Below are 56,029 nucleotides of genomic sequence, written 5' to 3' on the forward strand. Positions count from 1 at the left end.
ATGATTCACTGTGTATCCTTTTTCTTTTTAAATTAAGCTGTGACCTAGAAATTCTCTCAAATCACTAAAAGAAGGAAAATGGTTCAGAAAATCACCACACCACACACTCACACACCCGCCCACCCAAAGATTAGGACTGCGGTGATTTGAAGGGTGGGTGGGCGAGTGAAGGGCATTATCCTTGGTGCAGAGTGTTGCCGTGGACATTCGCTGCACATGTGCCGTGTTACTGTGTTTGTTCCTGTCATGCTACGACTGTCGCCCTTCCTGTGGTGCACAGCCAGTCTGCTGTTTCCGCTCGCCTGGCCTCTCTGTGTCAGGCAGCCCAAATTTTGGCTGGGACTCTTCAGCAGCTCCTCCAGAACTGCAGGGCTCTGGGACATCTGCAATGCAGAAGTCTATATATAGCAATGGTGTGAGAGAGAGAGAAAGAGAGAGGGGGGGGGCAAGACATGGTGGTGGTGGTGTGGGGGGGGGGGGGGGATAGGAGAGAGGGAAACAAGGAATAAAAAGTGTCCATCTTGAGCTTGCAGAAAGCAGTTTCATGTTTTACCTCCATATCTTGTGAAATTGAAAACTGGGATGCACATTTAAAAAAACTTGTGTGTCTGTGAAACCCACGCACCAACTGAGTGTCCACTCAGGATGTCAGCACACACGGTGACAAGGACACTGAGGAGTGTGGTATCTCACTATTTAACTCACTTAAAAGAGGAAATGTAATCACGTTCTTGCCGAGTCCCAGCAAACAGAGCAGGGAAGGTGGGCTGTATACTGCTGAGCATTTACAGCTTTATCTCAGAGGATGGGGGCTCGGGAGGGCAGCGGAGGAGGAGCAGGCGAGCGGGTCAATTATGTATGCACCTCCACAAACAACAGAATCTGCTGACAACAGAGCTCAGCACGCACAGAGCAGCATCGCAGCCAAATAAAGGACGGCTGGACAGGCGGACCCGTGGACCACAGGCCTGCAGAGCTGCCGGGGACATTGATCAAAAACTCTTGAATTTTCAATAAGTCAGCCCTCTGACACGCTCTCTGCATTACTCCTCACCACAGAGGTCTGTGCTGAGTCACGATGCTCCTCTTGTCACTGCTGAGATGAGTTCAGAATGCAGAGAGGAAAGCTTGAGCTGCAGCATGGGCTTTGCACAATAGCTTTTTAAAGGCCATTCCTCACCTGATGCAGATGTGCACCTCTGCCTACACTCAAAAAAGCAATTTTTCACCCTAATTAAATGTGAAGCGATAATTTTGAGTAAAATCCAATTGAAATATATCAAATCAAAGACTTATTCATTTAAATAATTAGTCATTAAGGAAAATGTGCTTGGTTTAATCTGAAAGTATACAAATCAGGTCAATTTTATTTGACCAGATTCCATTAAATTGAAATTTTTGCATTGTATTTATATAGCAAGATTACAAGAACTTCTATTTATATGAGCTAAAATCTGCATTTTGCCCATGTGCCCCTGTACATCACGTTATTTATTCATTTGAATGATGTATCTGTTAAAGACAAAGTTCTCCAGTTTGGGAAACATGTAATCTGCATGTTTGCTATCTGAATATTCTTATTCACTTTACGAGCTTTATGCTAACAGTTCCTATTTAACCAGGCAGCTGCGAGTACATGTAAAAAAGTAACTAATCATATTTTTCTAAAATCTCAAGTGTCAAATGTTATATACTGATAATAAAGCACCATAGATCGAGTCACATGTAATCTTGTTGGGTCATTCAATAATAAAATGTTCTTTTTCTTTTTACTTTTTTATGTGAGCATCCGTATTATGGGATGTGTCATAGTTTCCATGGCAAAACTGCACCAGTGTGATGTCTGTGATGCAGTATAACAGGAAAACAAAAATTGAAAGGTCTTTTTACCTGCAGAAGAACCTTGAGAACAGGCTTTCCTGTGTCATAATACTTTTCTAATATAGTCCATTTTTAACACCTGGACATGAAACCTTTTACAGTATGAAGGTACAAATATTTGAATATGTCATGAAAATATGCTGAAGTTGTTGTAGTAAATATGATCGGCTGAGGAGGTCAACTCTTTCTGCAGATCCAGATGCACTTGCGGGTAGATGTGTGATAAGAAATCCTCCAGCAGAGGCTAAGTTAACCTCAGCGCACTGACTGTATTGATGCAGTAAGATGGTGATGTAAAACTATTGATTGCCCCATACAAGATGTATCACATTGCTTTCCTGAAACTAATACATGCTCCTTTTTCATCTAATCCTCAACTTGGGAGAAAAATCATTCGTCTTTGCTCTTTCCCCTGCTTTCTGACACTTTTATTGATTGTCTCTTTTTTTCTCAGACACACTCGTACTCACACAGAAGACTACAGCCCAGGAGCTGGGGGGAAAACAGTCCTGGGCTGTGATGAAGTTCTTGCTGTTGACAGCTGTGCCGGTGGGCCGGTGTTAGCAGGTGCCATCCATCTTTTACCTCTGGGGCAGGCAGAAATTGAGATGAGCCAAGAGATAAATATCAGGGTAATCAGGAGCCAGGCAGTCGTATCATTGGATGTAGACAGTAAACTGAAGAAAAGTAAATTCAACAACAAGTGTTTTTCCTTCTAACAGCTGATCCTCTTTTAACTAGATCCTCTCTGATGGGTCTCTTATTTGAGGATGACGGACTGAAACCACAAAAAAAAATGTATTTAATGTGGCAGTTCAGGTGTTACCTTACAATAATTCAATTCGATTTTATTTTATTTATACAGCGCCAAATCACAACAGTCGCCTCAAGGTGCTTTATATTGTAAGGTAGACCCCACAATAATACATACAGAGAAAAACCCAACAATCATATGACCCCCTATGAGCAAGCACTTTGGCGACAGTGGGAAGGAAAAACTCCCTTTGAACAGGAAGAAACCTCCGGCAGAACCAGGCTCAGGGAGGGGCGGGGCCATCTGCTGCAACCGGTTGGGGTGAGAGAAGGAAGACAGGATAAAAGACATGCTGTGGAAGAGAGACAGAGGTTAATAACAGATATGATTCAATGCAGAGAGGTCTGTTAATACATAGTGAGTGAGAAAGGTGACTGAAGAACAAACACTCAATGCATCATGGGAATCCCCCAGCAGCCTACACCTATTGAAGCATAACTAAGGGAGGATTCAGGGTCACCTGGTCCAGCTCTAACTATATGCTTTAGCAAAAAGGAAATTTTAAGCCTTATCTGAAAGTAGAGATAGTGTCTGTCTCCTTTATCCAAACTGGAAGCTGGTTCCACAGAAGAGGGGCCTGAAAACTGAAGGCTCTGCCTCCCATTCTACTTTTAAATACTCTGGGAACAAGAAGTAGGCCTGCAGTGCGAGAGCGAAGTGCTCTAATAGAGTGATATGGTACTACAAGGTCATTAAGATAAGATTATTTAAGATCTTGTAAGTGGAAGCCAGATTCTGAATTCAATTTTGTATTTAACAGGGAGCCAATGAAGGGAAGCCAGTATGGGAGAAATATGCTCTCTCTTTCTAGTCCCTGTTGGTACTCTTGCTGCAGCATTTTGGTTTAATGGAAGGCTTTTCATGGAGTTACAGAAATAATGTGTACATACGTGTCAGCTAATGTGTAAACAATAAAAGCATCACCTTGTCAGCTGGGATGTGTCGATGACGTGTCAGCTTCAGTGTCAGGCATAGAAGGAGCAAATGTCAGTCGCGGAGGGGTGGGGGGCATTAAGCACATCGTTTTAGCATCCATCATATACACTATTTTTATACATTTGCACATATTTGTGATGGAAATGTAGCTGATGTGACTGTTCAGCATAAAGTGGAATAGGAATATACTCCAGTGGGACTCTGTGGCTTTCTGCATTGCTTTTGAGGTTGTTGCAGAAATTAATTTGCTTTCATTTTATGTGCCACCTGTTTCCATGAGTGATACTTTAATTTATAAACCTTGGGACATTAATAGCTCACATCTCTTTCAGCACGGCTTCAAACCTTTCTGCAAAGTTAAAACATGCCACATAATGTTTGGGGCATAGGTGAGTTCAGACCCTTTTTGTGGTTGCTTGATCCCCAGATTTCACCAGAACACTCCTAAAAATTACTATAGTAATAGTATTAATAATATTGTATTTTAGTATTATTTTCTGACACTAGCTGGCAGAAAGACACATTTTAACTGAAATATAGGAAAACTAACATTGTAATAGACAAGTAGTTTTTCCTGAATTTCATGGATGCTTTGCGTGCTTTTCAGTAGTACACTTACTTAAAAATACCAGTGGACATTCTCCACACAGCATATTGATATGAATGGCAGCATTTTACAGGATTCATATCACTCTAAATGTGGCTGAACAGGATGGATGCCACTACACTGATGTGACGGACTACAAATTTATTCTCGTGATGCTCCATGCTGAGTCTGCATAATAAAGGCCGGGTTTGTATGATTCCAGAAACTTTAATATAAAAAACACTCTGCTAGTTTCCTCCATGTACAGGTCTGTGGAGTGGCAGCATGATTTTTTAGTTTCTGCACTGAACAATACCACTTGATTATTTGGTGGACTGCCTCTTTGTGATTAAGAGACTGAAATAATGCTGTGCATGTTTCTCATTTTATCTGCTTTACCATAAATTTTTCTTTAACCTCTTCAATAACAGAGCCTTTGCCTTGGGTTTGATAACTAAAGGCTCCACCTTACAACGGGTGGATTAGATTGAAATCTCTGAAATTATTCACCCATGACAACAGGTCATCTAACTAATTAGGTTGCTTTTGAAGGCAATATTGAAATGTTCATCTAATCAAATTGAGATTTGAAAATGTAAAAAGGGTTGATTACATTTGCAAACAGCATATTCCATTGATATTAATTGATAGACACTGCATGTATGATATTATGATTGGGAGCTGAGTCCACCTACATTTTAAGCCTAGAATCACCCCTGGTTTGGGGCTAAATTTTAAGGCTCATTTCCATAAACAAGATCTTTGTTAGCAAACAAGCAACAATACTTGGCTCCTCTGTTGTCACAAGAGGAAAGGAAGCAAGTAACTTTAATCCTAAAACTGATCTCTGTTGCTTGTGATTCTGATAGGGAGACTAACAGTAATTCAATACAATTCAGTTCAATTCAATTTTATTTATATAGCGCCAAATCACAACATTTTTTTCCCCCTAATAGGCTGTTTTAGGTATGAGCAAGTTCGTTTAAAGGAGACTCTTACCCAGTGGCAGGGGGGTCGTTGATCATCATATCGGTAGCATCTTTTCCAGTGAGTGGAATTATCATATTTCATTACTTCAAATAACCTTTTCAGCAGCATAATTTGTCACTGTCAGCTTTAGCAGTAAGCACTGTACATATATATAGACTCCAGACATTAATTTTACTCCTTATATACATTTTAAATACAAACTTCTTCAAATAAGTTTGAACCCATGGTTGCCACTGAATGAATAAGATTTAAGTAGTTTAATTAATTTGCTTTTGTTTAACTATTTTAACAAGAGCTATTTTGTTTATTTAGTTTTTCCTTTTTGAGTTAAAGAAACCATTTTTAAAAGAAATTCTGATTAATGTTGATTAACTGTTTCGTTGATTAAGTTATCTGCACCTATAAGTATGTCTTATGTGTATCTAGCACTTGTCCAATAATATTTTGGTACATGTGGATGTGTTGGAAAAAGTTTTGATGCTAAAACACTTTGGAGCTCTTAATTGCTTTATTTTTGTTCCATTTATCAGTATATTACTCAAGTTGTCTTTATCCTTTAAGGAGCAACAGAGCAAAGCTGTGACACCAAGAGTGCAGTGAGTACCTGATTTGTTAACTGTCACCATAGTAGTTTAGCTAGTATGCAGCAAGAAAACCTTTGAGGTGGCTATCAAGTTATCTTGCTGATTTTTTCTTCAATTTGATTCAGGTGAATTTTTATATAATCAAATTACAACAGTTGTCTTAATGCACTTTATTTATGAAGACCATCCAGTATTCTGGAAAACCCCAACAATCAAACAGTCCCTCATGAGCAAACACTTTGCAACAGCAGGAAGGGAAAGCTCCCTTTAAACAGGAAGAAACCTCGGTCAGAACCAGACTTAGGAAGGGAGAGAGAAATGAACCCACCCACCTGAAATTTCATGGCTTTAAAGGGTTAAACTCATATGTTGCTTTTATGTAATTTTTAAAACGTAAACAAGACTGTAACAAATTTTCTGTAATATGTATAACATGTTATAACTTCCTTATCTTCAACAGAAAAATGTTAGCAAGTTACCCAAATTAAATAAAACAAAATGTTAACTTCAGAACTACAGGCATGAATGTTTGTGTGCTTAGCTTTTAGTGAATAAAGAAGACACAGACGTGGTTAAATGCTTTTTGGTTAATAAATGTCTTTATTTGGCTTTGAGAGGAACATCACTGCATGAGAGAGCAGCACGTACAGTCACAGTTGTAAAGCAGAACGGTTTGGAAAGTGTCAGCACTCCTCTACTTCCCCAGAAACAAGTGAGCTGCAGGTGAAAACATGTTTCTTTTAACTTTCATTTATGATTAAGGCAATTCTTTTTTAATTGAACACACAACAAGCAAAAATCTACTCATCCAGCAGATACTCAAGCTCCGAGAATCAGGCCATGCATTCATATCCGTTGGTTGATTCATTTGTCAATAAAGAAATAATAAAAGCAAGGGAGAGAAATGATGAAGGACAGTGACAGAAGGTGATAGAAGAAGTTATGGGGAAAATAGCCCTTTTATGTGACTCTGTATACATAAACCATAAACCCAGGAGAATCTACTCTAACAGACACTTGCAGTCTTGGCTGAGGACTGTCAGCGTCAGCACCACCTGCCTGCTCCTAACACCTACACTCACCTTCACCTTGTTTCCTGTTTCAGCTACATGAAACCAAAGCACCACCATGTTTATGTGAGGGGAAAGAAAACAAGCTGGTGTGTGAGATGATCAGATAAAGTGTATGACAAATGATTCAATCAAGGGAGGACTTATATTCCCAAAATATATACAGCAGCAATTGAAACTCTACATTTTCACACCCAGCGACTCTGAAGCAATCTACCTTTCCACCCATGTACATTTATGTTTTTCCAGGTTCCAGGTTTGCCAGTATTACTGTGCTATGCTGCAGTTAAGAAGGAGGGAGAAAATTAAAGGGGGTGAAATGAAGAACTAAGCAGCGGCTAATGGAAAGGAGAGGAAGCATTCACCTGCCGTGTGAAATGAGGAGTTGGGACTTCCAGTCAGGACAGAAAATTTCCTGCCTAACAGGGCGACATTCAGGAATGAGCTGGTGACGCTTCATTCAATGACAAAATCTTTAACTTACAGGAATCGCCAACTTTTAAATGTAAAAATCAAATAGCACCGTAAAGTTGGACTGGCTGTTTCACATGCTCCAGGATCTGTGCGTTTCTCTTTAAAAGTCTGTGTGCTGACAGGTTTTGATTGCTCTTACTGTGAATATTAATTACCAATGGCACGTTTGCTGTTGCTTGGTCAAAAGACGGATCATTCCCCTTTTCAGACTTGTGAAACTCGGTGGCATCGTGCTAGCTTCCTGCGCTTTTCTCTGTACTCCTGTGACGTAGAGTAGTGACAGCTACAGCAGATTTATGGAAGTGATTTGAACTCTTTTGCTACTGTAGTACTAGCTAGTCTAAATCTCCTTTTCCATCTAATAAAGACTGAACTAATCACTTACAGAGCAAACAGAGACTGAAAAACACAGGTGTGAGGCATCTGGATTGTGCAGATGTGTGTGTGTCTGTGTGTGTGTCTGTGTGAGATGATGTGAACATGAACAGATCCATAGGTGACTGATCGTGGAACGTGGAATGCGTTATTGATGACAGTGATGACAAAAGCAGTTTAGCTCTTGCTGTTCTTCCCGGTGGGGCTCTCCTTCTTCTTCTCCTCTTTCTCTTTTGGCTTCTCCTCCTCCTCTTCCTCCTCCTCCTCACCCTCTTCGCCCTCTTCTCCCTCCTCACCGTCCTCCTCTCCCTCCTCACCATCTTCTCCCTCCTCACCCTCCTCTTCTCCCTCCTCGTCCTCTTCCTTCTCCTCTTCTTCCGCTTCCTCTTGCTCCTCCTCTTCAGGCTTAGCTCCGGGCTTCCTGTAAGCGCCGAGAGTGTAGGTGCGGGCGGACATGTAGGAAAAGCCGGGATAGCCAGACTGGACCATTGCGCCGCCGACAGAGCTGAGGCGACACTCCTCGCCTTCCAGCAGCTTCCTGTGCAGATGGAGAAACAGAGGACAAAAGGTGACGTCACCGCCTACACTGGACGTGCTACTTTTAGATGCTCAGTGCAGTGATAGACACTCTGAAGGGATCTAATGTCACCGTGATATCAGATGAAGCACCTCTGCTGTCTGTTTTGGTGCTTTTGCAGTTTTACATCATCTTATTTCAGTTGGAAGTGTCTGACTTCTCTTAGTGAAAGCATTAAAATCACATTTTAGGAAAGTAGGTGAGGGAGCACTCCTCTCGTGTGACATGAAGCAAATGTCCCAGGATCATGTTGGGATGTGTTTAAGCTACAATTTCAATTCAACTATTTATATAGCTCCAAATCACAACAGTAGCTTGTATATTTTAAGGTAAAGACCCTATAATAATACAGAAGAAAAACCCAACCACCTCTATGGAGATAGTGGGAAGGAAAACGTCCCTTTTTACAAGAAGAAACCTTCAGTAGAACCAGACTCAGGGGGGCAGCAATTTGCCACCACCAACTGGGGGTGAGGGGACAAAAGACACACTGTGTAAGAGAGCTAGGGTTAATAATAACTAATGAGTAAATACAAAGTGGTGTATAAACACATAGTTAGTGAAAAGTCAGTGAAGGGGAAACACTCAGTGCACCATCGGAAGACCTCAGCATCACAAGTAACAGAAGATTCAGGGTCACCTGATCCAGCCTTAATTATATGCTTTATCAAAAAGGAAAGTGTGTCTCTGTGTGGTCTGTGGCTCTGCTGAGGAGGAGGGGTGGTTCAGCGGGCAGTGCCAGAGAGGCTGTCAGGGCAGCTAGGGCTGTTCAAGTAATCAGACTCTCCCTAACGAGGCCGCAGGAAACAGAGGGGAGAGCTGTGAGGGGAACAAGACCGCTGCAAAGCTGCACAAAGCAGTCTGAAAAGATAAAGCACTGTAATAAAACATCGCCAACTCTGCAACAGCGTATACGTGTCGGGTCCTTTGTGTCACACAAAGTCTTGTGTCTGATCTTAAAAGTAGACGAGGCATCTGTCTCCTGACTCCAAACTGGGAACTTGTTCCACAGAAGAGGGACCTACACCTACTCATTTTTAAAAGGTTTATATAAATAAAGTGGAATTTTGCACGCAGTGTGTCCTTAAGAGCAAAATCTAAATGTCAATAATAAACACTTGTCATTATATTAATCACTTCAATAAACAAGATACAGTGTGGTTTCACTCCAAAACTCTTATAATAAAGGAGTAATAAGCACACAAATGGCGAACAATTAACATCTATGATATGATTTCAAACAGATTTATGTATTGTGTTGCAGAGATATTTGCTGAAGTTTGTTTGCGAACCAGCTGCCTTATGCAATACCTTTGTACTTCGAGATGGTGCAATCAATCCAACAGGAGGGGAGAAAGACAAAGCACCACACTGAGATCATGCTTAGATTTTTCTTTTAAACAGACTATGATGCTGACCTCTTATCAGTCACTTTGAGAACCGGTCAATGAACGAAAGAGTAAATATATTGTTGAATGAAGCTCTTGATAAGTGACCACCAGCTAGCTGCATTGAAGCTTTTTTTGCCGTTAAGTATTGTATAACTTTTTTATGATTTCCATCCTATAGGTATCTGGAAATGGTGGAAAATAACACCAGTTGCTACAATGGTCATGTGCTGTAAAACTGAAAGAAAAATCAGCTAAGAGAGACACGTAGCTAAAGCTCCAGAGTGGCTGCTGTGTCCCATTTTGAAACTGCCACATCCAATCCTACAATAATTGCCTTTCATGCCAGAGTAAAAGTAGGATGACAACCTCTTTGTGACTAGGAAACATCACTTATTGCCTTGTACATTTTTCTACATTTCGTGACTGATTGGAAGTAGTTGTGTTTGCTCCTCAGAGGTTGCGTGTAGAACAAACTCATCCAATCAGTCTCTGGGTGTCCACCTACGACCGTGAAGTGATTGTACAGGTCACTTGGTGGTAGGTGACTTGTCTGCAAACAATTACAGTCTGAGGCCTTGAGGCGACTTTTGTTGTGATTTGGCGCTATATAAATAAAATTGAATTGAATTGAATTGAATTGATACAGCCTAAGTGCAATCACCCTCAGACAGATTGGCAAAGGTTTGCAAATAAGTGTTGTCTAATTTATAAACCCAGACAGATTGAGTGCAACTGGTTAGCAATGACTAAGATACAGATGCAAACTCATAGCAGACTTTATCTTGACACACCAAAGTCACTTGAAGACAGCAACTGAGTGCGAGTGGTTGCAGACCGGGTCTCAGCCTTTGAAGCAATGGTTTCATAGGCGAAGATCACAAGTTCACTTGGAACAGTAATTTTGTTTCTGCTGTGATCTGCAAACACTGTTTTTCCTAGTGTGGCAGGGTGTGGTTTGTCACTCAGCTGCAGGGGATGGGTGGAGCAGCAGGTTCAGGGTCTGGTGTCAGGGAAGGCTACTGGCAGATTCCTTTGTCTGCAGAGTCAAAGGAGAAAAAAACTCCCCTTCCCCTTCCGTATGCTTTGTACCAATTTGCCCTTCAGCGTGTTCGGACGCCCCGCCACCTTCCAGTGCCTCGGTGTACTGCGTCTGCACGCTGCATATCCTGCCACCTATTTGGATGACATCATCATCCACAGTGACACCTGGGCAGAGCATGTGCAGCAGGTGGCTGCAGTCTTGGAGTCCCTGAGCCCCTGCTCTACACGTCTAACTTTTCCCTCCCTTTTATTCTACACACTGATGCTTCAAACAGAGGGCTGGGTGCCATGTTATCCCAGCAGGTAAGGGTGGGGGAGGTTGATCACCCCGTCGTGTACATCAGCAGGAAACTGTCAGAACGGGAGGCCAGCACAGTGGGCAGTGGTACATGGAGAAGGAGTTCCTGGCCATCCGGTGGGCGGTCGATTCTCTTCCTTATTACTTCTAGGGCCATCCATTCACCTTCTCTCCAGATCACACCCTGCTGCTGTGGCTCCATCGCATGAAGGATGCCAATGTCCAGATCACCCCCCACGGTTGTAACTGGCTCTCCAGCCTTATAAGTTCAAGGTAGTCCAAAGGCCAGGGGCACAGATGGTTGGAGGGATGGAGCAGCGAGTTTGTGGTGTGGTGTCAGGGGAGCCTGACCCACACGGCTGACCCCCATCATATAATCATGCCCTCTCTTTTGAGTAGGACACCGGGACCTACTGGTGTGCTGTGTGTGCTATCTATGCTGTGCTTGAGACATCAGCTGAAAAGCTGCACAACCAAAGGTGTGGCGATATGAAAACCCCCCACTGTAAATAAACATTGAACCTTCGGCAACGTTGTGTGCATCGGGTCCTTTGTCACACCTAGGTTTATAACATACTGTGCTATTATTATTGTATGTATGTTTTCAGCTTAGTTCCACCTGCCAAAATGATGACTGCTGTTCTGTTTGTAATATTACAGACCTGTACGCAGCAATCTCAATATCCAGTGCCATCTTAACATTCAGTAGGTCCTGGTATTCACGTAGATGACGAGACATTTCTCCTTTCGTACTACGCAGGGCACCTTCCAGCTGCTGAATGGTATCCTGTATGCACAAACAGACACATGCACATATTAGCCAGCATTAGCCTTATGTGACCTATGGCTTTTATTATTAACTCCTCAATTTTGTTAGCTACTTTTTGGTTGTTTTTGTCTGTAAATAATACGGTAAAGTCTTTTTTAAGGTTTCTAACAATTAGCTTAATAAAGGTATAAAAAATACAATTATTTACATACCTGCATCTCACCAATTTCATTGTTATGGCGATCTTCCATCTCTGCAATCTGCCTCTCCAGAGCTTCATTGTGGCCCCTGAGGGCCTCAATCTCCAGGGTCCGGGCCTGCACCTGTCTGCGGTATTCGCTCAGCTCCTCCTTGGAGTGCTTGATGGCATCTTGGTTGCGGGCAGCCGCCTCAGTCACACTGGCAAACTTGGAGCGGTACCATTCCTCTGCCTGGGATTGGTTCCTAGCTGACAGGCTCTCATACTGGGCCCTGATGTCCTTCAGGGCTGCAGCCAGGTCAGGTTTGCTGACATCCATCTCCACTGACACCTTGATTGAAAAAAGTAGAAAGTAAAAATTGTTTGTGTTTACTGTATATGTTGAGTTTACAACTGTAAATAAAATGTAGCATTTTTTTTTTAAATCACTCATCCTTATATTTAAGAGATGCACAATTATAAGCTGTGTACATTTCAAAAACTATTTTAGCTCACTGATTAAGAATTATAAGTTCATTTTGATCCCGATCAACCATATTATTATATAATGTGGAACCATCATTTTCCACAAACACAGCTTGTTTGTTTGCTGGAAAAGTCTATGCTTTTAATTCTCAGTGGGTAAATCTTAGTGTTTCTCTGATTGGATGTCTGTTCTTTGAAAAGTGGTGACTGTAACAACAAACTGCTGAAATCACTGTCACCATGGATGACAAACAAAGCCATTCTAACTCTGGCTTATCTGTAGCTATTAACCTGATGAAAATATCAGCGTGTCATTGTGAATTTCTTTTAAATACTGAATACTGTTAATGCATGTTAATGCGCTTGTGCTGCAGCTAAACTACCCTCTTCTCTAGCGCCGCAACATAAATGTTTAAGGTGAGCGGTGTGCTGATGAGCTGAGGTGGTGGACTGCGGCGCTGATGAATGGACTGCTGACTCAGACATCTCTGCTGCAGAAAGCTGTGCTGTCAATGGCTTTTATGGTACTCAAATTCCCCATAGGGGGGGAAATGAGAACCCCTGGAGAAATCTACCTAGCAACCACCAGTTCGTGACTAACTTAATAAGCACAAGCTCGCAAAGGACGTCGCTTCACATAAAGACAAGTTTCACGCAAATTTTCTTCTTTTTATCTTGCTCTGTCGACAGCGGGACATAAATAACATCCCAATAAACATGAAAATAACTCACTCTTGCGCATAAACTCGAGCTATGCGCGTCACACGTGGTTAGAACAAAGTGGGAAATGGTTTGAACCGCCATACTGCCCCATGAAGGCAGTTTATCACGTTAATATGTAACCTACACGAAACAAGCGCTAGAGTTTGTCCTGCCTGGGACGACCACACCCCTGCGCTATTTCTCCGCATTTTCTCCCCCCTCCGCCCCCCCCCCCCCCCCCCCTCTCTTTTAGGAAATGGTAGCAAGCTAACGGCGGGCCTTACAGTAGTTTACATGAACTTTATAGTTGACCTTGGTGCAAAGCAGGTAGCTTATCTCTCCGCTGTCGCACTTTCATAATGTCAGTCAGTTTTCTGGGCAATTCTCTACACGAAACGACCGAAAAACAGACACTTCAAAAACAGCTTTAAGTTGGCACGAGGGGGCGTGAGCACAGGAGCGCGCGGGACACCGCAGGGACGCTCGCGACTCTCCTGCTTTCAGAGCGGGAGGGAGGACAGCGCGTGGTGCTGAAACGGAACTGCAGTGCCATTAATTTTCATGTGCGCGCCGTTCAGCACGTCGAAGCGACGTAGAAAAGACGGCTGCCGACAGACTTTTACATCCTAACACATCTGTAGGTCACTGCTTTCCCGAACTACTCACAAAAATAAGAAAGAAAAAAGGGTTTGTTGTTGTGTTGAGTGCAACAAATCAACAACTTCCTCTGTTGTAGTTTGTTTGTGGCCACTAAGGTGATTATGAAGTGTAAAAACACTCAAGCCTGGAGACCAACTGTGTTCGTGGGTAACACTGTGTTTCTGGTGATATTCTGTGGCTTTAGTGGTTAATCGCATTTCTGACCAGTTGACCGTCGGCGGGTGTAATCCTTGCGTGTCTACGGGCAGGCCGTCAGACCCCCGTGGGACGTGTACCTGTGTGGCCTGCAGTGAAGCCTGGAGCTCCTGCAGCTCCTCCTCGTGGACTTTCCTCAGGAAGGCGATCTCATCCAGGAGCGACTCCACTTTCTTCTCCAACTCCAGGCGCGCCAGGGTGGCGTCGTCGACGTCCTTCCGGTAGCCCTTCAGGGTGTTCTCCGCCTCCTCTCGCAGCCTGCTTTCTTCCTCGAACTTCTCCTTCATGCGCTCCAGGGTGTCGTTCATCTGCACGCAGTCCAGGTGCATCTGGCTCTTCTCGTGAGTCAGCTCCTCCACGCGCGCTCGCAGCTCGCGGATCTCCTGCTCGTAGAGCTCGTGCAGGCGAGAAGGCTCACTGTTGCGCTGGCGCAGCAGTGTGACCTCGGCCTCCAGGATTTTGTTTTGCTGCTCCAGGTTGTGCACCTTCTCGATGAAGGACACGAAGCGGTCGTTGAGGCCCTGCAGCTGCTCCTTCTCGTTGGTGCGGATGATCTTGAGCTCGTTGGTGACCGCGGTGGACTGGGTCAGGTCCACCGCGTGGTCCGGCATGGAGGAGAAGACCCGGCCGGGGGCCGCTGTCCGGCGGTAGGTGGTGGTGGAGGAGATCGCTGAGGGGGAACCATAGGTGCGGTGGCTGCTGCGGTATCCCGCGGAGTGCAGGCGGGACGGGCTGCTGCTACCCAGGCTGACGCGACCGGAGCGGGGGGCATCTCCAAAGATCTTCCGATAGGAGCTGCTGTAAATCTCGCTGGAGTAACTCATGGTTCCTTCACCTCGGTTGAATTGGGCCGATGCCTTTGCTTTGCACAGGGAAGTGTGTGTGTGTGGAGTTCACGAGTGTGACAGGATGAGTGTGTGTGTGAGAGAGAGAAAGTGAGATGCGAGTGATGTCTGCCCGGGACAGGTGCTTTTATAGGGAAGGCGCCGGCGCATCATTTGACGCAGCAACAACAGAAGACAAGGGGAAACCTGCAAGCTTTTGCAGAAAGCCTCCACCCTCTGGGGAGACACGAAGTCACTCATGCATCTCCTCCTTTCCGCCCTGCAGCTCCAGCTCAACAAAATCACACTCAACGACGAGCAGGTTTCTGCACGGTCTTTGCTGTCCGTGCCCGAACTGAGATCATTAAAATCTAACTTTTTCTTTTCAAGTTACCAACTACTGATCGCACTTAGTGCCACCCGGATAAACACATCGTAACACAAACACAGACACAGGTGTAATCTGAATTACAGCACATTCATTATGCACTTATCTATGGCGTTCACTGCAGTATTTTTTTTTCTGTCGCAGCAGAATGGGAAATGGGATCGATGTATAGAGCTTTTCCCAGAGTGTGTTTTGGTGGTGCTGCAGTCTGCAGTCACCCCCCCCGGCCACCGCAGTGTGGGAAGACGGGATAATATCATATTAGTGGCAAAAATATGCGTAAAGTGTGTATTTTTTACGCACTTTACGCACTTTACGGGGGGGGGGGGGGGGGGGGGGGGCTCCTATGTTTCAGTGCTGTGCAGAGCGGTCTCTAGCCTTGGTCCTGATCTAGGCTGGAGACAGAGGCGAAGGACCACGCCCCTGCAAAGTACAGGACACCCACCCGCGGGACCGCAGCCTCAACAGCTCCGAACACCACAGGAGGCGCCTCCAGTGCTGCTGCTCAAGCTGCCTGTCTGGAACAGATCCCAAGCGCAGACATCGCCGGGTCATCTTAAATCACCTTAAACTACTTTCCATTGGTCTCGTTTCCCCCACAAATTATTATCAAACAGGGGTCAGTGAAGAGTTGCCATTGTCTAAAGTTACCGAACAATGGTAACTGTGAGCAGAAATTGATATTTTATTTAGCTTTATGAATTTGATTGGATTTATTTATTTATCTGCAAATTTGGAAAACAGTGACTTTTAAATAGAACTATTTGCACTGTAGCAAATTATTGTCACATATCATCGGACTTGTTGTTTGGAATGCAAAATTCCTTTTTAATAAGTCACACTGATTTCAGTCAAACATTTCCAGAGTTGATGCACTGAATTAATCACACGTCATGAGTGACGAAACTTCTCGAATGCAGTTTTTTCCTGGGGGCAGCAGGGGGCGCCCACTCTGGCTGTAAAGGCTAGGCAGATTGTATAGATGTATATGAGAAAATGACCCTGAAGTACACTCTATTACCTCGATTGATGTCCACAAATGCTAGTTTTCGGTCTTATTAAATATAACATGATACTTATTTTGTAAATTATAGCCCACCTATAGCTTCCCATGTAAACACTGGGCCAAACCAAACATGTTGATTGAGTGATGTGAGTAAAGCAGCAGCCCAAAGAAGCTTCGTAGTGGAATAAACATTAAAGCAGGGATGCTTTATCTTGCCTTACTTTTAAGCTGTATAGTTGTGAGAATGATGGTTCAAAGAGCTCACCTCAACTCTTCAAAATACCAGCCAACAATCAAAAAAGGAATTCCATGACACATACCTCTATCTTTTATATACAGACTGTGCTCAAAATTGAATTTTATGTGACCACGTTCACTATAAAATCTAAACCTTTTGCTTGAATATGCTTGAATGTGTAGCTAAACACACCTGAACACTGTGGGAAAATGTCTCAGGGCTGAAGCAGATGTGTCACAGTTTTAATAAGGAGATGAAGATTTTTGAAAACAACTAATTTTGAAATAAGCTCATAGCTGAAAAAAGAACAAAAATCTTGAAAATCTGTGTCCATTTGCCCCTGTAGTTTCTAATGAGACAAACAGGTCTTAAAGAAAATTGAGAAAATAAAGTTTATAGTCTAAATATAACAAAATGTTATATTTTAAAGAAGTGGAGCAAAGATACAGCTGAACTGAGAGACCGGCCGAGCCACTTTTCAGATCATTTTGATGTTGATTTTGATCCAGGCCTTTCCACAAATCATGTAGTTTAAATAAATAATAATAATATTATCAAAAATCTGAATAAAGATGATGTTTTTCACTTTAACTTTCGTATTTTATTTGATGAATGCATGAACACAGACAGAGAGAGACATTTTAATCACTAGGGGGCAACAAAGCACCAACGTTACACTCCTGAGCTCACAGTCTGAACTGATGCTGAGCACGTGTAAACAAAAACTTCCTTATTATAGTATCCTTTAATTCCCTCATGTTCATGACTGCAGCTCTAATGTGGATCGTGCTTTTGAGCTCTCCTGGGAAGATGCCCGGGCCTTTGATAGAAGGCAGTGATGATCTGGTGAAGGTTCAAAGTCACTGAGCTGGGATGTAAAACTTCAACATAGTGGGCATCTGTGTGTGTGTGTGTGTGTGTGTGTGTGTGTGTGTGTGTGTGTGTGTGTGTGTGTGTGTGTGTGTGTGTGTGTGTGTGTGTGTGTGTGTGTGACAGTGAGGGACCTTGGCTCTTCCATCATTGTGACCATCAGTGGCAACAAAAGGGCCTATTGATGCAAGGGACTGGTGACTCAGCAGGAAATATCAGGTACCCACGAATATCTGAATTCTGTGCTTGTGTCTCCTCCCTGCCCACTTTTGTAGTTGCCATTCAGCACAGTAACAGCACGTACACCAGCTGTATTTAAATAAGCTTTGTTAAAAGCATCATAATCTTTGATATCAATTCCTGATTTTCTGTCTGCATTTACTGCAGCTTCAAAAACCTTCAGTTCAACGTGCAGGTGAAATGTGCAGTGCTTTTTTAATATAAAAACAGGGACGCATTCATTCTGAGGCGTCAGTGCAATGAAGTGCAAGCAAGACCAGTGGGGAGGATGTTCTTTGCCTGCAGTCAGTGCCGCCAGGTGGATTTTCTTCTATGCTGGAGATGCACTGGGGTGTTTTATGGCAAAATAACAGAAAGAGGGCGCTGTTCTTCCAGCAAAAGCAGGAATGAAGCTTCCAGGGTTTGTAGCAAATGGTGGAACAAGTGAGAGGTTGGAGGGATAATAAAAAAAATAACATGTTAGGTATGAAAAGGCAAACAAGCAGGAGATGCCAGGTAATAAATCTCTCCGACACGTTACTTGAGGAAACAGCTCGTGTTAATAATGACTGCGTTCCATTTTACTTACCCTGATTTATTATGCATGCTGGTTCACTGGCATTGCTTACTGGGGCAGTTAATGGAACCAAGCCATCATTCATTTTATTAGTTACACTTGTGCTGGCCACGCTTTGACCAGTCACAATATCTGCCATTATGAAGGCCCCCTCTTAGGTTTCTTAGCAACATTGCTGGTACACTGCAGTTGGCTGTTTGAAAATAAGCCGCTGTGTCTAATAGCTTATTATAAAAATCACAAACAGGCAATATCTGGGCAGCTGTAATGTGGGGAAAATGTTCTGCATGCCAACTGGGAAACCTTTATGTCTCGCAGCCCAGAGTGATTACTAGCTATTAGCATTTTGATGATGTGATGGATAGGTTAGCGCAGACGCTGGTGAGGAATAAATGTCTGATTAAAGATTGAAGAGCTACTGTTGCTGTGTTTTTATAGCTGGTAAAAAAATACACATATCTAATCTTATCAAATGCTCAAGTACAAGAGTGTAGCATACAGTGAAACAGTTGTTCAGGCTTAGAAGTTCACCTGTAGGCTATAGACCACACAATATTACATACAGCTTTGCACTATGAAAACACATGTGACGTGACAGTTTGAGAGGTGGCTCAGGACTGTGCAAAAGTTTTGAGCCAATCCCTGTACCAGTGCTCTCATAAAGACTTCTGTAACTGAAGAGAATAACTGCGAATCATGAGCTGGACTTTGTATTTGTGTTATTTTGATTCTGACTTGTTTTATTCTGTTTTATGTGTTTTGATGTTACATGTGATGTTTACCTCGTAGCATGGTAATGGTGTGCATTCTTGGCTAACTCTCCTTTTAAAATGAGATGTTAATCCCAAGGGCCCCCTGTTAAATAAAGGTTAAAGGAATACTTTTGTCTGTTAAGCCACTCAACCTATGAAGCTTTTATGCATAAAAAGGCATTTAACTCAACTCGAGGAACCAGTGTCGTGTCTAGACATGGTAACAGACAATGTAGCAAAGAATTGAAACTCTATTTTTAAGCACTTTGTCACAGTCTGATGCAAAAACACACACTTTGTTCGCCTTTGTTAGTTTTCTCTATGAAAAGTGCACACAGTTCGACAGGCATAAAAACAGCATTTTTGCACCAACAAGGAGATTCCAGAAGATCTGTTTGCTGAAAACTTGGCATGTCTTAGTATGGTGTGCTGCGTGTCTTTAAAAAACAAATGAAGAAACTGCATGTGTGGAGGACAAAAGTTTTTCCTTCCCACTGTCGCCAAAGTGCTGCTCATAGGGAGTCATATGATTGTTGGGTTTTCCTCTGTATGTATTATTGTAGGGTCTACCTTGCAATATAAAGTGCCTTGAGGCGACTGTTGTTGTGATTTGGCGCTGTATAAATAAAAATGAATTGAATTGAATCATTTCCTTAAGAAACAGGAAAAAATCCAGCAAAGACCTGATACAGGTTCAAGACTTTTGCACAGTACTGTAAATCTTTTGTAGTTCTTTCTTCTTCTTCTTTGATACCTGGTTAGCATTATCGCAGCTACCTGCTGTTATTTATCAATGAAACTCAGTGTGTAAGGCTAGCTAGCTGAATCCAACAAATGTCTTTCAAAGTGCCACATAAATATCCAAATATTAACTTTAACTAATATTAACTTTTTCCAATGTAGCTCTGCTAGCTTTGACAATATTGGGATGGTGACTTTTTGACTATTTCTATTTGCTTTTAACAGGATAAGTAAAAATAAGTGTCACTCAGAAACTGTTTGTAAACTGTAATAGATGGTGATTTTCACCTATTTGAAAAAGAAGAAAATATTTGCTTCTCTTTGAAGTACTACCTGTTTTTAATATGACATACTTAAAGAACATACTTCAAGTACAAATGACATTTCTTTTCATAATTTAAATATATTAAAAGCAACATAAAAGTCACAGTGGAAATGTAAGTACACACACAGATTTACATCTCTAAATTTAGAAACAGAGAGTATGTGTTAGTTGCCAGAGCGATGTAAAAATCACAATGATTTAGACCTCAGGCTAGGATTAAATTAGCATGTGGGAAAACCATGTTTCTTGACACGATTCACTTGCCAGTCCTTCTCTTCAGTTTTTACACCTTCCACTTCAGTGGGCTGGATTTGAGTCTTGAGCTTGCTGCTTTTGGCCTGTGGGCTGTACATGTTTGACACCTCAGTTATAACATGTAATGTAGCTTCCTCAGGCCTAAATGAAAAGACTGTGGATGCTTCTGAATCTGGCAAGAGGAGGATTTTCAAATGATCTGAAATAAATCATGACACCGTCATGGATAAAAGCTTCAGCCCAAAAGCAGACTGGAGGGTTATGGAGGTAGAGCCATTCCAGTCTTGGTGACGGTGGTTATAAATGTACACAAGTGAACTGTGTTTAAATGTATTTGTATTTTTAGAGAAGAAAAGAAAAGATTCGTTCTTTGTCCAGTGCCCACTCCTACCCTGGCAGGACACCAACGTTATGACTTACCTTTCAGCAGCCAGCTACTCGGTCTTCCTCTCTCTGCAGTCCAGCTACAGTCGCTGCCAGCAAAGTCCCTCCATCTTCGCTGTGGTCTCGTAATTGACTCATAAAAAGTGTGAACAATGTTAACACTTATACACAAGGCTTAGGCACATATATAATTGAATAGATGTAGCTCCTTCATTATGATTTGCTGCAGCTTTGGAACACAGGAAACAAAACAGTTGCCATTTACATTGCGGGTTATTTCAACACTTACTCATTCAGTGGTGTTATTCTCCACATGCGTGTATATAATGGCATCTAATAACTCAGAAAACACACATCTCCGTGGAGACCTGGGCACAAAACAGTCTCTGGCAGCCCTGCTCCTTTGAAACTCGTTTCCCTTTGGCGCTTTGATATGCCAGGTGTTTCTCAGAAGCACTGAGCAAGGCTCTCTGTGAAGCGCTTCACTACATGTCACGTACAGGCCACTCAGCTCCCTCGCCTTTGTTCTATCTTGGATGCACTGATCTTGTCTGATGTGCACTCTTCGCTCTGGTCCACTGAGATCCCTGTTTCCCGCATGCAGACGATCTCCTCCATCTGTTTGCACACACACACACACACACACACACACACACACACACACACACACACACACACACACACACACACACACACACACACACACACACACACACACACACACACACACACACAGGGACACAAACCGCACATATACACTCATTGAAACCCCTTTACTTCAACCTACGCTGTCAGGTATTATGGAAGATGATCACGCAGAGTTCTTGTCACTCTGCCACAGAGCCATGCTGTATCTGGCTGCTGCAGAATTTCTATTCAGGGCATGAAATACTCTGACGCTTCAGTACATTTGTGCAGTTTGCACAGAATTGTTCTTACCTACGAGTGATTGTAGAGGGGCCTATGTGACTTGATGTGCTCTTTAACATTAGGGTTAAAACTTTCCTTTTTGATAAAGCTTACATATAAGCTGGATCAGCTGTCTCTGAATCCTCCCTTGAGTGTTTTCTCGTTCACTCATCGTTCACTCTCTGTGCCTTTATGCACCATTTAATCATTAGTTATAACTAAACTCTGCCTCTTTTCCACAGTGTGTCTTTTGTCCTGTCTTCCCCTTCTCACCCCTAACCAGTCGCAGATAGATGCCTCTCCCTGAGACTGGTTATGCCTGCTTTTTCCTATTAAAAAAGAGTTTTTCCTTCTCCTGTCACCAAGTGCTTGCTCAGAAAGGTGGTTCGATTGTTGACATTTCAGCAATGTCACCCCCACTCACTCCTTGCTTTGGATGACCTTGACAGGTCACATGATGGGTTACGACAAGATCTCACTGTGACGGTAAAGACTTGTGCCTTTTTTCACACCTTGGTTCAATGTGATGACTCACATGATCAACAGTGGGTCAGCGACCCTCACGACCACCTCTTAAGGGAACAACACCCACTATGGGTTAAATACCTGGGACTCTTCACCATTTGTTTTTAGAAGTGAAGAAGTTGGTGAGGTGAAACGTCTTCGCCAACCTAACCCTACCATGACCTGACTGAGAACTTACACATGTACATGTGATGTGTACATGTGCACACAGACAAAGCAATCACACACAGGTGAATATAATTATGGAGAGACTGTGATAGTCCAGGAAGCAAAGCTAACACATGACAGGGGAAGCAACCCTTCAAAATAAAAGAGGGACTAACAAAAGAAGACTGATACAGACATGAGTGTTGATTCCCCCACTTGCACTTAACAGGTACAAATTGTGAAAATAACCAAAACACTAAACTAAACATGGAGAGAGCAACACAGGACAAAGACATGAACACAGAATAATGAAACAGAAGGAGGAACAGATACCAAAACACCCAAATAATTGAAACTACTAATAGAAACCAATTCATGAACCAAAACCCGGAACACAAAAGTGAAACTTATTATTAAAAAAATATGAGGTAAAACAGGAAACAAAAAGTCAAAGATATCACAGAAAATAAAGCCCTAATGCCAACCCCATTTTTCCTATTCTTCACCTTTCACATCATTTTATTGTTACAAAGAGAAAGAAAAACAACGGAAAGAGGGCAGATTCCTCGGAAGAGTCCGTGGATTTTTTGAGGGACCCAGAAATCCAAGAACTACAGAAACCAAGACATCAAAAACTTGAGAGTAACAATAAAACTTCCACAGTTTAAACAATAACAATTGAAATATATTCTGAAAGAACGGCACGGTGGCACGGTGGTTAGCACTGTTGCTGCACAGCAAAAAGGTCCTCAATTCCACCATCAGGCCGGGGTCTTTCTGTGTGGAGTTTGCATGTTCTCCCCGTGTTTTCGTGGGTTCCCTCCGCGTACTCCGTCCAAAGACATGCAGTTAGTGGGGACAGGTTAATTGATTTATCCAAATTGCCCATAGGTGTGAATGTGAGCGCAAACAGTGACAGACTGGCGACCTGTCCAGGGTGTACCCCGCCTCTTGCCCTATGACAGCTGGGATAGGCTCCAGCTCCAACCCCGCGACCCTGAAAAGGATAAGCAGAAGCGAATGGATGGATGGAAGAATTCAAAACCCCACAAGAACAAAAATGCTAGCACCATGATAACACCACCTGACAGACTGATTAAATGGTGCAATCCAGCCACAGTCTGCTGATGCCTCTCATTCAGTTTTCTTTTCTTTATATATATTTTCTATAATTAGTCGTGCTATATTTCATAAAGATACTGTAAATCTTGACGGTCAGTGTTTACTGTGCATAGTACTTTGTGAAAACTAACAATTCTTCAAATAAATTTGAATCTGTCAAATAATGCAGGTTAGCCAGTGCGATTCAGACCAGTACTGGTCCTTTGGTGACTTTGTGAACAGTGCCGATTATGGTTCCTCACTCTGTAATAGTTCTTATTGCCAAAAGGTTGGAGTTGTCACAAGTTGCGAAATGCTCCGTCAAACTGCAGAAAATGTTAAATGTGTAGGAAACCGACACAGATAAACATTTTCCTGAAGGAGGAAGATAAGCAAGGACAGCAGAACATAGGAAGAGCATTGTTACATTACAATGGAGATAAGACGTGTGACATAAATGACTAGACGACTAATAGACTGCTACAGTGAGTAGTCATACCACAAAAACGAGCATGACGGGACTTTCAGGAAAACAGACAGTGTCAGGATGTCCGGTGATACCCAGCAGTAATTTGTTACCGCTGCACAGAGGATGACTTTTTTCCACTGCCCATACTTTTCTGTTTTAAAAGTATTATAGAACATGTTTGAGTACGTATCGTACCGAATTGTGCGAACATTGTAGAAAAAGTGCTGTTTTTAGCGCACATTTGCACTTTTTTATTACCAAGTGGAACGTAAAACCTTGAGCCCATGAAGTGAGTATCCAATGAGGATTCACTGTGACAGACAATAGCAGTCAGTCATCCGTGGAAGAATAATTGACTGGTGCAGTAGGTATTCAGTGGGAGAGAAACAAGTATGACAAGCCTGTCAGGAAATCAGAGGAGCACACTTCCAACGCGCACTCATTTTGACAAAGTATCTAAGCAATTTAACCGTCCTGGCTTGCACAGTGTCGGCGACAGTGACTTGTTCATTGATACAAAAACTTGATTTCGACACAAAATTCAAAGGTCTTGTCTCCTGCGACTTGACTTCAGTCTCCTGAAGGTTAACTATATGTTTGTATGCTGTGTGAAAGCTCTTAAGTGAAATATGGCAAAGCAGCTGCAGAAAAACTAGATTCAAAGACATCAGTTGAGTAAAAATTGTAAAGAAGTGTGTTTGTTTGCAGTATAGCTTGTGTGAGCCGTGTGCCATTTGTGTCTTATAGCTTCATGTTGGCAATGGGAAACGTCAGACATTGCCGATAACAGTAAACATACAGATCATACGTAAGTGCTTAATGATCACCATCAGACAGCCACCACGTCTGTGGGCAGAGTGAGTGGGGTGGAGCGACTCATTATGTACACTCCATTAGTGACTTGTCGCCCACAAATGATCAAATCCCTGAAGTTGCCTCTCTCTTTGTTCGTGAGGTTTTTGTTGTTATGTTTCCATGGCGCACGTCATTTGTTGTTTGATTGTGATCCTTGGGTGTGTGTGTGTGTCATGTAGGTGTGTGCCTGTATTAGATGTCTCCATCCAGGTCTGTGTGAGGTTGCGTATGATTGGTCCACTTAAGTTCAGGTCCATCTTATCCAGGTCCTGGATAAGATGCTGGATTTGACTTATTTGGCAAATTAGGACGTGGACAGGTTAGCCAGTAAACCTCTGACCCTGATACACACCCACAAACAAACATTTACACACAAGTCAATACCATTGCTACAAACACACCAGCAACTGAGTTATGTCAGTACACTTAGCTGGAGAGTGTACTTGGCTCAGCCTTAGGTCTTGAACTAGCAATAGCTAGCTAGCTAGCTAGCTAGCTAGAAACCCATTTCAGAGTGTGCACACAGTTTCCGTCAGGCAGATGTGGACTGTCCTGATCATTCAACTGTGCTGAGCCTGTGTCAAGCCTTTGACAGCTAGGACACACAGCTCAGTTATCAACAAGCAGGGCTGGAGCACCAGACTGTGGCCATTTAAATAAGCAGTCTCTGTGAGCCCTCTTGCTTTCATGATCCACACCTCTCACAAAATTTTTCAACAAATAATTGCACTGACAACAGTACAGTAAACCACAGTGGTGATGAGGATAGCCAGTTATGACCGTTCCTATACCAGTTTGATTTTTAAAAATCTGTGATATGTCCATAAGTCTGCACAGTTTCCACACATTTCACAACATACTGTAGTCTACAGTTACTTTGTGGAAAAATCACTTTCCTTCTGTTTTCTTTATGGTATAAAAAAAACAAAACAGTAAAATGCTAATTTAATGCCGATACCCTAGAAATGTGTTTTATTTGCAGAAATGGGAAAAATGACACTGCTGTCCTGATTCAGCGTAATGGTTCACTTATATCCTCTCATCATGTTTCCCATGCTCTCTTCACTATCGTTCCACTGTCCTCGATCATATCTTCATGCTCACTATCTGCTGCACAGACACACCCTCTATAAGAATGAAGTGTACAGGACTACGATTCGCCTCTTAACCTGCTTTCAGCCTCATACTGTTCTCCATCTATTGGATATAATGTCTTCATAAAGTGTGATGTTTGAATAAGTGCAAAGTTATTTGTGTTTACTAAAGTAGCTTGGTTGTGTTTGTTGGTTACATGACATATGCTAACTGTTTTCTGTAAGTGCTTCTTTGATCTCATCCAATACAAAGGTTAGACATGTCAAACACAGCGGTCTAATGGTCTTGCAGATATCTCAGTGATTTAGTAAAACATGAAAACCCTTAAGAGCAGGTGTGTTGGTGTGCTGCCTGATGGTGTTTCATTAGAGCTAGCAAAATTAAGTTTTTTCATTTTCTAATTAAGAAGTCACTGTGGTATTTAAACAGCTCTTTCATCAGCCTGAAAAGCACTGGCTTCCTTAAAATGCCTTGCATACCTCACAGCCTGGCAGCCAGAATTGTCATGGTTCTCGATCTATGATCCAGCGTTTCTTTGTTCCCTCTTGGTATTGTTTCGTTTCCTTGTTCTTCTTAGTTTAGTCATTAGTATTTCCAGGCCTTTGATTCTTGCTCATTTAGTCTGTTCCCTGTCATGCTCTGGTAGTCTTGGTGTGTTCTCCCAAACCCATCATGTCTCTCTCCCTTTCTGTGTCCCCCACTCTCTCGCTCCTGTTAACCTCCGATAGTTGCTGTTAGGCTCTGTTAGCTGCTGTGAGCCAGTGTTAATTAAACTTTCTTTGAAGTTGGTCTTACATTGTTGGACTAGGATACTTAATAATAAAATCTAATAGGATGTGATAATGTAATCAAACTTTTTATCATAAGGAAAACTGATTTTTTTTTAAAGGATACTCAAGCCTAACATTATGCCTAACTAGCCTAATGTTAGCTTATAATCAGCTGTTGTTGTTGTGAATATAATCTACTGATAATAAGCAACAATATCAGGAATAAATAACTGTGTTTATACACGTTTTTGTGTGTTGAAGCTCTGACTTCAGTTTAAGACATGAGGCCTGAAGTGAGGAGAAAGAGGATCGCCCTGTTGCATCGTCCTTCGCATTTATGCTTCTTTGGGGAAGAGGACCCCTTCTTAGATGAAAAAAAAAAACAAAGGTATTATCCTTCATATCTTGAGTCTAAAGGTGCAGAAACAACTTAACATTTGTCTCCACAGCACATGAACGTCTGCAAGTTCTTTTCTCCTCCATCTGTGATGTATTGCATAATAATGGATTGGATTTATATAGCGCTTTTCTAGGCACCCAAAGCGCTTTACAATACCACTATTCATTCACTCTCACATTCATACACTGGTGGAGGCAAGCTACAGTGCCTGAGATGTCCATCTCGACCACTGTATTCCAGATGGTGATTCAACATGGTGGCTTACACAAACTGGTGCCCACTGCTTTGTATTTTTAATGGATTATTTATATGTTTATGAGGCTATATCAGCTTGTTGGAGTAATTACATGCTCATCAATGTATATTTATTTATCATTACAATATTGTTATTTATATTACATAGCCTCAGAAAATTACTTATCATACCTAATGAATGCTGAGAGCAGTAAAGGTTTTACTCTGGTCACGTTTCTTTAAATTTCAGTTACTGCTTCTCCACCTCTCATTTCTTCTTTTTGATTCCTCGATTTTGCTTTCTTGGGGAAAGACATGACTCAGGATTCACATTAGCAGTTCTCTATTTATAATAAATTAGCTGTGCTGTAAAAGCAGCCAGAGTGCAGGTGGACTGAATCATTTTGCATCACTTGGAAGAGGTGAACAAGATGAAAGCCTCATTGATTCAACCAAATGATTTATTAAGATAAATAACATGAATGTATTTCTTTTTTGTTCAGAGACCCCAATAAATGGCACAAATACAGTAGTTGGTTATTATATCTTAATCATATATACCAATGAGGATGCATTAACACACAGTCACTGGTAATGGCACGGTTTGGAGCACCATTCAAATTGCATTTTTTTAAGGAAGGGCTTAATTTCAGTGAAACCATGTCAAGCCACATTTTGCATGCATTCCAGCAGCCTGACTCCAAAGAGCCTGGATGCTAAACTGGCATACCTGCAGTCCAGACTTGTTATAGGAAAAACATATGCATAAAACAGCAGGGATTCTATAAGAAGCAAGAATGGTACATGGAAAATGTATTTCAAAACCACAGAAATTCACAAATCCACAGTTCTCAAACACAGAGGGTTTTTTTTCAGTTCTCTACTGAAGTGTAGTTATAGGCCTGACAAGAAAAACCGTATCCACATAAGGTGAGTAAATTATCCAAGTCAGTCTGCTGGCCTATGTTAGCTTATTGCTCAGAATTGGTTTTTGTTGTACATTCACAGAAATTGCCAGAGTTTACCAAATTTCCTGTTAAAAGTATTGTGTTCATTTATAAAAAAAATGACCTAAGGATTTCAAAGGTTAACATTGGTATTCAGCTCAGTCATTAGCATTTTGATATATTAGTACATCACATAAAGTTTGGGATGCCTGGTGTAGATTTGTCACTAAAAGATCTGTGTCAGCATAACATACTTAATTAGTTACACATTGCTAGTAATGTGTTGGACCCCCCTTTGCCTTCAGAACTGCATTAATAGTGGCATAGACTCAACAAGGTGCTGGAAACATTCCTCAGACGTTTTGGTCTGTGTTGACATGATATGATAGCATTTCCACTGTGGCTGGTTATATTGCTGGAAGCAGCCAGCCATATAGGGATGGATGTGGTCACTAACAACACTCAGGCAGGCCTTTCCATGATGTTCAGTTGGTGCGCAGAGAAGTATCCAACTTCGGTAAGCCCGTGTGAACTGTAGCCAGTGTTTTGTGTTCTTAGTTGACAGGAGTGGCCCCTGATGTGGTCTTCTGGCTGGCTTAAGAGTCGACATGTTGTGTGTTCAAAGAGGTTGAGTTACTGTTGAACAATTCGACATTTACCATGCTTTTCCTGCCATGATAGGTCAAGGTACTTGTTGGTCAGTTACAACATGAACTGTGATTGTTTGTGGATGCAAAGGGTGGAGAGGACTTGCATTAGATGCAGCATGAAGGGATGCAGCCTTTTCAGGAAACCCATCCCCCTCTTTCTTTTTCCATTCTAGCTTCGTGTGTGTTGCCTGTAGAGCAGCAGTCAGATGGCGGTGATCACACAAACATGGGATTTGGCCAACAGATTACTCTGGAACACAATGGATGGCTGGCGAGGATCAAGCCCCTGCTAAGGCTTTCTTTTTATATTATCTTCACACACACACACAAAAAAAATGCTCCTCATTACCGTCTACTCAACCTCTACGTGAAAATTACCCATTGTATGAGAAACCGGTGGGCTGGATTTCCCCTGACAGCCTCCATTTGTTCTCGTCCCGTATGCTTAATAATCACAAACCATGAACAAAGACCACGACAAGGAGATAGGTAGGTAAACAAGGGTTTCAAATGTTTAATTCATTTTAATATCACTGGCAAATATAAATTGCTGCTCAACGATTCATTATCAAAGGGGGGCTGTTTCTCCCCTCTCTTACATTTGAAGAGATTTCTTTAGAAGACAGTGTCCAAATTCTCCAATTTCTTAAAAAGTTAAGTGCACAAACCTTAATGTTATTATTCAGCAAACAGACGTTTGACCTTTCTGAGAAGAAAGGCAGGAGGTGACGACGATGTTCGATGGAGCCGTGACGAGGGGGTGTTGTCTTGTGTGTTTTGTGTCTAATGCGATGAGAGCACCACGCCTGAGACCCGTCACGAAGAAGAAAAGAAGGGAATGACCTTTGTGATGCACGTCGCTGTTGTCGTAAACACACTGTATGCGTCTGTTAGGCCGTAACAGGTGTGTCCGTTTTGAGCCGCTTTGTATGCAGGGATAAAAGTGTGCAAAAAAAGAAAAGAAAAGCCAAATATACACATGAACGTGAGTTTTCCCCTGATGTGGAAAGCTGTAGCTTAAACAACTGGTCTGACTGTAGTCTTGTTCTTTGAGAGATTCCACACCTGCTTCTTAAGGCAGATGCTGAGAGCACCAGGGTCTTTGTACTGGAAGTGAGAGGGGTGCGATGTGATCACTGACACATACAGTACACTGCCCAGCTACACACACACACACACACACACACACACACTTTGCCTGAACCACTGATGCCAACGCAGCATGTGGAGGAGGGTGTATTGCTCACACATGGTTGCATGGCACAAACACACACACACACACACACACACACACACACACACACACAGAGATTAGTGGAAGACAGAAATGAGACGATGGATGGGGAGGAGAGAAAAAAAAATGGTGGCTACCACAGAAAGACATTAATGCTCTTCTTCAAATAAAACAAATAAACAGAAACATGGATTTACAATGTTTTTAAAATCACCCACCCTCTACTACCAAAAAAATACATCTCTGAAGACAATAATGCAGTAAACTCACACACACACACACGCTCACATACTGTACACACACGTATGCACCGACAGATGGCATTACAGTGAACACACCTGCCCACTCACACCTACTTTTCAACACCCCCACCCCCCCAACCCCCACCTGGTTAGCGTGGCTGCACAGTCCCTCTCCGTTTGGACAAAAATAAGCAGCGTTCGACACTCAACGACTAAACAATCTCATATCTATTTTTCTGCTTTCCTTTTTTTTCCTCCTTTTTTTTGTGTTTTTGTGTTTTTTGGCGTACCATCATCATGCTTTAAACTGAGATCTGCAAGTGGCGCATGCACAACACGCAGGGAGCTTCTTTTGGCACCGTGCTGCTACGACTGCAGGGGTTGATAACGCGTACATTCAGAAGAAACGACAACAGATCTGCGCTCCTGTCCCTGCCCGTGATGACTGGGAACCACACGCGAAGAGGAGGAGGAGGAGGAGGAAGAGGTGGGGTAAAAAGAAAAAGAAGAAGAAAAAAAAATCTCACAAGGCTCAAGAGCCATTTTGTCTGAGGCACGGGCGTGGGGGAGGGAAAGGGGTGTTGGGAGGTAAACCGGCAGCGCCACTGCGCTTGACCCGGACACCTGCTCCTCTCGCTTTTTCTACTTTCTAATCATTTTCTTTTTTAAGTTCTTCAGTTTTTTTGTCCCATTATCCTTCTCTTATGGGCTTCGAAAATGGCTAAAAGAAAAATCAGAATCAGCCACAAAGAAATCACTTCCTAGGAGCACCGTGCTGAATTCAGACAGACACTAAAGCCTCGAGGCACAAAGAGACATTTCTCAATATTTTATGGATTGACTAGGCTGTGCAAACAAACTACATATAGGAAACTCTCAAACCTCACAAGAAGAACATAAGCTATAACTAATTAAATAGATTGTTTTTGTATATTCATCTATAGATTTATCTAATAAATACATCTGCTGATAGACACTTCTTTCTGTAAACTATTTACATTAAAAGGTATATATTTCTGCTAAAACAATAAATAGCTATGAAGGCAAGGCGAGGGAGAGAAAACTGATTTAGTTTAGCTGTGAGCAGAGAGAAAGAGAGATCCTGTGTGTGTGTGTGTGTGTGTGTGTGTGTGTGTGTGTGCGCGCGCGCTCCCGTTGAAAAGTCAAAGCCGACCATTTGTATTTCCGAGTGATTCACTTCATCTCAAACTGGACTCTCTTCATAAATAACTGGTAGGAACATCGCAAACCAAAACAACAACAAGTAATGAAATAATGCTCTCAGCCTCACCTGCCTGTCTTCTTTACATAAGTGGAATGTGCTCTCAGTAGATTCCCTTCCTGTTTAATACCTGGTGAATGGGGCAGTGAAGAAGTAGTGTACAAAAACGTACCAACACCCGCCAGAGCGTACCAGTATTGGGCCCAGTGGCTGGTGTTCATAATATCCATGACAAGCACACATAAGAAAGGGATGATGTTTGAAAAAAATAAAATAAATGCCCCGTCATCAGAGAGCGGCATAAAAACAATCAAACCCACCCCTGAAAACCCTCCCCAGTCACAATCTCATGCTGCACAATTTTTTTTGTTTGTTTTTTTCTTTTTTGTCGGTTTTTCTGTTACTTTTTGCTCTAAAGGGCAGGCGTGGACAAAAGATTACAGGGCAGTTGCGAGCCTGCCTGCCAAAGCCCGAGTACTGAGGGACGTATTGCTGTCGACAGTTTAACATCACTCACACACACACACACACACACACACACGCGCGCTCTAGTTTAGTGTCCACAAAGTCTGCCGACTGACATGTTTTTCAAACACTCAGTTCATCTGGTGGCATTGCTGCCATGGCTGCAGCGGGAGGGTTGGGTGGGGCTTTGCTAAGGGACAGTGTTTGAAAAAGGTGATAGTTTTGTTTACAAAAAAAGCTATTTTAAGTGCAAAGTACCATGCACATACGGTCGACCGGTGAGCGGGACGCAAAAGCAAAAAAATAAACAAAAAAAGCCCCGCACCATGTCAGCATCACACCTTTGGGAGAGATGGAGCGGTCTGTGTGTGTATGTGTGTGTACGTGCGAGTTGATGTTATGTGTGTGAAGTATGGGTGAAATCTCATAAGTGCTTCCCATGGCTCTTGAGGCATAGAAAAAGAGGCAGTGGGACATTGTGTGGTAACATTCTCTGGCTGAAAGTTGTGTTCTGTTTTTGTGTTTTTTTTGTCGGATGGGGGTAGGGGTGGTTGGGGGGGGTGGAGTGTCTTTGACGTCCCGCTCGTATTATCGGTGCGGAGCAGAGCGGGGGACACCCTAAAGACTGACCGCTGATGATGGGCTGGATGTCTTGGAGGTGTTGCAGTCTGAATGGAGGTCGGTGTGCAGACAGGAAGTCCGCGGAGGCCCAGCTGGAGGAGGGGCCTCAGACTTGGTCAGTCCTGGTAAAGAGGGAGGAAGAAGGGCAGGAAGGGGAGGTGAGGTCGGAGCGGGACCAAGGAGTGGTGAGGGGGCTGAGGGAAAGAGGTGGGTGCTGGGTCAGTGACGAGTGCTGTTTATAGGCTGCAGCCCAGCTGCTTAGCCTTCTCCTGAGTGTCCTGCACGTGCTGCAGGCTGGCGCTGGAGTAGCCCTCATCGCTACAGCTGCTGCGCAGGCTGCCTCGCTCGTCCCCTGAGTCGCTCACGCTGCTGGTGCTCCACTCCAAGTCACCCAGCAGGTAGTCCATCCCCTCCACGTCCACATCCAGGTCCTCTGTTTGAACAACAAGAACACAAACACGACACCATTAAAGAGCTGAATGACAACTATGTCATATTATTCATCTACTCAAGTTTCTCCGCTTATAGAGAGGATGTTATTATTACTAGTAACACTAATTAAACAACTAGTGCGAGTTAATGGTGGAACCTGTACAGCCAGCAGCAGCAGCAGCAGCTGGTAACTCCCTGCTCTGCACATCCTGCAAAAGCTCTTTTTTCCTGTATTTAAAATCCCCTTTAAACAACAGGGACAAAGCTACACAGCATAAGGGTGACACATGCACAGATCTGTTTTCATTTTAACCATTTAAAGGTTTTTGATTTTGCTCTTTTATTGAGTGACTTAATGCATTCAGGTTGTTTGATGTCATGTCCCTGTAACCCGGTCCAAATAGACAAAAAAAGAAAAGAAAAAGTGAACACTGACAGTGCTCATTTGTGCTAGGAGCACTGTCAGAGCTACAAATGACTTCCAAACAGGCCGCTGGAGTGAATGTGTCTGACCAAACAATCAGACTTCATTGAGCGCGGACTGAGGTTTCCCACTGGGCCTGGTGCTAACTACACAGCACTGTGGAGCTGATTGGCATTTGCCATAGAGTAGCAGATTTGGCATGTCCACCACTGTCGCCCTGTGTGTTTTTACAGATGAGAGCAGGAGATCAGGGACGTCCTGGTCCAGACCTGGGAGGAAATGTACAGGACATCATCTGTTGTCTCATTAGAAGCATGCCCTGATATCATCAAGCATGCATATGATCCACAAACTATTACTTCTCCATGTTTCTTCTTTCCTCTTTTACATCATTTGCTTTGGAGGGAGGACATTAACCATATGACTAAACAACAATGAATGCCACATAAATGGCACTCAGTATAAACTGCTGAGTATCATTTGGAGTTGCTGCAATGACATTTGTCAGAACGGAGGCGTTTGATGCATAATTTTTTTTCACTTGGATTTTTGGGGTATTATTAAATTGAGCGCTCTGTAGGTTGATCACTTTTGTTTGTATCAAGAAATGTAGCATCCTTTCATTCCTAACACTTTACCTCATCCACATCAGTATAGATATCCAGAATGTTTTTTTCACATTAAGATCTGATGAGTGTGTTTTTATAAGCAGTGTATTTACTAAGACGCTTTACTTTGCACTGTGGAAGATTGTGTTTAGTGATGATGATGAAGACAATACCTGACACAAGAACAATAAAATGATGCCTATTCTGAACTTCCTGCACAACGGTTCACCTCCATATTTTTTTCATGTGCTTTGAGAGAAGATGTTAAACCATCTGAATATTTGCCCGGAGGTTCCAGACATGAAACATGTGAAGAGTGACATGAATAAAAGCATGTGGTTGTTACGTTTCGGTGTGTCAGTGTTTTGTTTTTGCGTGACTGTTATGTATTTCCTGCTTTACTTTGAAAGTCTGTGTTATCTTAGTGTGTTCAGTTTACGTTTTCCCTGTCTCGTCAGTTCTAATTTGCCCCAGCTGTGTTTCCCTCCTGTGGTCCATTCCCTGATTGCTCCTTCTATGTATTTAAGCCTTGTGTTTCAGTATGTCATGGTCGCGATCTTTCCCCCCGTTGTAAATAGTTTGACGTTTTGTGTTTTGATGTAAATAAATTCGTTTTGAGACACTTTTTGGGATTTTGGTGGAGAGCCTTAGTGTTTTTCTTCGTAGTTTTATTTTCCTTATCTTTGTTTTTCTACGTTGCACCCCGGTTGCCTAGGCCGGGGTGTAACATGGAGGGTCCGAGGGGCCGCTCCAGCCGTCAGCAGCTTCGTCTGCCTCCGCTTCCGCCGTCCGTCTCCGCTGGAGGGTCCGAGGGACCGCTCCAGCCTTCATCTGCCTTCGCTGGAGAGTCCGAGGGACCGCTCCGGCCTTCGTCTGCTGGAGGGTCGGTGGGACCGCTCCAGCCTTCGTCAGCCTTCGTTTGTCTTCGCTGGAGGGTCCGAGGGACCGCTCCAGCCTTCGTCGTCTGCTGGAGGGTCAGTGGGACCGCTCCAGCCTTCATCAGCCTTCGTCCGTCTTCGCTGGAGGGTCCGTTGGAGGGACCGCTTCAGCCTTCGTCCGCCTTCGCTGGAGGGTCCGAGGCACCGCTCCAGCCTTCGTCTGCCTTCGCTGGAGGGTCCGTGGGACCGCTCCAGACTTCATCCGTCTTCGCTGGAGGGTCCGGGGGACCGCTCCAGCCTTCGTCGTCTGCTGGAGGGTCCGTGGGACCGCTCCAGCCTTCGTCGTCTGCTGGAGGGTCCGTGGGACCGCTCCAGCCTCCACCAGCCTTCATCCGCTTTTGATCAAAACATTTCACTTGGGGTTACATGTTTGATTTTTGGGTAGGGGGAAATGTTACGTTTCGGTGTGTCAGTGTTTTGTTTTTGCGTGACTGTTATGTATTTCCTGCTTTACTTTGAAAGTCTGTGTTATCTTAGTGTGTTCAGTTTACGTTTTCCTTGTCTCGTCAGTTCTAATTTGCCCCAGCTGTGTTTCCCTCCTGTGGTCCATTCCCTGATTGCTCCTTCTATGTATTTAAGCCTTGTGTTTCAGTATGTCATGGTCGCGATCTTTCCCCCCGTTGTAAATAGTTTGACGTTTTGTGTTTTGATGTAAATAAATTCGTTTTGAGACACTTTTTGGGATTTTGGTGGAGAGCCTTAGTGTTTTTCTTCGTAGTTTTATTTTCCTTATCTTTGTTTTTCTACGTTGCACCCCGGTTGCCTAGGCCGGGGTGTAACATGGTGGTAACAAAGTCGTCTGAGCTGGCCACAGCTCTGCCTGTGTGCAGCCTCACCCTGGTCGGAGTCGGACTTATCAGAGGACTGAGTGGAGCCGGTGCTGTCCATGCGGGTCCTCTCCACTCCCAGCTGCTCTAGACGCCTCCTCAGGTGTCTCCGCTCCCGTTGTAGCTGCTCCAAAGTGTGCTGAGCTTTCCTCTCGCCCTCCTCCAACCTCTGCAAGGAAGAAGGAGAGAAAACGGCGTGCTTCATGAACAGCTCCTAATCTGCTCCTGTGTACGTGTCCACAGCAGCTTATCAGCTACTGAAACACGCAATTACTAACACACTCAGCAACCGCAGCGGTCAACAAATTGCCCTCTTCACACCGATTAGGTGAGTGGTGCATGCGCACATCCACGCACCTTGATGTGATCTTTGGCCTTCATCAGCAGGCTGAGGGTGGTGTGCCTGTTAGCATCTGGTCCCAAGGGAACGAGGGATTTCAAGCGCTCCAAACACAGTCGTAGATGTGCCCGTCTGAAGAGGAAAGATAAAAATGAAGGTGGAAGATGCTATTAAATGTACAGAAAAACAAAAAGCAAAAACAAAACAAGAAGGTAGGCCACTGAAATCTGAAAATCCCTGATAAAAACTAGTCTTTACCTGAGCTTTGAAAAGCTGAATGCAAATATCTTAAACTATCCTGTTTTTTTCTCTCTACAAGAAGTTCTACTCTTGTATTGAAATTGACCTTTTACTTAAAATTCACTTGGATGATTGGGCTTCAAGGACCTCAGATTTTTCACTGAGGGGAAACAAGCAACCTCTTAAAATACATCCAGGGGAGATTTTGTCTTCATACTAAGAGCCCTGAAAGGACTGTGTTTACATTTCTCCAAATACTGACAAATGAACAGGTGAATTATAACGGCAGCGTTTTTTGCCATCTTTTACTCTGACAAGCCTCGAATCAGTCTTGTGTCATTAGACTTTTCTAGGAACATGGGAAATAGGTGAAATGACTTATGCAAACGTGCAAACACACATGGAAATACAGTATATTAGGCAAAATCAGTGTTGGACAATTCTAATGAGTCTGAAAGCCAATACACCTTCCTTTATTCCTCTACACAGACTGAACTGCCTTAGGCACGGCTTCCTGTCTTTCTTCAAGTACTCTTCAGGACTAGTTCTCCAGCCTTCTTGGATGGCATTCAAAGCTCTTTGGATGTTGGCTGCCTCTTGTTCTCTGCCAACACAATCCCACACTGCTTTAACAATGTTGGACTTATTATTGAAGTACTGGCCAATCCATGACTGATGGAGTTCCATTGAGTTTTTCTATCCAGGTATACTTTTACTTCATTGGTAGCACGCATATTCTGAATGCTCACATTTAGACAAGTTTAACGGCAGTCTTAAAAAGCACAACAAACCAAATCCTAAAGTGATGTAATATGTATCCATGACTACTGCACAGTGACATGGCCAGATAATTAGGACCAATTAGCATTTCTGCGCCAGACTGCTGTGAGGACAGGACTCTTTTTTTTTTCCCTCATCTGTGGTATGTCTTGTCTCTACTTGTTGCAGGTGATTACAAGCAGCAGTGGATCCTTTCTGTTTCAGCAGGAAGTTAAAGCATTAAATAGAGTGGGAATACTTCCTTGTTGTGACAGTAACTGTCATAGTCAGGGTGGAATTTTTTGTCCACTTCACACAAATTGAGTTAGTTCAAAGAGGAGATTTGCGTGTGCTGAAGCAATACCAGCCGATAAGTTCCTAGCATCAAAGCAAATATGAGGAACAAGCTGCAGTGAACTGCCTTTGTACTCTTCAGGCCTCATCAACCAGGTGTCATTACTGCAAGTATTTGTCAGACTGGAGCCACTAAACACTTTCTCCTCTTTAATGCAACCTTTGGGATCAAAGAGTATAAAGGTAGGAGCAAACGGAAAGAGGCGCCCTGTATGTTTCAGGAAGTCAGCAGTGTGTTAACTATTACATAATAGAGCTCGACAGGATGTGCGCCAACGGTCCTCTTAAACAAGAAGAAAACCAGAAAGCCATCTGCACCATATATTCAGAACTGCAACTGATGATTGATGTCACTTGCCCTTTATACCCCAGTCACACACACCTATACACAGTTCACAGCCTCTGTTTCCACCTGTATGCCCCTCAATGCTGGCAGCCTTGGCAATTTCTAAGGTCTGGTGGGTGTTGGTGACCACTTGACCCCGCTGTTACACAACACACACCTCCAGCTCCAGCCTCGTCACAGTGTGTACGTGTCTGTGCGCTTGTGTTTGCCTGAGCGAGTGGGCGTGTGTACGTCAGACTCTTCCTGAGAATGAGTGTAAAAATTGTTTTCTTTCTTTCTTTTTATTCTTTTTTTTTGACTGTGCAGCTGAAGGGCTGGCCGGCTGAGCCGCTCACTTATTGTCTGCTGCAAATAATCCTAACGTGAGCGTCACTGCCGGAAAGAGTTTATTCAAATGGTGCGCATGGAGAGCTACGAGGCTGATTTGACTCTGGGCAGTGGAAGCGCACAAATATATTCTCAACCCCTTGCCCTTTAAAAAGATAAACACACAATCGGCGAGCAGAGCTTTTGCACGCACATACAAAACAGCTGAAGCCAAGTGCCTGCTTCTCAGCTGACTCAGTCCAAAGGACATGCAGACTGTCATTACATAACATGGAAATGGTCCGGCCTGTGTTGTTCTGACATAATAAGGGCTGGCTAATGTTTGTTAAACACTGACAGAGAGCAGACTCAAACAGCACGAGTCACATGGCGATTCAGAGAAACACTACGGCGTGGTCCTAACACACAGCTATTCCAGTGACAGGTTATTCTGGTTCACTGTGTCAATAGGTAACTATACAGTAAATGTGGAGCTGCAGCCTCAGGCCACAGCCTACATTTCTCTGGCCTTGTTTCACACTTGCATACGACTGACCTGAATGCATGTGTCTGGTCCAAAATGAGGTAAATGCGCCGCCTCAGTTTGTTATACTCAAAGCAGTTGCAGCTGTCGTCACCCCTTTGACCCAAAATGGTTTCTCCCAACTAGGTCAGCTGGTGCACTTTGCCTGATTAGCAGTAAATCACCTCGCTTTCAGGGCTCTTGCCCTCTGACCTCTAACAGTGAGTAATTTAACCAAGCCAATACTGATGGAAGGGAGGTTGGGTCTCATTGCACTCCTGAGGCTTTCCTAGCAGTGGGCTGCTGTGACTAATTTACTACTCGCCACTGATGGCTTTCCATCATCACGTTAGTGGTGGGAGAAACTAACTAAGTAGGTTCTCTAGTGGTCATAATTGTGTTTTACTGCAGGGTATGAGGTGTGTCCACAAACACATACAGAGGGCTCAGCCTGTCCACTGAGCGGCTGGTTTGGATCATCTAGCTCAGAGAGTGACAGAGACTGTATCAAAATATGACTCCTATTGCTTTACATATGTAAACTGAGGACTTTACAATCATCCAAAAATGGCTTTTATCAATTGTTGGGACAGTTTATGTTCACATAAGCTAAAAGAAAATCAGCAAATTCAGGAAGCAGAATTGATTAACGAGCGTCATGACAGTTTCAACAGTACCTAACTCTAACCGTTCAATGTTTTCACCTCCACCCTTTTGCTAGTAAACCATCTCCTCTGATAACTTTTACATTTATTTCCATTACATAACCAAATTATCATGAATGAATGCTCTCCAAAATGTTGTCAAGACAACCAAGTTGTGCAGCACTGAAACTAGATCGGCTGCTCTCAGGAGCCAGAGAGCACAGTGAGCCACCTGATACAACCGTGACCCCGTCGTTCATCTCATCAGCGTCAGGAGGGCACCGTGACAAAACAGTGGCTCTGTTCAAGCATGAAACGATTCTCTCCTTAGTTCCTTTTGTTCATCATAACTTCCACCCCCCTCAAAAGAAATTACTTAACTACACCATAAAGCTCATTTTATTCTCATTACCCCCTTATCACCTAAATTCAAACTTGATTAGTTACGAGTTTACAAAAAACAACACGTCCACCATGTCTAGATATGCCACGTCTCCCTTCTGCTTATCACGGGTTATACAGCTTACCTCTTACATAAGCTAACAGGGCAGTACACAAATAAAACTTGTGCTTTTGTTTCACGATGGCAACGCGCCAAAAGAGAAAAGGTAAGGTTTATTCAGGACTGTAATCTAGCTCAACTAGTTTCTCTGCAATTTGTGCATTCATGCAACAGGCGAGCCGTCAGCCTTAGTTCGTAACTGTAGGTTTCTTAATCCACCAGAAAGGCGCGTGATGTGAGCCTGTTTAATGTGCATCTGACCTACGTCGGGCCCATCCATATGCAGAAGGGATCCTGCTTCTCACGGGTCTGCTGTGCGGCTTCACCGATAAACCCGAGGAGTCCACTGAATCGCGCTCAATAATTCACCTGATAAAAAGTTGAGGTCCAGCTTCACCTGTCTACATACGCGCTGCTTTTCTTTTGATCGCCCACTCATGCATGTAAGCAGGCTCATAAAAGAGGACCAACGAACACGTCACACCACATCACCAGAGATTCGCCTACTACAATTTTAAAATCCTGATAGTCACTCTGAGAGCATTCACCTTAGATCTGGAACTTTAAAAAATGTACCTTCTTTCAAAAAGGTTTCAGATTATGTTACAGGTTACAGGACCTGAACTGGCACTGAACTAATTTAAAGACTTCCTCAGTGTGGGAGGGCATGGGGTGGCGTGAATTGATATTTTCATGGATTGAAGAACACAAACACACAGAGAGATTTGATTTCTTTTTTTTTTACCTGTTCTTTTCCATTTCGTTGTGTGTAGACCTGCAGAGATAAAACAAAACACATGTGAAAAATCAGACATAATAAAAAAGCCACTGATTAAAATGAAAAAAGCTAAGGCTTCCCCTTCTCCACATGCACCGCAATCCAGGCAGAGGAGGGCGCACGAGAGAAAGGGTTGTGTGGGAGTCTGTGAACAGCCGGAGCTGCTTACAAAATAAGATTCAAAGAGGGAAAAAAAGACAGAAAAAAAATGAAGAAAAGCCTGGGTGTTCTTATGCCTGAGGCCTGTTTCATGGTGGAAGCTTTTTTTAAGGACCACACTCGTACACAGATACGTGATGAGGAGGCCCGACGGTAAACATAGTAACAGTAACCAGAAACAGGAGTAGATGGGACTCTGTCCCTTCATATTGCCTGATTATCCATTGTACATGCAAGCCTGAGCAGAGTGGGGGTGGGGGGAACACAGTGAAGGTAAAATGAGAGATAGAGGTGTGCTCGCGGCCAGCATGACTCTGTCATTGCAGTATTAAAACATCTCTCTATCTGTAACACACACACGTACACACACACACACAGAAATGGGGTCAAGTGTAGGGTTTGGTAGAAATGTGTCTGACCTGTGAGAGAAAGGATAAACAGGAGAGCAGGTCACGAGCAGAGAAGAAGATCCCCTCTACATTCTTGAACGCTACTCAACCTCCACCTGAACCCCACCATCCACCCCCATGCTGAATCCCAAAATAGCCTCTGCATTTTTCCAGCTCTGCAAACTAATGCACTGTCCTGCCTACACACATACACACAAACACAACCTCAAAGGTGCCCCCTCGTGTGTAATCTCAGTTGCTGGGCCAAACCTGGGTTTAAAGCTCGGGGTTGACCATATTTTCACTGTGTCGCAGCGTGTCACTGCAGCATGTGTGTGGCTGTCTTTCTGCCACTCGCTTTGGGTGTTCTCTCTGTCACTTGGCCCCCTCTAGCCAGTGTACATTCCTGTATGGGGCAGACAGCCGCTAGTGACATAACAGAGCTGGCAGGGAAGTGATCCCACTCACTGAGGCTAGATTTCAGGCTCTGAGACACCTCATAGCTCTCTGCTACTTTACCAAACACACCTATGCCACCACAATGCAGAAGCAATATTTAAGATGACATGCTATGCTAATTTCCAACTCCATCACTGTTCTAGTTACTTAAAGTACAGTCATATGAAAAAGAAGGTTTCCACAGGAGAAAACTAAATACACACATTTTCTGCTTGCATAGGAACTAAGATCTTAAACAGCAGCCAGGTGCTGCTAATTAAATGCATTTGTTTAACTGATCATCTCCAAGTGTGAGCACCTCTATAAAAGCTGAGGTTTTTGCAGTTTGCTGGGCTGGAGCACTCAGGTGTGTGTTAACACAGGGCCACAATCTTTCGAAGAGTAGATGGCCCAGCAAATTCCCTCTGTGCAGTGCTCAGAGAAACTACTGGCCTCAGTTAGTATGTTAAATATTAAAGTTCATAACAGTACAGTTCAAAAAAGAATGAACATATGGTTGATTTGGAAAGACTGACAGGAGAAAGTCTCTTCTCTCCCCTAAAAGAACATAGGAGCACAGTTTAGGGTCCCAAAGTTGCACCTGAACAAACCCAAACAATTTTGAAACAATGTCCTTTAGACAGATGAGACCAAATTGGAGATGTTTGGCTATACTACACAGTGCCAGCCCAAAGACCACATATTAACTTATAGAGGGGTGCTGACTTGGACTTATGTTGCAGGCACAGGATTTGGACACCTTACAATCACTCAGTCAACCATGAATTTCTCTGTATAATAAAGTATTGTGAATTATAATGTGAGGCCATCTGTCTGACAGATAAAGCTTGGCTCAAACAGAACGACTAAAAAGAAAATAATTAAGATTCTGCAGTGTCAAAGTTCAGATCTCAACCTTACTGAAATGCTGTGGTGCAATCTTAAGTGAGAAGTGCATCAAAAATACCTGCAAACCCAATGAACTGAACCAATACTGTCAAGACGAGTAGGTCAAAATTCCTCAACAATGATGTGAGAGACAGATAAAGTCATAAGGAGACAGCTACTTCGAGGTATTGCTTAAAGGTGGTTCTACAAGCTTCTGAATCTTGGGAAAGTACTTTTTTGTCACAGAACTATACAGAGCCTTGTGACAGACTGGCTTGTGGGTCAACCTCAACATTTGTTTTTGGAGAGGAAATCACTGACCAAAAATAGAGAAAACACACAACAAACAAGTCTCACTAAATGAGCTACTGTCACCTCAGAGGTCCTCAGAAGGTTAAATACTGGATCACAGAGTTGCTGCCAAACGATTCACCAGCGCACTTTTCTTTCAGCTGCATCAGCCTGAACAACACGGCGTGATGACCACCGAAAGGCACCAGTTGACTGCAGAATGATTATGGCAAGCTCCTCGTGTAATTTCCACAGTGCACTGTAGTTGCGTATTGTATGAATGTGTGTGTTTGTGAGTGAGGAGGGGGAGGACTCTTTCTCCTTGTCTGTAATGGAGGCGCTGCTGTTCTCCACTGACGGCCAAAAGTGAGAGCAGAGCAGGAAAGACACAGAAGGATGGAGGAGGTGAGGAGAGAGAAATGCGAGAGGGAGACAGAGAGAGAAATGAGGGGGAGGGTGGACTCCTTACTACTGACACACATGCACACGTCCACGCCAGAAACATGGCGAGTCCCCTCCCCCACTACTACTACTCACACATCTACGCTTCGGGGGAAATGGCAGAAACCGGAGGGGCATATGTATAAATTCAAATATAAATGCCTGCCCTATATTTGACCAGAATCAGCAGCAGAAACAACATAAAACTGATCAAATAACACCAATTAATTGATTTGATCTTTTCCAGCAGAGATCAACCCAGGTTATTCTGTACTGTTAATCACCAAGAGACAATGTCAGATCCGACTACATCAAATCATCGTTGCAGAGATACCCTTATTAATGCCGTGTGATTCTGCTGCCCTTAAATAGCAATGAGTAATAGCTGAAAAAAAATGCTTCAGAACTGGAAATGGAAAAAGGAAAGGCTGGTGAACGAAAAGTTGTTTTTTGGTTGTTTTGGGTTTTTTTTTTACCAGAAATAGCAACAAACCAAGTAAGTCTACACATGCTAGGACATGATCTGAGTTAGAAGCACGTCTTTTCAATACTCTACACCCTGTGTTTTTGAAATCACAGCAGAAATGGTAGCACACTCCAAATTTGTCCCAGTCACTTTTGTCGAAATCAACTGATATACTGCTCGATGTAATGAATAAGCAGTTGTTTCCTTTAATAAAGAGGACCAATGCTGTATATTTTCAGCTTCATATATTTATTTCTAGACCAGAGGAGCTTTGCATAATTTACAGTTCAAAATAATGGTCACATATCTCTCCTAATGGGCCTTTGTGCCGCCGTTCAGTTCACAATCCACGCGAAAGAAGCTGCTTTAGCTCCCCTACCCCACAACTTTCTTGTGATTGCCCCACATGAAGAGAAGGTTTGCAGAGGAGATGGGTGGGGCTTCTGAGATCACAATCAAACTTGATTGTGTCAGAGACAAACATTAACACTCTCATTGACATCATACACAGCTGTGAATATAAAAAAAATGTCCTAAATTCATATTTATCTTATAGCAGGCCTTAGTGCAGCTCCATCACTTCATTAACTGTGAAACAAGCCGTTTTTAGCTCTTCTCCTTTAACACCACAATTTTCTGAACTAAGCTTTCCTCCGATTAACTGTCCCTCATAAAGACATTGACTGATCAGCAGATTGGTGAAGCTTCTATGCTCACAACCAGAGCTGCATACACTCTCTGACATGATAAAGATCCCAGAGTAGAAAAAAACTGTCTGAAGCCTGAGTAATTGGCTTTCTGGGATTACTGGGACATACTCAGATGTCATTATTTAAACCTTTGACCATATTTAGTATGAACATCATAACTGTATAGATAAGACAGGAAATGTATATTTCAGACATGATGCTGGTTTCTATAAGTTGGCTAAACTGTTTTCTTTTGACTACACTTGAATTCTTGGCCACAAAGTTATTAGATTAACCATCCAGAGTCAGGCTGGTCAGCTTTATGAGTCACAAGATGCACCTCAACTTCTTCCAAATTCATTTCCTCCATTGCACATTTAGTTTTCCCTCTTTTATTGTTTACTTTTAGTTACGTCAGCCACTTACAGAAAACCGCACAATGTTGTTTTTTTTTTTTAAAGTATACCAGTGATCAGGAATAACAGGAAAATGTCTAGATTTCTATCAAATCAGAGGCAGATGTAACTGCTACAAAAACCATACAAATACAGGAGTAGAAAAGAGTGTTGATAGTCCAGAAAATATACCTACAATCCTACATCAGATGAGTCCTACACAAAGCAGATTATGCACCCCAGCATATATTTTCTGCACTGACGGATGAACAATGGATGAACAGTGTACCCTCATGGCAATACACCTGATACACCAGTTTCACCAACAAAGCATGTCTCTGAAATATTTTTAGAGGTATTATGAAACTCTTCTGTAACTGTAGCATCGAAACTTTTTATTGCAGCTTCATGCAATATGAACCATCAAGCACTTTAAAATATTTATATTAATTACTGGATCTGTGCAAACAGCTGGTGGTGCTCTCATCAGTTGCTTCTTTGATCTGCTGCTTTTTTAAAATGTTTGAATGAAAAGAAGGCACATAAAGGTTGGGATCAACAATATGTCAGTTTTGTGTTTACTGAAGGACAGAAGCAGGTGCCTAGATGTCACTGTTTTATCTCAAAGATCAGTTTCCAACAGCCTTTAATTTACTTCATCCTCTCTGTTGAAACAATCACCTGCAGTAGTTTAAACCTGCCTTTTCTTTGGTAAAGTTTGTACACACAGGAGATAACTTCCTACACAGGATCATGACAGCAAACTGGAGTCCAATCGCAGAGTGCAAATTGATCTACGGATTGCGGAGGCAACACAAATCTGTCCTCATACCATTGATTTACGGAATTCAGGTTAGAGACTCTAAATTGACTAGTGTCCACTTAGAAGACAAGCGCAGCCCGGACTCACCACCACCGGACTCACTTAAATGTCTTCTGCATCACCTTGACTGACCCACTTTTCCTTACTGTGGGGTCATTGACTTTAAGCCAGGATGACGTTTGTATCTGTCACTCATATACTTTAAAGAACACATGGGGAAGACTAAACGTAATCTTAACCTAACAGACTCACACATACGTGTGACATCAGAGGACCTTTTCTGCAGTGTTATATATGAATTAGCCATTAGACTCTGAATTACAAAATATTACTTGGTAGCAACACCTAAAGTGGCCTATGCATACAGCATGTCAGTGCTGTTGACAGATTATGGAGCGCTTCTAAAGCCCTGTCCACATATAAGGTGAGCTGATGGGTGGACACCAGCAGATATTTCAGGTTCTGGTTGCATAGGTTATCCTCTTGCACATGTGCCACCCTGTCATATGTCAGTCAACACAATCCTTTACCACCATTGGTAGATGCTTTTCCATCAATACTTCACTGACAGATAAGGCATAGTCTGCACATCATGTAAATGTTAACTCAGCCTACGTACAGTAAATCTTTTTCATACAAGCTATGGATTGAACATGTACGCATGCACCCTGTGCCATGGGGTGCATGGCACAGGCACCCCATGGCAACCTCATATAATAGGTTATTTATTATATAATACTGTTTATCAGAATTTTCTTCTCTGCAAATATTTCGAATCAAATAAATAACTAAACAATGCAATCAGCTGCTACTCCAGTAAGTCTTTAATCCTTTGTACCAACTCAACCTCCACCGACTCAGTATGCAGCTAGTGAGACTAGCTCTTGCTCTTCTATGCAGCGTCAGTGAGCTGAACCAGTTCTCTATGTGCTGCAGATTCTGCTTAGAGAGGTCTTCCATCTCCAAGTGAAACTTCAGGGTAGAGGGACAACTGTAGTCACTCGCTGTACACGGTGGAGTTGGAGCCTGTCCAACCCTGGGAGAGATCCTCTCTGGGGAAGCATGGGGATCACTAAAACTGCAACATAACTTGAAAGCTAGCTGGTAAACCAACATGAGGCAGTAAGGGTCACCTGGTTACCAATGACTAAACATTCATGATAAGAACACTGTCCATTAGTAAACTGACTGCAGATAGTGTTATTCTATGAGAAAATAAGAAAATAAATGCTGATATTTTCACTATATTAGGTATACTAAAAACTGAACACGTAAAACACATACGTGAAAAATACTATTATAAGTATTGTGGTATTTTGTGTTGGTTGAAGAAACAAAGATGCAACAGGCAAGCGGTAATTCTAACAGTTAAAACATTAGCTGACATCAGCTGTGCTCTCACTGTGGCAGTCAGTGATAAAAAAGATAATAGATAATTCATAATCCTATGTTCTATTTTTCATCAACATCATAAAGTGTGCAGGAATGACTGAAATGCAGATATGGTGATCAGACGCTAACCGTATCTATAGCTTACAGTGGAAGATCAGAGAGCTGACTTATTTTCTGTAACAATCCGAAAGCTTCTACGGATAAGCTCTCAGCAAAATACATGATCAGATACAAATACAATTTTTTTTGCAGATATATTACGTAAAAGGCATTAACATGTTATTTTGATTATAAAATTGGCCTAGCCTGTCTGTCTTTTCTTTGCAGTTAGATTGGTGTTTGTAACAGTGTGTCTGACCCGGTCACTATTTGATGTCAAAACAACAAGGTAGTGTCTCGCAGTCATAACCCTTTTCAAAGCTTTGGATGTTTGATTGTGACCATGTTTGGCCAAGAGCACAAAGTCGCTGTTTCAACAGCGTTGCTGTGAATATAACAAATTATGCAAATAGGGATGAGGCTGCTATCTCTGAACTCACTGCACTTCCTGCCATTTTAAATTTGGGCAGTTAGCTTGTCCACCTGGAAGCACAGTACAGAAATGCATAAAAAAAAAATTTTTAAAAATGAAAAAGCAAGCCTCACATCACAAGCACCAAATAAGGATTTTGACTTGAAACACAAACACTAGTGTGATGAAGAATGGCTTAATCCTCCAAGAAGTGAGGAGGGGAAGAGGAGGGAGGGGGGTGCGGGGGACCCCTGAAGTGGGGATGTGATGGGCGACTTGTTGCAGAGCAGGAAACCAATCAGGCATGTACAGTTTTGCCTTTACCTGCTACTTGTGTTTTTCTTGCTTTTGCTTTTCCTTTTCAAACTTTCCCTCTCCCGGCTGCTGATGAATGGCGGCATGGAGGCATAGCCATGTTCAGCTTCTGCAAGCAAGTAAACAACATAGTGGTCACATGTCCTGAAATCCTGCAATGGAAAATATACCCACAGTGAACAGAAGGAGAGACTGCACAATGTGTCACATTTCAGCTTTAGCTTTTGGCATCCCGCAGCAATGTCTTATGCTTTTTAGCAGGCATGCGGGGAATGGGTCTCAAGTAGTATCTTTTAGCCCTTTCCCCCTTCCTCGGGATGGACAATGATGTCATCTTGAACTGGAATAAACCCCACTAGCAAACCACAACAGAAGGAAAGGAGGGGCGTCCACGAAAACAATGTCTCCCTGCACATCTGCCACATATGCATTCATTCTTTCATTATCGCGAATGCAAATGCCCGTTTGTCTTTACACGTATGCATTATGCGCCTGTAATCACATATTTATTAGCACCTGTTTGGGGCAGGTGATGCAGCCTGCTGAATCGATGCGTGAAATTCGACATTTATGAATTTATTTCATGGCCTGATTGTTTGATGTAATAAGAATAATAATGGGAAGCAACAGGATTTAGGAACGCATCAAACGACGTGTGCTTAAATCCGAGTGATTCGGAGGGGGAGGGGTGTTAATGTTACATTGCACAGAGTGAATAAGAAAAGAGTAGAAAAGAATACAATGATACTTTACCTCGTTCCCTGCGATCAAGGTACTCGGCTGCTTCGATCAACATCTGCACCATTCCGATCGCCGCCATTTTAAACAATAACACTGATAATTTAACAATCCTAAAAGGAATTCCGTGGCTGTACACAGGCTGCTTCAGGGTCCTGCTTCTTTTTCACACTTGGGTAGCTCGCTGTTCTGTCAGTTATTATTTTTAAAGAGCCAGAGAGAGCGCGTTACAGAGTTGGTCCTTCACTGTTAAAGGCCTTGAATGCAGCACCAGTCAGTTCGAAAAGCCAAACTTCCTCTGTGGTTGTTAAATTAAGGATATGGTGTTAGCTGGCTAGTAAGGGCTGACACTAATAACACTTCTTCAGGAGCTAAGGTTACTTTGTTCCCTTTTAAGTCAAAATGCCAGCTAAATATCGTCAGCTTTATAGTTGGCTCTTCGAGAAAAGACGGCTTGTTGACAAAAACAAAACGAAAGGCTGTGTGACATACAAAAATAATCCCCGAATTGCTCTATTTGGTGAAAAAAAGGCTGGCTAACGTTAGCGCCAATGTTAAGCTGTCAAATTAAATATGGAAAGTTCTTGCTATCTCGGTTGTATTTGGAAAAGCTTCGGCCAGTGAAAAAAGAACGTTAGCATGTACAGTTGCTAGACACTTGCCTTGTGAAAATTATATATATATATATATATATAAAAGAGCTAGCTGTTTTAAAGTTCAGCCGACGATGTCATCCAACCTTATCGGTTCAGAGCTATGGCTGGTTAGTTTTGCGCCGGTTTAACGCGCGATACGTCTCGCTGGAAACGCAGATAGCGACTGACATCAACTGAAGAAGAGTGACTGTTTGTCAAACAGCTTCCAAAATAGTGGCTTGTTGATCTGGACACCAGCTCTCTACTGTACTGTACAAAGATTCTGGGTGCTGCAATGTGATTGGATACTGAGTATAACCTCTCAAGCTCCTATTCGGCGTTAAAACCGTCAATTGCAGAGAGGGTTCAGCGCTTACTTCAACTGTGGACCTTAAGCAGCCATTTTGGTTCTAATTAACATCGGCTGAAATACACCGTGTACAGCCACAATGGAGACCGTTTCTGCGCTATACACTCCTACACAGTAATTGGTTGTTTTTTTCTATGAACTTGACAGCTATTGGCCCTAGTGGGCACGAGCCTATCTGACAACGCCCGCTTTTGACAATCAACACGCCTCTCTGCCATGCTGTTTCTCGGTGTATGGCAGCGATTGGCTCCCGTTGTGTCATTTAATAAATTTTGTGATACATGATTGGTCCAATTCACATGACCTCTTATCATTGGTCTCTTTCTTCTCCGTCACAAACTATCTGCACGCATGCGCCCGCTTGTTGCTTTCTGATCCATAATGGCTTTAAAAGGCTCGGCGCTAGATTGGATCTGCCGGAGGGATGCTCGGTTATGATTGGTAGTTGGGGTAAGGACAAGTACAGGGATTGGTTATTTTGGTGGGTCGGTTCTGTCAGACAGCACAGCTGATCCAATCTAGTATGAAACATTTAAACGCTTGCTTCAAAATGAGAGGGATCATTATTTTAGAGCACGATAAACCCTGGACTTGAACAAATACCACCCCAGGAAAGGTTTCTTAGCAGCCTTTACGTAGGACTGAATTTAAACCTGGATTTGAAACAATCCTATAGGATACATTTCTCAGAGAACACCAAATGAGATTATGCTATATTTAAACTAGAAAGAAACGCAAGCATTCACAGGAATAACCAATCTGATCCTATTCAATCCTTAAAAGGGACAATGAATAATGTCATATTTAGCCATTATTTCAAAAGAAACCGTGTTCCTGCACAACCTAGCGGATGGATATTTAATCAGTGCATAAGCATTTTAATAAATTAATTTTCATAATCAGGACAGAAAGCATGTTTTTTTTAATGCTTTTATTTCAAATAAATCATCCATGTCAGCAATATTAAGCTCAGTCTCACCCAGCTGTGAGTACATCTTGCAGGTACTACTATTTACATGTATGCATTTGCTTATAAAAAGGTATATACACGACTGTTAAATCACACAAAACACGTAAGATATTGAACATGCCATCTATTTTCATAAGGGTGGGGGGAAGGGAGGGTACACACAGGTAAACTTATTGGGGAACATTGGAGTTGATGATACTTTCAAGCAATGAAGTCCAGCGGCCTGTTAAATCCACCCTTTCTGTTCATGTACTGCCTGTAAAATAAATATATAAGAAAACATTATATCACTGTTTCCCTCCCAACACACACAGATTACATCATCGAGCACCAATGGGAGCGTTGGCATCTCTGCATAGAAACACCTGCGGAGGTGATTGGCTACTTTAACAGTGATAGATGCTGAGAGTGCACACTGTGAAGAGGGGGGCAGAAAAATTGACGTAACTCAGCAACACGACTAACAGCTGGGGCTCCAAAAGAAACTTTAAAAAGGATCTGTCACTAACAAAGGAAAGCTTATGAAATATCCAAAGAGACGTGCTGCACTGTACAGACACGGCACAACCAAACAACTACAAATGCTTGTTTCTGTTCAATGACCTACCTGTATTTTCTCTTCATGGTCACATTGATGGCATACGCGTTACTTGAGCCATCAGTCTTCTTCCCCTGTGTAAAAACAATGTTACTGCATGACATATCACCAAACAAACTTTTAAAAAATATTCTTAGCTAAACATGACAGTGTACAGATGAAGCTGAATTGGGTCAAGCTCATGATAGCAGTTGGAATTCTCTAAATATGCATTTCACGGAACTGAAGGATTTTGATCAGTGGAAAACAGTTTTGTTAATAGGACACAAACCCAGTGGCCTGCCAGAGGAACCTCTTTATCAACTATAACACTGCTAGTGTTCAATGGACTGAGTTTTGAAGTGACCCTTTTCAACCCACTGTTTGCTCTTTGTGATTATATTAAGCTTACCAACTCTTATTGGATAAACAGTTTGCCCAACCATAACTATTAGCTTATAATTGCAACTATTCATCCACTTCTTGTAACTGCTACTCTTTATTTAGTGATTACTTTAAGTCTATCCACTTATTTTCCCCTTTTGATCATTTTCATAATAGACAGGTTTCATACCATTTAGAATGTTAATCTATTCTTATAGCTAACAATTTGATTTGATTGAATCTTTATTTTTAATGTGCCTGTTATTCTGTTTTCTGTCAAGATGATCCCACATTGCTTCAATAATGTTGATGCTCAGCTATCTAACCGGGTGTGCTTTGGCAGTGTGACTGGGTCATGCTAAACAATGAAGCCCTTGCCAGTCACATGCTTCCCAGATGCTATTACATGGTTGATTAAAATGATGGTACTTTTCTGTGTTCATACTGAACAGCACTGCTTGAAGTGCAGCCCCAAACCACAAAAAAGCCTCCACCCTCTGTTTTAGATTGCTGCAGACACTCAGTGTTGTACCTCTATCTTAACCTCCTGCATACATATTATGAAAAACTGAACCAAGAAACTCACATTTTGATTTATCATGTCTAAGACTTGTTACCACCGATTTTCAGTTCAGTTCTTGTGTAATTTGGAACACTTCAGCCTTTTCTCCTTTTATTCTTCCTTAAGAATGGTTTCACCTTTCCACTAACACCATTTTTGATGAGGCTTCAGTGAACAGATGACCACCCGAAGGGTCAGATGCTTCCCTGTGCCAGGTCATTGCTGGATTTGTTCCTACTTCAAAAGAATATTACTTTTAGATACTGTGACAGGCTATTAGCAACAAAAGTCCCTAAAGGGTTAGGGTTATAACACTGCTCGTTATAGAAGCAAAATAAATGAGAGCGGCTCAAGACTCTTGCACAGTACTGCAAACTTACATTAGCCATGGGGGGCTTGCTGTCATGTGAAAGCTGCTCTATTTGTACATGAATGTAGATTCATGTACAAACATTTCAGTATGTGTCAATTATGTCAATTTTTAACCGTTTTAAGCCCACCATAGAACCAAGTCCGCCTGAGCTTATCTTTACATTATTACATGCTGTAGTGCCATTTTTGGAGCATTTCCAGTTGCTATACATCAATAAAATCATTATATCCTAAATTTAAATCATACGAATGCAATATGTCCATAGTAACTACATAAATACCAAAAATGTGCAATAAACTAAAAAAAGAAACTGAAAATTGTTTTTTTTTTTACAAATTTTTCTAGTTACAGAAACTTCAGAGGTACATCCCCCAAAACTGTAAATGCAAAGTTTCACAAAATAGTTCCCAGCCACAGGAAATTTATTTTGAGTGTCTTTATAATTTCATTTTTGAGATACACTCATTTTTACAACCTGCAGCAAAAACGAAAATATAATAGGGATTTGAAAATAGTTATGCAAATTGGAGCGTGCACGCTCCAATTTGACAGATAAGCAGGGGGGAAAAAAGAACCATAACTCAAAAACAACAGTATTCCCCTAAATAGAAAGAGTCAAGGGAAAATGTGAAAAATGTCCCCTTTATTTAAACAAGGACAACCTGCTTTTTACAGCAGCTGCTCTAATCAATTTCATCAGTGCCAATGTGCTTTTGGAAGTTCCATTTCAATCCACTGAAATAAATGCAAACATACTGTGTGTGTGTGTGTGTAGTGAACTTTATTAGAAATAAACTGCACCCCCTTGTGGCTGCATAACACATAGAACAACTCTCACCTTGCTGGTATCAAAGTTCCCAAATCCCATAAGCTTCATCATCTCAATCTCCTCCTCCGTTTTGCCCTGCATGTCCTCCGCTATTTAAAAAATAGAAAAAAACATTGAATTTAGTCTCTGTTACTACAAAATGCCTGAAAAACTAAGATTCCTGCTTAATGTGCAAGTGTATAAATAATGTCTGATACCTGAGATCTCAATGGGCTTTGCCGTCTTTTCCTTTGAGTCTTTGCGCTCATCATCTCGTCTCTCCTTTTGTCTCGAAGGAGAGAGGGAGGAGGATCGATGACGTCGGGGAGACCTGCAAAAGGAGCACAGTGATGGCTGCAGGATGGGTTATCACATCTAATCAGAGCAAATAAGGCACTTTGTGGTGCTCTTGTATTGTTTAAAAGAATCTCGACAAAAAGTTTGTTAACAAAGGGCAAAGAAAATCACAAGTGCACCACTACTCATCTGAAACAACACTTCTCTGTGATAGTAAACTGGAAACTGCCGTTTATTCAGTATATACTAACAATACTCATTGTGACCAAAATCTATCACAGCTCTGCATGGGTAAGGTCTCTAAAATAGTAAATGAGGTGGAAATATTAGTCTTGAAAACAAAGTTTCTCTAAACACAAAAACAAATACACCAACAAACAAAAATTCACCTTGAGCGTCTCCTGTGAGGAGACCGTGAGCGACTCCTGCGACGGTCCCGTTCCCGATCTCGAGAGCGATCCCGCTCCCTTCGTCTTCGCTCACGCTCTCTAGAAGTTGAGCGGGAACGTCTTCTTTCTGGAGGACGAAATGACATCATGGCATTAACTGAAGCGTCTTGAACAGCAGACTGGCATCTATATACTGTAGCAGTCTTAAAAATCCAAACGTCGGCTATTTTCTTCTGTACTGTGTTGGATTTCTGCCATACCATATAAAATAAAACGTCTAAATCTCACATATAATTGGGAAAAACTGGTTGAAATTTAACAACTTTTTTTTAGAAATAACTGTTTTGCTATTACTTCTGTAGGATGGAGTATTATGTATTTTCATAGGTACTGGTATCATGTCTGAAATTGGGCCAACCATAATCAGCACACAATTTCTTGCTACTTACCTTGGTTGTAGTAAAAAGCAAACCGAGTACAAGGTGATAATTAGTACCAGTTCATTTGCCATTTATAGTCAAAAGTACTGTACCATTTAGGAACCCACCAGACGTGACCATAGCATAGACTTTCACCTTTAATTTATAGGGTTTAATAAAAAAAATGTTGCATTAACTATTTAGCAAAAATTGAAATGACAGTGAGAGGCTATGAGATATTATATCCGCTTCATGCGTGAGAGTACAACAAGCATACAGTCCTCGACTGACCCTGAAACTGCTTGTTAGTCCACTATGCATCAATTTTTAACCTCTAAAAATAGAGGACCGTGTATTGGATTTCCCAAACTGATCATACAAAAATCTCGGGAAATTAAACTGTAATTTGTCCAGCAGATTTTCTGTATCTTTGAATCAAAGCTGTATCTTTGCAAAACACACGTTAATTATCCTGATAAATCACGCAGAAATATATATTTTTAACATGCAGTTTTTTTATTCCAAAAAAACCCCAACCAAACAAAAAAAACAAAACAAAAAACAAAAACCCTACATCAGACCCAAAAATGCACTGCTGGTTAGGATGGCGTCTTCTCCTCCCGTGGACCCCTGGAGAGTGTTTTTGTTTATCCCCCATTTTATGCACAGTACGTGAACGCAGCTCGGGAATCGTATCGAAGCTACTGCGAGTTCTCCACACATCTAGAACCTTTTGTTAATACGACAACCCAGTCGATGCACACAGTTACAATTAAAATATCAGTTTTGCTTCTAGTCCCTTTGAGGTATAGGTTATTATCTTTATCAGGCAGAAAAACGCGATTTCATAAAGCACATTTACTTCTCGGCGTGTTGGCGAAGAGACGACGTTAACAGAAAAACAGCTAGCTACTTCAGTTTCTTACCTCGTCTTGGAGGAGTTCGACTCCTGCTCCTACCCATTCTCCGAACAGATAAGATACTAGACTCACAAAAAATGGAAAATAAATTTAATACAAATCAGCTGGAAGTTATTTGTATGTCGCTGGTGGATGCTACTAAATGCTACTCCAAACCGGTCTCTTTTTTTTTCTTGAGCTTCGTATGCAAGTTTCCGGTCACGTACAGGAAGAAGAGCGCCCTCTACCAACCTGGAGGATAGTTTTCTTGTTTGGTGGCATAGCCTTTATGATGTTAACCAAAACATCCAAGACCAGCTAGTAATGAATAAAAGCTGTTGTTCATTCTTCTTCTTCTTCTTCTTTTTAAAAAAATGAATAGTATTTAATGACACATGTGAAGTGCAGAGCTGTAGTAACCTCAGAGAGAAAAAACTGAAGAGACAACCCATGAGGGTATAAGTAAGATGGCAACTGTAGTACTGCATGAAGGAGTCAGGAGTGGTACATAAGAATGCCAGAGTGGTGCAGGATGGATACGAAGATAGTGAGAGAGTGGTGATGTGTGCACTAGGAGCAACAGATGGGTTACAGGTGGGGGTGGGATTACAGGGATCGACTCTAAGACCCTTCTTGTTTGCAGTGGTCATTGACAGGTAGGAGGTCAGGCAGGAGCCTCTGTGGACTATGACATGGTTCACATGGTGGTCTATAGTGAGAGTAGGGACCATCTCTCAAGGCTGAAATGGTTTTGGCATGTGCCGAAGATGGATAGCGATAGATATACTGGGCAAAGGATCTTGGAGATAGGGTTATCTAGGAAAAGAGGAAGACCACAAAGAAGATTTGTGGATTTAGTTAAGAAGTACATGCAGAGGACTGGTGTGACAGAAGAAGATGCTAGGGACAGGGTGAGAT

The 56,029-nt window shown here is 42.4% G+C and overlaps 3 protein-coding genes across 4 annotated transcripts; all 3 read right to left on the reverse strand.

Moving 5' to 3' along the window:
• Positions 1 to 6,368: 6,368 nt before the first annotated feature.
• Positions 6,369 to 15,341, reverse strand: neff1 (neuronal intermediate filament family member 1). The gene is made up of 4 exons (XM_026188331.1): positions 14,088 to 15,341; positions 11,999 to 12,316; positions 11,680 to 11,804; positions 6,369 to 8,248 (listed from the first exon to the last, which is right to left on the reverse strand). Exons 1-4 carry the CDS (start codon positions 14,829 to 14,831, stop codon positions 7,888 to 7,890), a joined length of 1,548 nt encoding a protein of 515 aa, XP_026044116.1. The 5' UTR covers positions 14,832 to 15,341; the 3' UTR covers positions 6,369 to 7,887.
• Positions 15,342 to 29,174: 13,833 nt separating this feature from the next.
• Positions 29,175 to 49,640, reverse strand: mxd1 (MAX dimerization protein 1). 2 transcript variants are annotated; one of them, XM_026187117.1, is made up of 6 exons: positions 48,444 to 49,640; positions 47,700 to 47,799; positions 40,461 to 40,490; positions 36,059 to 36,173; positions 35,711 to 35,870; positions 29,175 to 32,905 (listed from the first exon to the last, which is right to left on the reverse strand). In XM_026187117.1, the coding sequence occupies exons 1-6, from the start codon at positions 48,508 to 48,510 to the stop codon at positions 32,709 to 32,711; spliced, it is 669 nt and encodes a 222-aa protein (XP_026042902.1). In that variant the 5' UTR covers positions 48,511 to 49,640; the 3' UTR covers positions 29,175 to 32,708. The 2 variants fall into 2 exon arrangements, with proteins under 2 accessions (XP_026042902.1, XP_026042903.1); XM_026187118.1 differs by lacking the exon at positions 40,461 to 40,490.
• Positions 49,641 to 50,358: 718 nt separating this feature from the next.
• On the reverse strand, positions 50,359 to 55,346 carry snrnp27 (small nuclear ribonucleoprotein 27 (U4/U6.U5)). The gene is made up of 6 exons (XM_026187193.1): positions 55,139 to 55,346; positions 53,794 to 53,920; positions 53,326 to 53,438; positions 53,138 to 53,217; positions 51,011 to 51,075; positions 50,359 to 50,659 (listed from the first exon to the last, which is right to left on the reverse strand). The coding sequence occupies exons 1-6, from the start codon at positions 55,173 to 55,175 to the stop codon at positions 50,605 to 50,607; spliced, it is 477 nt and encodes a 158-aa protein (XP_026042978.1). The 5' UTR covers positions 55,176 to 55,346; the 3' UTR covers positions 50,359 to 50,604.
• Between the last annotated feature and the right edge of the window lie 683 nt (positions 55,347 to 56,029).

The sequence above is a fragment of the Astatotilapia calliptera genome, chromosome 12 (genome assembly GCF_900246225.1).
Source record: "Astatotilapia calliptera chromosome 12, fAstCal1.2, whole genome shotgun sequence".
NCBI lineage: Eukaryota > Metazoa > Chordata > Actinopteri > Cichliformes > Cichlidae > Astatotilapia > Astatotilapia calliptera.

Coding starts and splice junctions, on each gene's coding strand:
- neff1 (XM_026188331.1), bottom strand. CDS start 14,831: ATGAGTTACTCCAGCGAGATTTACAGCAGCTCCTATCGGAAGATCTTT. Junction 11,805..11,998: donor ATGAAATTGGTGAGATGCAG/GTATGTAAATAA, acceptor TTGTGCATACAG/GATACCATTCAGCAGCTGGA. Junction 8,249..11,679: donor ATTGAGATTGCTGCGTACAG/GTCTGTAATATT, acceptor CCATCTGCACAG/GAAGCTGCTGGAAGGCGAGG.
- snrnp27 (XM_026187193.1), bottom strand. CDS start 55,175: ATGGGTAGGAGCAGGAGTCGAACTCCTCCAAGACGAG. Junction 53,439..53,793: donor CCTCACAGGAGACGCTCAAG/GTGAATTTTTGT, acceptor CTCCTTTTGCAG/GTCTCCCCGACGTCATCGAT. Junction 53,218..53,325: donor AAAGCCCATTGAGATCTCAG/GTATCAGACATT, acceptor TTTTTTAAATAG/CGGAGGACATGCAGGGCAAA.
- mxd1 (XM_026187117.1), bottom strand. CDS start 48,510: ATGGCGGCGATCGGAATGGTGCAGATGTTGATCGAAGCAGCCGAGTAC. Junction 47,800..48,443: donor CCTTGATCGCAGGGAACGAG/GTAAAGTATCAT, acceptor ACTTGCTTGCAG/AAGCTGAACATGGCTATGCC. Junction 32,906..35,710: donor TAAGTCCGACTCCGACCAGG/GTGAGGCTGCAC, acceptor TTGTTCAAACAG/AGGACCTGGATGTGGACGTG.